General features: G+C 40.0%; 1 long non-coding RNA gene across 1 annotated transcript; it reads left to right on the top strand.

Annotated features, from left to right (window-relative positions):
- Positions 1 to 38,212: 38,212 nt before the first annotated feature.
- LOC121030234 (uncharacterized) lies at positions 38,213 to 46,207 on the top strand. The gene is made up of 3 exons (XR_005790130.1): positions 38,213 to 38,341; positions 38,798 to 38,866; positions 45,897 to 46,207. It is a non-coding gene; the product is annotated as an uncharacterized LOC121030234 (long non-coding RNA).
- Positions 46,208 to 72,089: the final 25,882 nt, after the last annotated feature.

Genomic DNA, 72,089 nt, shown 5'->3' with positions numbered 1-72,089 from the left:
CGTCAGGCTCTGGGCTAATGGTTCAGAGCCTGGAGCCTGTTTCAGATTCTGTGTCTCCCTCTCTCTCTGCCCCTCCCCCGTTCATGCTCTGCCTCTCTCTGTCTCAAAAATAAATAAACGTTAAAAAAATTAAAAAAATAAATAAAGCAATCTTAAAAAAAAAAAAAAGAAATAGTGACAGCTAGGACCAAAAGCCAGGTCTTCTACCTTCCAACTCTGGTCTCTCCCTGTTACCATATGCCACTTAGAGAACTGATGTGGATGTGTACGAGGTAGGCCCTCCATAGAGGTGTGATTCTCAGACAGTGGGCACATTCTCTGTCCTAACACAGTTGGAATTTGACACTGTCAGCTCAAGCTGGTAACTGAAAATCCAAAAGCAGCAGCGGCTTAAGGACCATGCCAAAGAGTATTTTGCAGGGTAAAAAGGGGCGGGGATCCCCATCAAATGAGAAGGATGAGATAAATGGTCCCAGAACTCTTACTTGCATCTTGTTGGATTATGAAAGCACAGTGGATGTGCTCCAATTTAAACTTGGCCAGACACTGGGGGATTAAGTTTCATGACACAGGAGGTTGGTATTGTAATCTTTGTAGGTTCTCCGTGAGAAGATGGAACTCTTATATGTCATTACATGTAAGGAAGTGATTTAAGGACCATATTTCTGTTACAAACAGTATTAGAAATAAGTATTTCATTTCCCCTTGATTGCAACACTAAATCTAAGAATGTCAAGGGAGAGAATGTACTTTATGGAATGCAGAAAACTTAGTAAAAAAAAAAACCCTAATTGGTAAAAGTATATCAAAGAAAGCACATAAAAAAACCCCAGCAGACATTTCATATTTCAAATTTATTTATTTATTTAAAAATATTTTAAAATGTTTATTTATTTTTGAGAGACAGAAAGAGAGAGAGAGCATGAGCAGGGGAGGGGCAGAGAGAGAGGTAGACACTGAATCCGACGCAGGCTCCAGGCTCTGAGCTGTCAGCACAGAGCCCGACACGGGGCTCGAACCCACGAACTAGGAGATCATGACCTGAGCTGAGGTCAGGCGCTTAACTGACTGAGCCACGCAGGCACCCCATCACATTTCAATTTTTTATTTGAATTATCTAAATGGATATTTGATTGAATGCATGAAAGAGAGGTTAGATTAATATTAATAAACAGGCATGTATTAAGCATCTAGTGTACAAAACATCATTAGATAGTAAGAAATACATCTTAAAGGTGAATAAATCTTGATCCCTGAGAGATGGTGAATCCGGCAACACAAGGGATGAAAATTGTCATCTTCATTAAGAAGCATGACATGTTTGGGAGAACAAAACTATTTCTCACTTATGGGAAATATAATCATAAAAGAGCAAGCAAACATTTGTTGCCTATGAGAATGTTGGGTCTTAAGAACCTGGTTAGGAATGTGCCACAAAATTAAGGAATTACGTGATTTACCTTTTGGAAACTTAATTTGGTATGGATGGTATGATTCAAACTACCATTTGCAGTATGATCTATAATAATAGATGTTATTTTTTGAGATGATGTTATATTGGCCCGGATCCTTCTGAAGTTGGTTCTGACATTTATAAGGGAGCAGTTAGCTCCTTTGCAGACAGCAAGCTCACCATCCTTGCATACTTGTATCTAAAATAGTCCTAAAATTCTCTTTATTGCCACTACACTGTTTCCCAAAATGAAGCATGAGATCATGGTAGTATTTAGTTATTGGTTCAGTTTCCTGTCTTCTTAGATCTTTTTAAAGCTCATATGTCCTTACAGAATGACCTCCTAGCTTAATGCCTTATCATGTGATCAGCTATTTACAAAGTACTGCTGTTCTAATTTGATTCCTTTTGATAACATAAGAGAACATTTAGTTGTATGGTCTGTGGTAAGTATAATTTATTTCATACTCTCAGAGTTCTGAGATTGCAATGGCAGAAAGCAGACCAACTAAATAGCAACATTGCATGAGAAATTAAATCAGCCTTTCTGTAAAGGAATTTCTTCCAACTATTTCCCCTTATTGATTATATAGGTCTAAATGAAATAGACAAAAAAACAAAATTCAGCCGGTGAATGTGCTAAGCCATGCTTTGTCAATTTTATTATAAAAATATGTTAAATGTCTGTGTATTGTGTATATCACATCTTACTTGTGTAGGATTATGTACACTTTAGAATACAGTCAAAAAATTTTTTACTGATAGTATTTATAGTATTAGTTACTAAAATCCTTACCCCAGAACTCACAGCTAAAGATTCCTTTAAGGCAAATGTGCTGAACACCAGTCCCCAACTTTATTGCAAACTTATTATGCATACATAACCATTCCACACTCTTGCAAGATACAAGTCACTACTCCTCAATAACATTCTTACACACAACTCTGCTTTTCTGTCTCTACAGGAGTGAAATATCTTCCTGAGTTTGCATTATCTTGTTTTGTGAAAGTTTTGTGAATTTTACCTATGACCACAGAGACTTGGTTGTGATTTTACTGAAAACTGTAGCACATTATTCTTATGCAAGTCTCCATGAGTGGCTATTTTTGTTCTCAGTTCTCAACAGGAACAAGTGAATACTGCAGTATGAGTTATTTTTAAGGGCTTTTAAATAGTGTTTGTTATTTCAAGGCATTAATGAGTAAAACTTCTTAGAAAATACTGGTCAGTTGTGTTTATTGCTTTATGTCAACACGCTTGTCATTTTGAGAAAGTGTCATAATCCTAGAAGAAGATGGTTTGCACTCCTTGAGTCTGATTCTAATCTGAGAAGTGTTCTGTGTATCCCTGCATATCTCGCAAAGGATCTGTGGCTGCACATCTGTAAGCATCTTGCTTCTCACAGCAGAGCACACACATGTTGGGAAGGCTTAGGTTCTTTTCTTCAGCAGTGCATTTGCAAATTGGGTAGCTAATAGGAAAGAGTGGAAGAGTCCATATCCACCTGTAGTTTTTTTTTTTTTTTTCTTCTCTTTTTTCCTCTCTGCACTCTTTATATTGTTGACATATTTAGGTTAAGCCAGTTTTATTTAATGGTATGGACTGAACACAGAGATATGGACTCCAGGCCTGCACTTGCCCACAAGCGGTTATTAGACCTTAAATGTAAACTTCTTGAGCCCCAGTGTCGTCATTGTGTGAAGTGAGAGATTTGCAAACTGGTGGTTCACAGCTTAAATCTAATGTGCACAGGTGTTTGGTTTGGGCCACATAATCACTTTAAAAGTCAGGAGATTTTATATATGATTCTTAATGTCTCATACCAAATGGTAAGATCTGGCAACATGGAGCCTTCATTCTCAAACAGCAGCAATTTTCTGGGCCTAGTTTGCTATCCTTGCACTTGACTGGGTTTTGTTCCCTTGATCTAAAATGGTGTGACTTTTTAGGTTTTGTTTCAAGAAATTTTGTGGGAAAAATTTAGTTCCTTTTAAAGTTCATTAGACATGTTACTTTCCTTTCTACCTTATAAGGCCTTAGTTTTCCTCTGGTTCCTTTCTGTCCTGACACTCTTACAAAGGATACAGTACCCCACTTGTGTCTGTTCTGTCCTACCCATGTATGGCCTGTCCCTGTCTGCCACCTCTTTAGGGCAATGGTTGAGGGGAATAACCTTGGCTTTATTTTTCATACCCCCATTTAACTTTTCTCCTTTCATAGTTTGCTTCCAGATGGATAATGTAAAATGATTTATCATTGCTTCTGTGGAAATTAGAGAAACAATGACTTTCTACTCATGAAATTCGGAAAGTATGTGGAACTGAGAATAAAATAGTAAATCTCACTTTCTGAAGCTGTACTTGTTCATATTTTTTGGTTACCACACTGTATCTAATGAGATTCTTGCAAAGCAATGCTATGCATGCAACAATTCTCCTATAACTCTCTTTGGAGACAGAGTCCAGCTGCTGTGGTGAGGGTTAGTTGCTTCTTATGGCTTGGGATCATCTTTCATTAACAATCACAGATGGTAGTGTATCCATCTTGGTATAAGAACTGATGTAAGCTTTGGTCAGGCAAAGGAGGACTGTATGACCATGAAGAGCTTCTTCAAGCACCACATCCCTGAATCATGTCCAATGGTCGTGTATCTTCAGTTGAATCCTCATCCCTGATTCTTGGGGAGAATCAATATAGTCAACGAAAATCCAGGGTAGGAAGATAACCTTGGATCTATAAGGGGGCTTGTGGAGAATGATGAATGAAATATTTATTTCTAATTGTTTTATTAAGAGTTGAATTTGTATAGCTAAAATAGCATTAGAGAGATGGTTTAGAAAAGACAATTGCCTATTTGCTAAAATAAAGCCTCATTTTTTTTTTAATTAGGTTCTTACAACATGGCTACTCTTCAACAGCTTTAGAGAAAAGCAAATGTTCCTTATTATCAAATGTGATCCTTGAGCTTGGTTATTGACAGCTAAGGACCATCTAAAGATAACACACATTTTGCAAGATGATTCTCTTTTACCTGCTGATTGAATTGTGAAAACTCTGAGCCCAAATGCAAATTTCCCTGTTCCTGTTTTACTGGATAGGCTCCCAAGACTAAGACTAGAGGTAATACAAATTAGAGAATTTCCACCAGTTGATTCAAGGAAATAGCTAGCTTGAAAAATAAACCTGTTAGCAGTGAGGTTTTGTAGAAAAATACAAAAGTAGGAGCTTTGATTCAGTTAAGGAGCATTGGGGGCAACACGATTCCTTTTATAGAGCTATTACTCAACCTATGAAGTAGATTGACTAGATTCTCAATTTGTGAGCTTATTCTCTCTTTTCCTCCTCATCTTTTGTCTGGCTTCTCTTTGCTCAAGGTGGCCTACTGAAAGTAGGGCAGAACACCTTAGGGTAGACCCTCTACCTCTGCTTTTGCAGTATGCATTTCCCTAAGTCCCTCACTGGGAGATGCATTCCAAAATAATGTTGAAAGCAGAAGGGGGTACATTTTGTGAGGCACACAGGCAGTGAATAACTTGGGCAGAAAGGGCTGATGAATTGATCTCTATTTCATTTCTGACTAAATTTTTAAGAATTCCATGGAAAGTGAAAACTCAGACATGATTCCACAAAAGACAAAGATGTCTGGAAGAAGGCATTCTTATGGATGTTAATCTCAACTTTTTTCATATCTGGTCATGATTTGGCTCTGGAAGTTCCTTAATAATATAGACAATTTGGTAAAATTTTATAACAAGTTTCTACCTGGTGTCGTTGAAGACCTCATGATCTGCTGTAGGATTATCATCTGCCAAACTATGCAAGGAGGGTAACAATCAGTCCTGGGTAAACATTTAAAAGTGCTTTATGAATAAGTAATTAAAAAATTGAGGTGGGGCTGAATACTATTTTATAAGCTTCATTTATATTTAAGTTTGAGAGGGGACTTGGGGGCAGATGGACCAACGCCTTCATTTTACAGATGAGAAAACTGAGGACCAACGAATGTCAATGCCATAATTTAGGTTACATAACTTTGTAGCTGCAGAACCAGAATGAATTCTTGATTCCCAGCCCAAGGCTTTGTTATTAGGGCATGCTGCCTTAGATTTTCCCACCAGATCAAGCTGCTGGCTTGGGTAGAATTCTAATAATTGATATTTCATTTTTGATAAAAGTTTGTTTTGTGAAGCCTGCATCACATTATGTCCTTTCAGCACTGTAAAAAGGAGCTTAATTTGAATGTCCTTGTAGCATACTGCACCAACTAAGTGTACCAGCTTAGCCAGTACAGTATTATCACCAGGCTCCAAGAACACTGTGTAACTTTTCCCACCTGATGCTAGACCCTATCTGTCATGTTCAGCTTCAGTTTTGAAAAGCTGCCCAATTCTTCCTGTATCTGAATAATCTTACAGAAAGATGCTGCCTTTAGTGTATGGTAATTTTCAAGGAATCCTCCGCCCAAAACCTGCTTCAAATTAATGCACATAAGTAAATGGAGTTATGTTTTTCATAGAAAACATTGGCATAAATAACAAAACATATATAACAAATTAGTTGACCGTTATGTTGAGACATCTAAGTTTACATAAAAATTGCTGTTGTACTAAATCATGGAGCCAAAGTCAAGTATGTATATGAGACCTAGACTTTGGATTGCTTTTTTTTTTTTCATTAAATGCTTTATTTATTTATTTATTTTTTTTTTTTGAAAAAAAGAGAGAGCACAAGGGAAGGGCAGAGAGAGAATCTCAAATAGGCTCCATGCTCAGCACAGAGCCCGACATGGGGCTGGAACCCACAAACTTTGAGATCATGACCTGAGCCAAAATCAAGAGCTGGGAACTCAACTAATTGAGCCACCCAGGTGCCCCAAGACCTAACTAGCCTTTGGATTTCTTAAGCTCCCTGTCTGAATGTTAGGCATCATGGAACTGTCATAATTGTCATTTTGGATATCCAACTTTATTTATTTATTTATTTATTTATTTATTTATTTATTTATTTTTAAGATTTATGAAGTCAGACTGCTCAGTGGGAAAAAAAAATTCTTCTTTAAGAAAAAAATGGGGAGATCTGAACATGGAGAAGGCCCATCAGAAAATATCTGTGACTCAAAGACTATCTTTGAGTATTATTTCTGGGCCTGAGTGGTCTTCATGGGTTTTGGGTGTCACAAATGTCATGGCCTGGGAGAAGGAAAAGATAGTGATGGAGGATTTAAAAACAAACAAACAGACAAAAAACCAGAACACAAAAAAAGCAAAGGAGAGAGTAAAAGGAGAGAATGGGAGTGTCAGAGTACTTCCAGAAATGATTCCAAACATGTATGTATGTGCTGTGTTCTCGCTCAGGTTTTTAAAAAATTTTTTTTTTAATGTTTATTTATTTTTTGAGAGAGAGAGACAGAGTGTGAGCAGGGGAAGGGCAGAATCCAAAGCAGGCTCCAGGCTCTGATCTGTTAGCACAGAGCCCAACATGGAGCTTGAACTCACGAACCACGAGATCATGATCTGAGTTGAAGTCAGATGCTTAACCGGCTGAGCCACACAGGCACCCCCCCGCCCTTTTTTTTTAAACAGCTTTATTGAGTTATACTTTACTTACATAAAACTTCATCTGTGGCAATTATACGATTCAATAATTTTAAGCACTTTGAGTTTTTCATTTAAGTTTGTCACCTGGCCTCCATTATGTCTAATGAAAGATTAGTAATTAATTGCATTTTCTCTTCTCCTTTGTCAAGTTCCCACATTTTTCTTCCATATTACATTTTCAGGTTAAACCTTCTAGTGAAGTTTTCATTTCAGTTACTGTAGTTTCAACTCTTGAATTTCTTCTTGGCTCTTTTATAATTTGTGTCTTTTTATTGAGATTCTCTATTTACTGAATCATTGTCATCATATTTTCCTTTAATTCTTGTTTCCTTTCATTCTTTGAATATATTTATACCACTTGTAAGTCTTTGTCTGCTAAATCCAACATCTGGATTCCCTCAGATGTGTCAATAATGTCTTTTCACTACTTTCCTCCCTGCTTGCCCCACCCCCCCACTCCAAGTATGGGTCATAATTTCTTGTTTCTTTGCATGTCTCATAATTCATAATTTCATTGTTGAATATTGGACATTTTAGATAATCTCTTATAGCAATTCTGGATTCTGACTTTTCCCCCTGAAGGATTTGTTGTTTGTTTAATAAATTGCCTGGTCTAAACCTATGAAGTCTGTCTCCTCTGCAGTGTGTGGCCCTTGATGTTTCTATTCTGTTTCTTTTTCTTCTTCTTTCTTCTCCTTTTTCTCCTTTCCCTCTCCCTCTCCTTCTCTCTCCTGCCCCCTTCCCCTTCCTTTTCCCTTCCCCCACCCCTTCCCCTTCTTCACTTTCTTCTTCTTCTTCTTCTTGTTTTTATTCTTAAGTCTAACTTTCTAAGGATCATCTTTGTGCCTAAATTTCTTAGTGTTTGTCAACAATTGGTCAGAGACTAGGCTCAAATACCTTGAATCAGTATGGATTCTGTTCCTTGCTGATGGATCGGTGTAGGCCTGGGAGTATATTCAAACTTCAGGTCACTTTCAAGTCTGCATCATCTTTTGCCTTCTGCTAACCTCTCTTGAATCTCCTTTTCATATGCCCAGACTCAGCTCTGTCAACTAGGAACAGTGTGGGTGGCTGTGTATGTGCCCAGCCTCTGGTAAATTCAGGATATTTGAATCACATCCCCTCTGGATGTCTCATATCCCACAACTACCTCTAAAAACTCTGGCTACTCTACCAATCCATTGCTTGCCCCAAACAGGCAAGCTCAGGCTAATGGAGACCTGGCCCTCCCTTGCCACCAGATCTCCTTTTAAATTAACTATGCTCCAAATCAAGTGAATCCCCTACAGCAGCAGCAGCAGCAAAGCTTATTATTTTCACAGCCAGTCCCACTCTGGTTGTACTACTAGTCTGAGAACTGAAGGAGAGATGATTGTAGCCTCGGGCAAAATGCCACAGACTTGTGCTGTCCTTACCCAAAGTTTAGTAGTTGTCATGAATAAATGCTTCTCAGTTTGTTATATGTCTCTGGTCAAATTCCAGAGTGCTGAGATGATTGCTTTTGACTATTTTGTCCAGCTTTATAGTTGCTTTTGGGAGAGAGGATTTTTTGAGTGTTTTTTTTTTTCTTTTACTCTTGACTTATTTTATTCTGTCACAGTAGAAGTCAGAAGTCTCCTAAACTTTATTTTAATGACAATATCTTCATTGAAGATAAGCAGCCCATACCCTTTGCGTGTGGATATAAAAGCTCAGCACATATTCCAAAGGTCATGCACTATATTTTATAGTATGCCCCCAAATAGGTAATATTCTGTCCACCACCCATCTTTTAAGAAGCAGACAGGTTTGAGGTCTACTCACACCTTTTCCCCTATGTTCTGGTGAATAAGCATTAAGTGTTTTCATACCTGAATGCGGATAACCAAGGTGCAGAGGATTATTCTTCTTGGCAATAATAGTAGTCATGTAGTTTTCAGGTTGGGAGATTGGCAATGGAAGGACATTATCTTTCTGCCTCCTTAGTAATAAATATTTAGTAGGTAGTAAGAATGTTACAATGTAGTGAGTGCTTACTATGTGCCAGGTAAGCATTGTTAAGCATTCATTGTTAAGCATTTCACAACTTGTGTATCGTTATCTTCATTATGAGGCTTAGAAAAGTTAAGTAACTTGCCTGAGGTCACTCAGCCAGTAAATTGTGGAGAAAGGATTCAAATCCAGGTCAGTTGGATACCTAATTCCATGTTATTAATGAGCAGGCTGTACTCCTTTGGGGCATCACTACTCCCAGACATCAAGCCAACAAAATGAGGTTTACATTTGTTTTGAGAGACTGGCTTCCAATAAGGTGGCATTGCTGATGATCTGTCCATGGTGATTCTTGTCTGTTTCAACTGAAACATTCCTTCTTCAGCCCTTCTTTACTGGCTCACTAAATTTACTTGTAAGTTAGGTAATGGAGGAGGGGTTCAAGGAATTGTGCTTAACAACTGATTATTTTTCTAAATCTTTAATTTTCTCATCTTGTCACAGTTTGGGTCCCCTGGGAAGTAGTATCTAAAATGGAGATTAGCATATAACATGCATGAGAGAGCGCTCTTGAGATCAATACCTTTTGAAGGGACTGGAAGGGGTCAGAATTGGGCAGAGGAAAGAAACTGAGCTATGATGGAATTTCAACAAAGTCTTCAGTCAGCCCTATGGGTAGTTTTGAAGCTAGGATACCTTTTCAGAATTTGGGGGTAGTGTCTGGGCCTTTCATACCCACAAAGATCTATCATTGGATATGGGCCACCTGGGGGGATGGGGTGTGACTTGGGGTGAGGTGGCATTCTTCAGCTGATGTAAGCCCAGAAGGGGGTTGACCCCCGAGAGTTATCAGCCAGCAGCACTTGCTCCCAGCTGGGGAAAGTACATACTTTGTTCCTTAAGGAAGATACGTGCAGTTTGTTGGAGTACCCTGCCCAACCATTTTTATTCAAATATTTTTTCTGTAATTATTACTTTTTTAATTGGGCAAAATTGTTTATGGGAGAAAGTATTTTTTTGTGGCTGTTGAGCTATAATTGACATAATATTGTATTTGTTTAGGTGTGCAATATAATGATTTGGTATATGTGTATATTGTAATTCTTTATTCTTTTGCTTATTCAAGCAACATACAATTTTTAAGTGTAAAAATTTCACACAACACTATGTGAGAGGCTGAAGATATGAAAATGAAAAATATCTACAGAGTTCCTGTTTATAGCTTGGGGGAGGCTATTTGTATTTAATTTTCTTCCTTGAAGTCTCTTGTTTAATCAGAACTTGGTTCTAGGTCAGTAACTCAATGTGGCCTAATTGAAGCCAATTTTAATCTCTCATCCAAGCCTTAAGCATTTGGTTGTTGTTTCCCAAATTCTTTTAAATTAGAGGATATCTTTCTTAGAAATACACTAGACAATGTTTAGAAGTTTTTACCATTCGTAAAGTTACAATTACCAGTTTAATGGGCTGTGAGCTGAGGGAAAGGAGCCTCTGTATTTTAAAAAAGGCATTAAAAATTAATTATAATTTTTGACAGAAAGTGGTGATAGCAGCAGTTGAATTTGTTGCTCAAGATTTTCCTAGCTTCTTAGTGTTATCCTATTATCCTTAAAAAAGAAATAGTGTGTTTTAATTGTAATTACTTTTGATAATTTTTTTACCCTAGGAGGTAAATTATTAATTAGGGCGTGCATTATAAATTACTTTTTTATTAGGTGATTTCTGTCTGACAATAGTTTCTAGCTTTTTTTTAATTAAACTATGTCTCTAGGATTTATTATTAATAGCTTTGGGCTCTATTAAGAGGGAGGCTAATCTGATTTCCACCTTATGACCCCACATATACCTGGAAAATGATTCCACCCAGCTGAGATAACTGGTAAATTATGTGTGTCCGATACCAATGGCTCTGGGTGAGGAATCATTTTTAAATGAATATTTCCTTCTCACATTTTTTCATCATGGTCTTTCACTATAGATTTTAAGTTAATTTGCCTCACCATTACACATGTGTCAGGAGGAATAGGTCTTTAAAAAACTAATCCAGGCATTAAAAGATATCAGGGAGAGAACAAGAAAACTCAATGTAGGATCAACTCCAAGTGATAAAACAAATGAATGAATGGATCACCAATAACGTTACCATTTATGTATAAATGGGGTACCTTGGCTAAAATTGAGTCCTAAGACTATTTTGTCTTCTGAAATTTCATAGGTATAAGTGAAAAAAACAAAAACAAAACAAAACCAAACCACAATCCACAAAAACCTCCAACAACAAAACTGCTATGAAGATAGGACTATTTAAAAGAATAAATTAGTTTTTTATTCAGTTTACCCTTTGAGCAAACAATCTTTTGTTTTGAGAAATCCTTTGAAAGAATGGGGTCTTGGAAGAATATCTGTTTCATGTAGGTTTGGAACAGAGCCTCATAACCATACTCTTTAATATTTCTACACTTAAGTAGATAAATAAAGACCATATGTAGCTGCAGTCTGTTCGGGTCAGATTTGCTACCTAATGAGTCAGCCCCAAACTTAGGAAAAGACATTTGATTTTTAGACATCTTTGGATTTCAGAATTGTGGGTAAGAGACTGTGCACCTGTACCAGCGAGGTACCTGTCTCTCAGAAAACTAGAGTCATTTATTTCCGGGAAAATATTTTGAGACTTCACCTCTCAAATAATTGAATTAACCTTGGAGGCAAGTGAAGTCTTTTGATATGGGTACTGGTGCCCTTCTTTATTTGGGGGTGGGTGAGGATAGGGTCTGCAGCCTCAGAGATGACTTTTCCCCTCACTCCCTAAATGAAGCCTGAATGTTTGTTTTACCCATGTGCACATAGCTCTCTGTTAGGTTTCCTACTCAGAGACTTCCAATCTCCCAAGTAGATTGGTTTGTGCTGCAGCAGCAAAAGAACCCTTAGCAGCCCTTTCATCCTTTTTTCTTAAGTGTGACCGGAGAGGGGACCTGGGTGGCTCAGTTGGTTGGGCATCTGACTTCGGCTCAGGTCATGATCTCGTGGTTCGTGGGGCTCTGTGCTGACAGCTCCGAGCCTGGAGCCTGCATCAGGTTCTGTGTCCCCCCCTGTCTCTCCGCCCCACCCATGCTTGTACTCTGTCTCTCTCTGTCTTTCAAAAATGAATAAACATACAAAAAAAAAAAATTAAGTGTGACCGGACAGCCAAGGAACACAGAGAAATCTAGCACCGTGAGAAAGAAGGACCAAGATAAACAGACAAAAAAACTAAACCTGAAGGAAACCAAGATCATTTAGGAAACAGAATAAAACTTAAAAAAAAAAACACTCATAGTCAAGAAAATATTACATAAAATAAGAGCAATCAGAGAAGTAAGAGCTCTTAAAGAATAAAAATATTATTGCCTATATAAAAAGACTTTAGTTCAAGAGCTGGAAAATGAGGTAGAGGAAATCTCCTGGAATGTGAAACAGTAATACAAAGAAATGGAGTATATGAAAATGCATGAGATAAGAGACAAAACCTGGAGGTCCAACATCTTCTGAGAAAAAGAACAGGGAATGTGAATGGAGAGGAAATAATCAAAGCAATTAAGAGAAAAATAGGTTCCCAGAGTTGCAACACATGAACGTTCAACCTGAAAGGGCGTACCCCATGAGTGAAAAAAAGTCTCTGTTCAGAGTACTGAGGAGGACCAAGAGGAAGAGTGAGGCCTGGAGTCTCTCTTTGGAGAGCCCAGAAGTAGGTGGGGGTGAGACCTGTCCCTTTTGGTGGATTGTTCTGAATCCTATTTGTAGAGGAAATTGTGATTTATTTCTCTATATCATTCTGACCAAATGGTGGTGGTGGTGGTGCTGGGGTGAGAGAAAGTGCAGCACATCTTTTTCTACCAGGAAAATACAAAATGTTAGATTCAGATTCTGCTAGCATTTATTAAGGCACTTTATTTTTTTAAAATTGTATTTATTTATTTTGAGAGAAACAGAGATAGCACACAAGCAAGGGAAGGACAGAGAGAGAGAGAGAGAGAGAGAGAGAGAGAAAATCCCAAGCAGGCTCTGCACTGTCAACATGGAGCCCCAAGTGGGGCTCGAACTCATGAACCATGAGATTACAACCTGAGGTGAAATCAAGTGAGCCAACTGTGAGCCACCCAGGCACCCCTATTAAGGCACTTTAAAAAAGTGCTTTGAGTGCCCTTATTAATTCAAGAGTACAGGGGAAAAAATAGATTATAATATAGAATGTGTTCATGATCTCATTCATTGGTACACGCATGAGAATTTAGAAAGTAATCTAGAAAGATATATTCCATCTCTTGATGGTGGGACGATGGGTGCCTTTTATTTTCTTCTTTTAATTTCCTTTATTTTATGAAATAAGTGTACACTTGTTTCACAAATTTTAAAAAATACCAAACTTGCTTCCATTTGTGTGTGTGTGTGTGTGTGTAGGGGTGGGGGGGGACTTTTTATATTTAAATTACAAATATCCCCAGAGAAGGTAAAAATCTGAGGAAAGTAGCTTGTGAAGGTAAGAATAGGAGAAGCACCTTAGGGTGTTGAGAAAGATGGCCCGGAGGGGGAGAATAAGGAGGTTATAAAACCCGGAAGGTTAAGCTAAAGATAAGCTTCATCTACCTCCTGGTTCATGCAAGACCTGTCTTAACAAATTTCTGAACCGAGATACATAATTTTCTTACACTGATGACACGTTGCTTGAGGGCTGATGCTATCCAAGATTATCTACTAAAGGGCAGAAGAAACAGAACCAGATCTGGAAAGAGTCCGGCCAGGGCTCAGCTGTGAGAGCGAAGGGAAGGAGCCCAGGGCTTACAGTGAGGTAGTTGGGGCATTCTCTGAGTGCAGAGATCTTTCAACTTCTCTTAAATTCATTTAAAAATAGATACACAATGCTTTGCTGACCATTCCAGTGTCCTTAAAGAATAAATCTGTGGCCATTGTCCCTATTGTCATCGTGAAGACACATTTGCTCTCAATTGATCCATGAAGAGGGCTATTCTGGGCACTTTAAAAAGCAGGTTAATAAAGTAGAAATGGTTTCTTTTTCTCTAAGAGCTTGCAGATTGTGAGAGAGAATAGTTTAAAAGCTTATTTTGTGTAAAAACAGAAATTATAGAACGTAGCTTCTCACAGTGAAGTGCTGAACGACCATGTGATGATCCAATTGGTTAAAAACACCCCTTAATTGAGTTTAGGTCACTAACTTTGGCGTTGTCCCCCACGGTAGCCCAAATTTCAAGAATATTCAATATTAAATGCATCCAGATTAATTTAATAATCCATTTAAAATAACAATGATGGAGAATTGTCATAAAATTTTCCATCCAGGTTAAATTTTTTCTCCAAAAGAGCATTATGTTTATAAGATTAAAAACAAATAATTCAAGCTCTAAAAGTTACTTTTCCCTACAAAAAAACTATTGTGAAATTCTATTTTTTTTTTCAAAGCAGAGAGTAACAAAAGCAGGGGGAAGGTAGGAAAGGAACAGAAAAGTGGATTTAAGAGATAATGTATTGCATTTAAAGAATTTGAATGCCATTACTTTTCATCACTTAACTTTTCAAAGAACACTTTCAGCTTCCTTATTTGCATGTTTCATTGTTTTCCAGCCTTTGAGCACTGTATGTTTAAAATGCAAATGGAATAATATAAGAAAAAATGAGAAGTAATACTTGGAAATGTTCTGTGAAAATGTTGAAAGAGGGCCTGGTTTCCATCTGATTGAAAGGAGGTGAGGCTTGAGAGAGCAATCAGACTGGATATATTTTACCTTAAGGTGTAACTAGTAGCCCATTGCTACCCCTCTTTCTCTTGTGTACTGTTGAAAATTAGTTAACATTTCCTTTTTCATGACTCTCTTATTATTTATCTATTTCTCTTATTCTTCACATTAGGTACCTATCAATCAGTTAACCTCAATTCAATGAACATTTATTGAGCACTTATTAACTAGTCATTGTCATATCTGGAATGTAGAATCAATAGTTCTCTATTAAGAAAATCAGGGTTTAGGGGCGCCTGGGTGGCACAGTCGGTTAAGCGTCCGACTTCAGCCAGGTCACGATCTCACGGTCCGTGAGTTCGAGCCCCGCGTCAGGCTCTGGGCTGATGGCTCAGAGCCTGGAGCCTGTTTCCGATTCTGTGTCTCCCTCTCTCTCTGCCCTTCCCCCATTCATGCTCTGTCTCTCTCTGTCTCAAAAATAAATAAAAACGTTGAAAAAAAGAAAATCAGGGTTTGGATAAGGGACAAACATGGGGAAACATTTGTCAGCCTCCTGCTCCACCCCTTTTGATACCTGACTCTCCACTGGATGGGATAAAAAATCAGACGTCTTGGGTTGGAGTCCTGCATTGCCATTTCTCAAACATGCTACTTACCTTCTCTGAGCCTCCATCTCCTTACCTGTAAAAGGGAATGATAACATCTTTGGTGGCTGTGATGACTGAGACAATACAAATAAGATGCTTCTAGCAATAGCGCAGATGATCTCTTTCCTTTGGTTTGTGATGCAACAAAGAAAGTGGAGGGTGACCAGACATCATAGTTTGCCTGAGACTGATGAATTTCCTGGGACATGGTTCTGTCAGTTTTAAAATGGAATGGTGCCAGACAAATCTGGATGAAGTTGTCAGCCTAGAGACAGAAGGATGTGTATTCAGTTAGTCTTAATCCCAACTTGAATAAATCAAATTACATGCTAGAAGAACAAAGTTGTACTGGGGCATAGAGCAGAGCATAGCAAATTCCTTCACAAAGAAGAAGGAAAGAGCATGTCATACAGAGGGAGTTGAAGAAGCAAAGGCATGGAGGTAAGAGACTACATGACCTGCTTGCAGAGGCCTTAAGCGATCTCGTGCGGGAAGCATAAGGGCGTATGAGTTAGTGAGTTAAAGGTTAGTGAGTTAAAGGTTCAAAAGAGTACGGTATGGTCAGACTATCTGAGGCCTTGAGTGTTATGCTGAGGACCATGGAGTTGTTCAGAGGTAATGGGGAGATGGCCATCAAGGGGGATGGGACAGAGGTATGACATATACTTCTCAAGTCTCAGTTTAATTCTGCAAGAGAAAGCACTCATGTGACCTCTTCAAATAGATTAAAATGAGCATTTTTGTCTATAGCTCTCATTGTATTATCAAGTAATCACAAATTTTCTGTTATACCAAGTATTTAAGGTGGCTCTCCTTATACGATGGCATGTAGAAGGTACAAAGTCATTTTTGCTTCCTTCCACATTCAAACTTAGGGCCATTTGACTCTCCTCTTCCCATTATCCTCCTCATCTAATCGGGTGGCACAATATGTTGGTTTTTGTCTTCACAGCCGAATTTTCTTCCTCTCCATGCCCTCGCTTAGGCTCTAGATATGTTCCCCTAGATTCAACAAACCATCACATCTGGCCCATGCTCCCAGCCTCTCTCTAGATATAAACATTAATGAATATTGTGCCCAATTAATCTTGTTAAACGATATTTTTGTCATGTCACTTTACTATTCAAGAACCTATCATGATTTCCTACTAACACTTGGATCTAGGCCACTTTTGTCAGCCTGCCTTTAATATTTCTTCATCAATGGGCCGTTTCCCTACAACTACTCAGGTTCTCAGAAACCATTTGTGCTATTCACATCCACTTGCTTTTCGCCTTTTTGTTTTGTCTCGTTTGTTTTTGTTTTTAAATTTTCAGTTGTGGTAAAATACACATAACACAAAATTTGCCATCGTAAGCATTTTTAGGTGTACAATTCAGGAGTGTTAAATATATTCATATTGTTGCACAACCACAAATCTCTAGAAACTTTTCATCTCTTTTTGCCTTTAACACCAGGCCTTACTCACAAATCCAGCCCCTCCATCTGTTTCAAACCACTTGCCACGCATGGAATTGAGCTTCTTTGCTTTCTCTCTTACTGTTTAAATCCACAGCCAAACTCCAAGAAGAGAAATCCTATGTAAAGTCTATAAAAGAAGAGGTGCTCAATAAATGGATCAAGTTCAAGTACTATTGTTATACTTAGTATTGTTATACTTTGTATTGTTATACTTTGTGTTATACTTTGTGTTAGTCACAACTTGTATGTGGAGAACAAACACATCATTAACAGGTCGCAGGCACATTGGTTATCTCAACTGGTCCTCACCACAGCCCTGTATGATAGATGCAGTAGATGCTCTTATGTGCAGTTTTCAGATGAGGAACCCGAGAATGATTAAGGTACTTGTCCAAGGTGATGCAATTAGTAAGTGACAGAGTTGGTAGTAGAATCTAAGTATTCTGACTCCTAAAACAGAACTATTTCCACATTGTTTAGCTGCATTTCTTTGAAGCATGTCTTGTCTCTCCAACAAGAGTGAAAGCTCCTTGAGAGAGGGAACTATAAGAATTATCTTCAGCAGTCCTAGCGTATGGCTGAGTCTTGGGCACAAAGGTTCTGTTTCCTAGGTACTTAGGAGCTTATTGATAATTCACCGCACTGTTGTCTATGGTTTCTAAGATATTTTATACGTTTTATGTATAATCCATGTATATCCTTACATAACTCAGCAGAAGAGACTTTCAGTTCTCACTGAATTCTTTTGGGTACATGGGAAAACTGTATCTTCCTTGCCTCCCCCTCACATTGGGAGAGGTCATATGACAAATTCTGGCCAACAGGTTGTCAGTGGTGATGCCACAAATCTCTCCAGTCTCTTTTCTCCTGCCACCCCATCATGGAGGGAGACTTGTGTAGAGATGGTAGAGTCCAGGATCTAACTAAGCATCAGGGATGTTACCTGGAGACTTGGAGAACATCTCCCCTGGAGAGTGGCCCAGGTCTGCCACAGACCTTGTGACATAACCAACTTGTATCAGGTTAAAACACAAAGATTTTAGTTTAGTTTTTTCTTTTAACCTCAGCACAATCAAATGGCAAGCACATTAGCATCTCAAACTCTCATCGTTGCCCTGGAAAAATCATAAGGAATTCTTCTTAATTTGTGGTTAGGAAAAAACGAGGGTACGGAAAGGTTAAAGGAATGACATTGAGCCACTCCTCAGATCAGTCTCTTAATCCAAGTTGGTGATCTTTCCCCACATATGTAAGGACTACTATAGGAAATGTAAATCAGGTGCAGAAAAATGCAGACTGACACTCCAACCCTCTCTGTGCATAACATCCTGCAGCCACAGTTCTCCACCCGACTTCACAGCCATCTTCCCTTTTCTTCCCTGAGGAGCCAGTTCCCTCCTTAACTGACAGCTGAAGCCTTTACCAGGGCAGACTATGTTGAAAAGGGCATTATTTATCACTGTGCTGCCAGAGTAACACCAGCCTGCACAAAGGTGTGGTTGAAGGACTGGAATGTGCACGAAAGATAGTTCCGTTGGTCTTGCATGGACTTCTCAGTCCTCATCTCCCAACCTTGCCCCGTGTGAGGAAAAGATGGGATCAAGCTTGCTGCCTTTATAAAGAGGAGCATATCTCTAAGAAAGAAGGAGAGGGAGAGAGAGAGAGAGAGAGAGAGAGAGAGAGAGAGAGAGAGAGATTGCACAATCCCATAGTTTCAGTTCAGTGATGGTCATTACAGCTTTTCCATTGCTTCCATTTGAATCCTTTCCTAGTCAAACTCATTCTTATTAATAACTCCAAATAAAATCCAATGACCAGAGTTTAGGGTCTTCTTTTCATCTTCCCAACTTTGGTTGAAATTTAGACTTTTGGCTTATTTCCCATTAGACCTTATTTCCCTAAAGTTTTACACATACACATGCACACACGCACACGCACATGCACATGCACACATCTCTTACATAATATATAAAACTTTATGCACACAAAGTTTATATTATTTTTTCAAATTTCCTTTTTTTTTTTTTTTTTTTTTTGAGTTGAGTCCGGCTTTTGGAGGAGCTAGAGGGTGATGATTGAGACATTAAGCCTTGGATACAGACTAATTTTTCTATATAAATTTGCATGGCCTACTGGGAAGTTATGAATGTTTCTTTGCAGCATTATAAAGTTGAACAGATTATTCAATTCATATTTTAGCCTCACAATTTACAACTATTAGGAAAAAGCTGAGAGGGAGGCTGAAAAGATGTTCCTTGGGGGAATTTTCATTGCTGAAATAAAAGATACCAATAGACTCACAAAAAGTTCCATAAAACAAATGGGAAAAAATGTTACACTGAAGATACAGATAATTTGGGAAGCTGCAGCCATCTGGTTATGGTCAAAATAGCTGCTTCTGATGTCCTTAGATGGTACAAATTACTGGCAGACCTCAAAAACCAAAACAGGAATCCATTTTGAGATCAGATTCCTTTTGCCTTCAAGACATGTTTATAAAGAAGTCAAGATTAGAGGAAACAGAGGAAGAACTGAAGTGTGGAGAGAACATATCACCAAATGGTTACTTAATTTGGCCAGTGATTAACATGGACTGCATTTGGATGAGAAGGCAGATGGATATCCAGCCCCAAGTTTTGGCTTTTTCATTTTACTAGAGCCATCAGTGCCCCCAGCCTCCCACCCCGGAGCTATTTGGTGATCTCTTAAGAGCTGTGTTACCAGTGGCAATCAAGAGGCTTCTTCAAGGAGGGGAGCGGACATGAACCATAGAAGACATCAATTGGTGACTAGTGGACAGTTGCTTTTAAGCACATAGGACTCACTCTTTGGAAGCTCCACCAAAAATGTCGGGGGAGTACTTTGCAGGGTTTGGGCAAGGAGGCTCAGAACTTCGTTTGTAGGAAATACTAATGTGATTTGAGCATTTAAAGTAGATGTACTCTTGGGGTGCCTGGATGGCTCAGTTCATTGAGAATCTGACTCTTGATTTCGGCCCAGGCTGTAATCCCAGGGTCGTGATATTGAGCCTTGCATCTGGCTCTGTGCTGAGCACGGAGCCTGCTTAAGATTCTTTCTCTCTCTCTCTCTCTCCCTGTGCCTGAGTCCCTGCTTGTGACTGCTCTCTCTTTCTAAATAAAAAATTAAGAAAATTTAAAGTAAACATATTCTAAAAAATAAAAAGTAAATGTACTCTAAAAAAATAAAAAGTAAGGGAATTTAGAATTCACACTTCAACAAAACCTTACTCTTCTGGTCTCAGTATTGAACTGCTTCAAGCAGCCTATGAGGGGCTTGTTCACTGACTCTTTCTCCCTTCAGTCACTGCACAGCTAACTGTGGGACACCGTCAGCTGCTCCTTCCAACCCCATGATCCCTGGTTGTTGAACATGGCACTTGCTTCCCCTTGTTTTTAAGCTAAGATCATCTTTCCTTCCCCTTATATCTTCTCTTCTATCTTCCTCCTAATCTCCCTCCCTAATTTCTAGGACTGGCCTCTGTTCAGGTCCCTGTTCTGATTTTCTGTTCTAGGAATCTGTGAGGTCAGAAACTAAGAAATCAAGTAGCTTCCTCAAAAGACTCATTTTTCAGTAATGGGGAGGGAGGAATGAGGAAGAGGGGGGATATTCTAGTACGTAAAAAAAGTAATTTGCATACTTTAACAGATAATTTAAGCATGCTATTTATGCAGATTTTAAAATTATTTGAAAAAAAAATTTAAACCATTTAAAATATACTTCAGAGTAATTGCATGGAATGTTGAAGAAACAGCATCTACCTTACATTGGTTATATGCACATTGTTTTCGACTTGGTCCTTGCATTGTTCAAAACACCGAATATCTTTTTATGTCTTCAGTTGAGATGGGTATTGATGCACAATTTGTGTAAATAAAAAAATCTTACTCAAACAATTACTATATAGCATCACAGAAATTCACTTGTGAGGGTCCTGGGGGCCACTTCAAAGACATAGGTGTTCATTTTCCAGATAGGCTGAAAGGGAGGCATCATTAGAAACTCTTGGCCTGTGAATTAAGGAGGGTACTTTGCATGTGTCAAGGTTCCCTGAAAGAAAACCAACAGTTGTTTCAAAATGAGTCTTAAGTGAAAACTCTCAAGGGCGGATGTTCTGATTTGTAGACGTTGATTCACAGTCAAGCTAATCTATGTAGATGGGCTTCTAGGTAAATAAGGGAACTTATCTATAGGTGGTTAATGCTTCTGCTGAGTAATACCCAGGAGGTCAGTCAAAACTGAAATGATTTTAACACATTTGGAGCTTATTTTTGCCTGAAAAATGTGTCCGTATTAGGTAGGATAGACTGACTGCCATAAGAACAGACCCCAAAATATGTAATGACTAAGACATGGAAGTATATTTCTTACTCATATGATGACACTGGGTAAGTGAGCAGGTCAGAAGGGTGCCCCTCTTTCATGAAGCCATGTAGGGGCCTGGGCCAATGGAGGCTGTGCCATCTTTGACATGTGGCTTCCAAGTGCACAGCTGGTAGGGAAAAGGGCATAGAGGAGCATGCATGGAAGGTTCTCGGGTGCCAGGCTGGGAGATGGGCATGCATCACCTCTGCCCACGTTTCACTGACTACATGGCCATATCTAACTGCAGAGGAGGGTGAGAAATACAGTCTATTGGAGCACCCAGGAAGAAATAGAGAACATGGGTGTTAGTGAGGAGCTGGTCATCTCTGCCAGTGTCTGTGTATCAATCAGTGGCTGTTGGGACCTGTAGGAATAGATGTATTTCATTCAAGAGATGGATTTTGTCAAAAAGATTTAAAAGGGAGCTCTCTTTCCAAAGCATTCAGATAACTGTGACTTCATCCAAGGGAAATGTTTATTTAACATACAATGTTACAGAACTTCATACTCCATGCAGCCCCAGCTCTGTGTGTTGTGTCCCTAGATCAAACAGGAACAGCATTCTGCCTTCATTCCCCAAGGCAGTCTTTTAATATCCTAAGGCTCATACTCAGTTTTTTTAAACAGAGTGTTTAACAAAGCTTTACTTAATACATTATCACTGAAAATGTTTGTTTGAGTATGTATTTGTGTGTGTACGTGTGTGCGTGTGTGTACTTTCTGTCATTGAGATGAGGGTCTCTACCCAGGGAATGACATAACTGTGAACCTAACTCACGTGTACTGCAGCTACGCCCTCTAAGATCCATTCATTATCAAGATGAACATAATACCCTCCTTTGGACTTTTCTGGCATTTGAAAATGAATAAACACACCCTGGTTGGATAGGCAATGGGAGTAAGAGACCTTAAAATAACTTAATGACCTTGTTCATTACTGGCCTTAAATTGTATTTGATCTAAGGGCGGGCCCTTGCTGCTGTCTGACTCGCAGAGCCAGTTAAGTTCCAAATAGAATGACTTTGCTCGCCTAAAATCAGAGGTGAAGTCTTTGCCTAGGCTGATTAGGTGGGTAAAAGGGCAAAGCAAACAAAACTGCTTTGGAGCCAACTTGATTGTGCAGGCTTATGAAGAACAGTGAATACTGTGATAACTGAAACATGCAGGTAATCCCTAAATCTCACTGTACCCATTGGTTTTAATGACTTCCTCCTTGGGTTTGGTACCAGGTGCATCAAATCAATCACTTGGTGTTTCCTCTTACCCCTGCCCTCAGCCCCTGTGGGCTTGTTCCTCTAACAGACGGTCTAACAATTGGGTGCTATGAAGACAATGGTAAGGCTGGGTAATCCATAAACTGTGTAAGAGGCCCCAGGCAACTGAGGATTGACAGCAAATGATCTTTTCTTATCACTGGGCTCATGGCACAAGCCAGGATAAAGAAATGGGGTGTGGGCTCTGAACCCAGACAGACGTTGGTGCAAATCTCACCGTCACCGCATGTCAGCAATGTGATTTCAAGCAATGATTTAATTTCTCCGAGTCCTAGCTCCCCCATCTGCAAAAGGAGACTGAAGTCGTCCCTTTCTCATAGAGCTGTGGTAAGGAGTAAACGAGATCCTGTGTATTTATTACATTCCTAGTCTGGTGCCTGGCATGCAGCAAGCACTTAATCAGTGTTAGTTACAATTACTATCCAGGAAAAATTTGGACACCCCTTTCTTCCCTTCACGTGCCACACCCGTCTCTATTCCTGATAAGAAGCAAAGGGGCACATATTGTTGAAATTCCTCAACCTGGTGCTGTTTTAGTGGTTAACGCACTAGCCCTCAATGCCCTTTCTGACCTTAGGGATGAAATAGCTTGGTGGTTCAGAGCAGCTCTTCTTCTCAGCTCTATTTTGTTCTTGATATAGCTGTTCTATTCACACACCTTGCAATCTGTGAAGTTAAAATTAACCTATTTGCCAACCTGCGTCTCAGTGAGAAACTGAAAAATTACACCTTCTCTACGCACTAGACAGTGTTTTCTAGTGCATCTTTGATGAAGAATATGTTAAAGGAAGAGATGGCTTAAAGGGAAAAGACTGAGTTCTATCTGCGCTTAGTTTATTCCCTTGGAAGAGTACTCTGCAAATGTCAAAAGCTGGATTGAGAGAACAGGATGTGACATGGAAGTCGCTCAGTTGTGTCTCCACACACGTTTTTGAAATGGGGAATCAAAGTGTGCCAGTGTAACTGTCAGATTTGGGCATATGGAACAATCTAAGGAATCTGACTCTTTCCAGTAACAAGTTTAGCAACTTCCTTTTAAGAGAGAGAAAGAAAAACACTCACTGCACTCACAATCAATGGTTATCTTTAGTCAACAGTTCCAAGGAGTCAGTCCACTGTTCCATTTCGTGTCTGAGCTGACATTTCCCTGACTCCGGGAAGGGGGAGCACAGCTGACCTGGAGGTGCTGCTCTTTGATCTTAGGTGCCCTGGATTAACCTGCTAGTCTTCTGCCTCCCTATTACTTCAGAGCCATGGCAGCTGGCAAAGGATGGATCTGTTTGCCTTGACATCGTCCCGGAGGGCAGCTGGGTGTTATCATCTGTCTCCGAGATAGCCTGGACCACCGCACCAGGCTGCACAGATGTACACTCTTTTATTTCCTCTCTCCTTCGGTGAGCCATTGTGAGATATTCCTCGGTCCTTTCACAGCATATTTCCCCTTCCTCCCCCACCTCTCCCTAATGATTCTTAGAGACTCTGAAGTTTCAGGTTTTAGAGACTAAAATCAGTGGAGATGGGGCACAAACTTTGAGGGAGTGGTCTTCAAGGCCTAGGCCTAAGAATTCCTAAGCCATCCAAAAAGCTACTTGAGATTAGATCCTTAGAGATGTTGGTAAGAGGAGAATAAGAGTGAGAAATACGTGCTTCTCGCCTGGCACAGTGAACCCAAAATCATGGTGAGCAGGTGTCTGTATAGTGGGGACTGAGGTATTAGTCATAACTCTCTGCCCTGAAATGTTCTATTCATTTCTGTAATTTTACTACTGGAGACTTATTCTTTGGATTTGGAGATATTTTAGTTTCCAAAAGGTCTTTGTCTATATCCTTTTGGGAAATAAAATTTTAAAGTGCTTTCACATAAATTAATCTAATCCTTAAAACAACCATTTGAGTTATGTACTATTATCATTCCCATTTTACAGATGAGAAACCTGAGGCACAGAGTCACTAGCCACTTTTCCAAGATCCCACAGTTGGGCAGCGGTGGAGCAAGAATTTGAACCCAGGCAGTGTACCTCCAAAGCCCCGGCTCTTAGCCCCATCCCCTATGTTCTACACTAACAGCTTTAATTCCTATTTTGCTAACCCTAGTATCTAACTACTATTGCAGAAACTCCAGTCTCCAGCAAAGTACCCACTGATCCCACCCTCAATTATTTCTGGGAATTCCCAGAGATTGGTAAGTATGGACAAGTAGATATTGGTATAATGTATAGTATCTATCAAATCCCTTTCTCCTGTTTGCGTGTCCTTTGGATATTATCTTGCTTCTGCCTCTATATTACAACAGTTTAACCTAAGGAGGCTATGTTCTTTATAGCCCCCAGTGAGCTAAAACCATGTGGTGTTCCGTATAGAAGGAACTTTTTGCCAGTGTGAGACACTGGGGCTTTGAGCAGCACTGTGTTGTGCCCAGCTGTAGAGGACATCTGGCATGTGAGAGTGTCTGCCTGGATCCCTTTACTACAAAATGCCCCCCTTCCTTCCATCCTTATAGTTAATATAGGAATAAACACCCGAGTATCCCTTCACGTCTCTGTTCCCAGCCCCTACCTTACAGATCCACCACGGAAAGTGGACCAATCCCAGCAGCCCTCCCTCTGGACCCAGATGATGGTCCAAAGCTGATTCAGACAGGGCTAATGAGTCTTTTCCTTGGGTGGACTGGTGTCCAGAGAGAGCTTGAGGGCAGCCTCTTTCTAGGGGTTAAATCTGTAAGATGTAAAACTTAGCAATGCTCAAAGGTCATGTATCCTCTCATCTGAAGGAAATCATTCTGCAGGGGGAGAGGATATAGTAGATAGGCAGAGAGGTAAGAGTGAGGAACAGAGGAAAATCCAGTGTGCACCTGATTCCTCAATTCTGGTAATTTCAGAGATTCGGCAGTATCTCTGCTCTTCCCATGTCTGACTGTTCTTTCTTGGATACCATGAGCCAGTGAAGTCCCATATTTACTCAAGTTGATTTGAACTGTGTTTTTGTCACTTGCAACTAAAACAAATCTGAAAGTCCAGCAGGTGACAGTTTCTGGCTTGTGTCTTGATATTTCCTTGTAATTCTCCCTTGGGCTTTGACTGGAGGAGTGGGTCAATTGAGAATTTTTCACTAAAACACTTTCCTAAATTCCATTCTACTCTCCCCACCATATTATAATTAGTTCCTGAGACCTAAGGCTGATGATTTTAAAGCTTTCACTTATATATGCAAATACAACTGGGAAAAGAAACACCTTAAACCAATATCAGCTAAAAGCCATTATCTGTAGAGACTAGCTGACAGTCAGCTAAGAATAAGACTTCTGGGAAATGAGAACTAGTTGGAGAGAAGCAGAAATTTGATGTGTAAGTCAGGGGAACGGAAGATAGAATTTGTCAAGGACAAGTCTTATTTTCTGGATGTCCTCCTTACTTTAGCAGGATAAATCCAGACATTTGTATGTTTGTTGTACTTCTTTTCCTACTGAGAATGTGATTAAGTCAAGACAAAATATGTATTCTGTGCTGTATTTGAGTAGAGCCCAGGGGATTGTTGTTTATTTTATTGTACATACTTTAAGTTTAGGCCTTTTAAAACTTAAGATTTAGACATTCCAAATGGGATGCAAATTGGTAATATGTTCTTTTTGAACCAAAGCCTCTGGAACTTTAAAAAAATCAGATTACAATACTGCAAATCTATCTTCCTCATTACGATTTAACATTCACTGAACTGGGGAAATGGCTGGGGTTAGGAATCCTGTAAATAAGTACCTTTGATTTTCTCCTGGGTTGTTAATCAGCCTGTGTAAAGCCAAATCTTTGTTGCCTTCTCTTCAAGAGAAATGGAAAAATAGAAGAGAACTTAGCTATCCCGAGTTTTGCTTGCTTGATGCTTCCTCAAAGGCTCCCCTAGCTTCTTGTGTTGTTTCAGGGACGTTTATTACTAGGAAATTTATACACCTGTGCTTTCTGATCTGCTCATTTTATCCAACTGTGGAATTTTAGATCTCAAAGGGACTTCAGGGACTGAATTATCCAAATCTTTTGATCATAGACTTTAGAAGATTAAGCTAGTTTGATCAGGCTATTTAGAGGTCTTTAACTCCTAGGACAGTGATATTTCCAGGTAAAACATAGGATTTTTCCAAATTAGATCTGGTGATCATATATCAAAGCAAAATTTATGTTCAGTCTCCATTTGTTTCCTTTTGCTTACCTTTCAAGGAAGAGCTGACGGAACTCATTTTTGCTAATTTTTGATTCCCTTCTAGGTTCAAGAAGCTTGACCTAGGCTAGCAGGACCGGGGGAGGTGGGGGCATTGGGTAGGGGGGATTGCCTCTCCAGTCACCTGAAGTAGAGTCAAGGGAGCTCCAAAAGCCTATCCAGATAAGGATCTGAAGTTCAGTCCAAATTGAAATTTCAATTTCTAGGAACTGAGTGGAGATGGAGATCAATGGCTGAAGAATGCAGGATAGAAAATCAGTGAGAAGCAGGAAGTTGGGAAGGGAGTTCTGCATGGCAAAGGTAGATGAAGTGCCTGAAGCCTTAGAACTGGGGAACTTCCTTCCCTCCTCCCCGTGCCTGCACCCTTCTTTGAGGATGTGGGGGAACTGATCTGTACCCACAAGATCTTCAGTGATTGCATAAAACAGAAACTTTATCAGAAAACCTTTGTTAGAAAACAACCTTTATCAGAAAACCTTTATCACAAAAACTGTGATTCTGGATGGTATTTTTGGCTGAATATTTGTCAGTCTTGTTTATTTCCTAGTTGAAAAGCCCAGTGCAGGATGACATGGTTGCTTGAGAAACCTTCTTAAGTCCATGGGTCTGTTATGAGCCTAAGAGATATTGCTGATATGCAATCAAAGAACTAGACAGTGTGAGAAACAATATTTTATGTATTTTAAGGAATATATATTTTTGTGGCAAATTCTTGATGTACTTCCATGCAAATAATTTATGATTAAAATTCTCCCACCTTTCACTTTGACAGATTGGTGTTGAAATTAGAACAATGAGTCCCTTGAGAAAAACACTGGAAAAGAATTGTAGAAATATGGATTTTCATGCTGGCGTAAGACTCACTTCTCTGTTCCCTGCCTGAATAGGGAAGGGTGTGGAATGAGGAAATCTGAGGGAGAACTCTAGTTAGAGAACTTGTTTATTTTTCTTGTTTTCATCTTCCATTTCTGACGACTCCTCCTTCTCCTCCTCCTCCTCCTTCATTTGACCTGGATTCAGATTTAAAAATTTCAGAAGCCATGAATCATATGTATATTTCTTGGAATAATGTAATACACAAATAAATGAAAGTATTTTAAACTTTCATGACACAGGATAAAAGTGCACAATGAGGCATAATGTGTTGTTGGTGTATAACTGGTTAGAATGCAGGTATGGTCAGAATCTGAGTAAAGCAAGCAGGCTGATCCTGTGTGCTTGCTACGTTCCTCTTTGCTACTGGTACAGCGCGAAGCATGTGCCTGCCCTGCCAGCGCCTGTCATTTCATTACTGACATTTTCAGTTCTCCTTTCCAAGCATACTTTTGAAGTTCTGTGCTTTGCCCGTACTTTACTGAACTGTGGTCACAAAGGGGTAGGAGATTTGGAGGGAGTTTAGGAAAAGGGAGTGAAGGGAGGTACCCCAAAGAATGGTTTGCTGCCAGGACCACCCTGGAGGTCAGGTAGGTGGGTGATACAGAACCAGTGCCGATGATCCTGGTTGGGCCACATCTTTTCACTTCATAGATTTGTGCAGACAAAATCTGGTTAAAATGATTATCATGGGAATCACTAAGAGAAACATTCGCCTCTTTACCCCATCCATTATCTCCCTGAGGCTCCAACTCCTTTCTTCACAGCAGAGAAGTACTCCTCCCAATTCTGTGTGCCCCTCCATACAACATGGGGAATCTCTGAGACTGCCTCCTTCATGCACTTCCAAATGGTGCAGAGTGAGCAGAAGCTCTAGGAAAACCTTGCACTGTAGGTACTTTTCTGGCTGCCTTTGACATACTATTCCCCAAACCAGTATTTCTCCCCTCCCTCCCTTTTTTTTTCTGGATGGGTGGGGATTAGGGGATTCTGTAACAGTATCTTCACTCTAGGATTCGGTTGTTCTGCAGTCTTGTTTTCTGTATTCTGGGATATTTAGCCTGATGTGAATAGGTGTTATATAAAGAGTCTTCAGAGGATGAACATGCATGGTGGATTCTGTGGCTCATTGATGACATCAACAAACCAAGCTCTTTCAATCTCCTGTCCAGTCATTCTCAATGTGTTGGTATTTGGCTCTTGTGCTGGTTATCTCAGGGCCATAAGAAGGCTACCACAACTCCTCACAACATAGCCATGTTCACAGACAGAAAGGAGGAGTGGGGGCTGGGGTAGGTAGAAGAAGAAGTGGCTTAAGGTAATTCCCTCTTTGTCTCTGTTTCAGGCTCTCTCTGTGTGTAGATAGATTGATAGATATATAGATACCTATAGATATATAGATATATTAAATATATCCACAAGATGTTCACTCATATCTTGTTGACCAGAAACATGTCCTATACCACCTATAGTATAAGTATGAGAAAGCCAATATTAGGCAAAAATGAATGGGATCACTAACAATGGCTTAGCTAATCATGATTCAAATGGTGGAGATTGAGCACATCACTGTTCTGCACAAAATGGTGGTTCTGTTGGTATGGAAGAAGGGGTGGATGGCTATTGTGGGGCCCAACAACAGTTCTACGACACTAACATAACCATGGTTATGTTTTATCCTCTTCTGCACTGTCACGGAAGTGTGAATCATTCATTCTAAGGGGCTCCCTTCCCAGTCCTAGAGAATGAATCATGATCATGAGTGATTTAAGCCAATCATGGTGGCCCAATTCCCCTTGCCAGTGGTTGGATTAAGCATGGAAGTGTGACACAATTTTGACCAATGAGATGTAACAGGAATTGGAAAGGGGGCTTCTGGGAAATATTTGCCTCTCTGACTAAAAGTGACACATGAGGGAAAATAGTATTTGATTTTTCCGGAGGATGTTGGCATATATGGTGTGATGATGGCTGGTACTACTGTAGTCAGGAAGGGAACCACACAACCTTTGCTGAGAAAGGCAAAAGGGAGAGACAAAAGTTCATGGGGCCTGATGACAATTCTGATCCACTGAACTAACTATCCCTGCAGACACTTAATGAAGAACTTATATGAGTAATAATTCTTATTATTTAAGCCACACTGAATCATTTTTTTTTCTGTTATTTTCCATCCAAAGAATCTCAAGGCAAGGTATTAATTAGGTGAGTTTCCCAAAATCTATAACTCAAAATATTACTCTCTAACCCAAAGTAATCCATGATCAAATAAATGTGGGAAATTTGAAAACTATACATGTTTGTGGAAGTTAATGATCATATTAGCATATCAAAGGCTCTGAGCAAAATTATCTTAAAGAGAATCTTTGCCTCTACTCATAATTCTATAGCTCCCGGGCACCTGGGTGGCTCAGTTGGTTAAGCATCTGACTTCGGCTCAGGTCATGATCTCACAGTTCATGGGTTTGAATCCGGTCAGGCTCTGTGCTGACAGCTCAGAGCCTGGAGCCTGCTTCAGATTCTGTGTCCCCCCCTCTCTCTGCCCCTCCCCCACTTATGCTCTGTCTCTCTTTCTCTCTCTAAAATAAATAAACATTAAAAAAATTAATCCTATAGCTCCCATTTAAGAAAAGAATTAAATAAACAGTATATAGGTAAGAGAAATCTCTCTATTCAAGAGATTTTGAATAGAAAATATATTTGATATACTAACCCCTCTCTCCTAGTAAGAAATCCATAAAAACCCCTGCTCTTCTCTACCCCTCGGACTTGAATCTATCCTTGACACTGGGAAATCACTAGCAGGACTCTCGTTCTTTGCAACAATCTTGAGGTGGTCCATTGTTTCCACTAAAAGACCAGCTCTCCGTTATAGCCACACAGGCCAGCTTCCCTGACTCTTACAATCATCATAAGGGCCTTCCTGTTAGTCAACTAACATTGATTATTGATTATCAGCAATAAACCCCAAACTCTGTGAAATCTGAAGAAATACAGGTATAAGATGTGGTCTATGTATTAGTTTCCTAGAGCTGCTATAACAAATAATCAAAACCTGGGTGGCTTAAAACAACAGAAATTTATTCTCTCATAGTTCTGGAGGTTGTTGACAGGGCCATGCTCTCTCCAAAGGCTGTAGGAAAGAATCCATTCTTGCCTTTTCTAGCTTCTGATGGTTGTTGGCAATCCTTGGCTTTGTTTGCTTGTGGCAACGAAACTCTGCCTCTACTTTTTCATGTAGTCTCCCCTCTGTGCATCTGTGTTTCTCTCCTTATGAAGACACCAGTCATTGGAATAGGACTCACCTGAGTCCACTATGATCTCATCTTAACTGATAATATCTGGAAAACCCTATTTCTAACTAAAGTCCTACTCTGAGGTTCTGGATGGACACTATCAAACCCAGCACAGTCTGTAGTTGAGGAGCATTCACTGTGGTTAGGTTTGCCCCACATTTCTGTTATTGGCAGTAAGTGTCCTTACTGTGAGATCCAGGTGGCTCAGAGAGAAGAAAGTGTTCAAGCTGTTTGGATGGGGTCAGGGAAAATGTGTGGATGAAGTGGAACTTGAATGGAACTTTGAAACAGGGCTGGAATTTCGTCTAATGGAGGTGACAGAGTAGAATGTTTTGCATCTTGGAGATGGGAAAAATTCATGACCAAGGACTGTGAATTAACAGCTCTATTCTGAATAAATGAATTACTCAAGCCCTTACTCACTTGGACTGTGATTCCTGAGGACATATGTAGTCAGGGCAGGGCAAAGTTACCATTCCCAAGGCCCAACCTCTTCTTTATAGCTGGGAGGGGTTGTTGTAGGGAAAGAAGATGTGTGTGTATGTGAGGGGTGGGGCACAGAGGAATTTCCTTTATGTAATGAAAATGGTCTGTCTCCTTGCAAGAAAGAAGTTGGGGATAGTAGCAAGAAAGGATTATATACTTTAAGTAATCATAAAAGCTTAAGACAGAAGATAGATATTACCCACTTAAAATAGACATGTGAAGACCACAGTTGTAGGTCAGATTTAGATGTGGATTTTTTTGGCTTAAATCCAGAAGAAAATTTAAAATCTTGATTATTATTATCTACAGTTTTTTCTTTTGCCAGCACTGTTTTTTTTAAGTCACATTCAAGATTTGTACACCTGTCTAAATTTATTTCCAAATATCCTAATAACTATTTACTTATAGCCTTCTAAATTTTTGCAATATTGTTTGGATGCTCCAACTATTAACCTTAGTCATTTTAAAGTAATTGTAGCATGGCTCCACATGCAAAACATTACTAGAAAAGACTTTGCTCTGCTTCACATAGAACCAGCTGAGTATTTTACTTCCCTTTCCTTTATATAGCTTCTTTTCCCTATATATAGATCAAACAGTTTTTAAAAGTATCTCTAATTCCTGGTCTTCAAAGTCTGCTAGAGCAGCCCTGAAAATTGTCTCCAGAAATAAGTTTCTTTGCAGCCTACTAATTTAATTCAGCCGTCCCCAAATTTACGAATGGTGTTTGCTCCAAAATGACCTCCTTTTCCTTTGCTACAACCACAACTTTGGTTTAGTGGACTTTTGACCATTATTGCCATCCACAGTGCTCCTGTATCACCACTGAGAGTTTTACCTGATACCCTTAGGTCATCTGGAAATATGTCTCCTGCCTGTCACTGGCTTCTTTGATAAATCCCATCATATTTTGATGTCAAACTTTAGGTTTCAGTGGCAAAATTGTCCTTTTCCCCCTAGCTTCTGCAGGATGGGATCAAGACGCACTATCCATGTTGAAACTGATGAGGCTGAAACAAAATAGAAAAATATTTAATGATATGAGCAAAACCAGAAAAAATCTATCTGACAATTAAAGAGAAATGATTAAAAGGGGTGTATCCAGGGGCAAGGCACAGACTCTGACAGAATGGTGGCCGGGTGGAAACATCTAGAGTGATTATTCTTATGGATACTGATTGCCTTTTCCAGGCTGTTTGCTATCACTCAGGTTCTCTTTGGGTCAGTTGGCCTCTTATTTCTGTGATGGGCTGCTGCTGGAAGGTGTGATGTCACACTTCCTAATGTACCGAATGACTTTCCTTTTTGAAGAAAGCTGTTACTTTTACCTCGAGGATCATTTTACAGAGAAACTATTCAAGGGGTCTCTCCAGTTTGTAAATTTGAAACTGACCCTGAAGTGTTTTAGAGAAAAGTTTTGGAACACTTCTGGCAGATCAACTTTTTAGTCGTAGAGGTTGAGGAGAAATTAAAGACTTGACAGATATCAGAACTGGGAAATGCTTTTTAGTTAAAATCGGGATAGAAATTTCTGGGAGTTTGGGGGCCTTGAAAGAAGTAAAAGGTATTTGAAGTGTGTTGGCTACAATGTTGAATCAGGCTTCAGTGTTCTTATGTGAACCAAGATTGAGAGAATTGTGTATAAGTTCTGTAAGGTCAGGGACTAGGTCTGCCATATTATTACATTTTTAGTACTTTGCTCAGTGACTGGTACATAGTAAGCTCTCAATAAACATCTGGTGACTGAATGGATAAATGAATAAAAAAATGAATGCCTCTGAGATCTGTGGGTAGTTGGATCTTACTGGCAGACGAAGAAGACTTGAAATTCCATTAGAAATTAATTACTTTGGTTTAAATATTGCTTTTTTACCTCCCACACCTTCTTTGAAACACAAATACCCCTGAGCAAAGTGACATGCTAGTCCTCTGATGTTTTACTGTGAATGGGTTTATCAGATCATGATGCCATGTGACATTAATGAAAGGGAGGAGAAACTAAATGGAGGTAAATTGTTGCAGAAAGGGAGGCCAGAACACAGGAGACCAATTTGATGCAAGTAGTTTCCCTATGGCTGCTTTTGTAAGGAGAACCCTGCTCCAGCTGTTATAGTCATTCCCGGGAGCACCTGCAGCTTTTGGAAAGTAGCACAAATTAGGGGAAAGAGAAGAAAGGTAGTTGGAGAGTGGACTTTTTTATTCTGACCTAGTTTTCTATTAATAAAATGTATTTATTACTTACGCAACATTTTTCCCAGCAGGCAAATTATAACTAACAACATACAATTTTAAGCTAACATTCTTTCTGCTAAAGGCCTCAGTCATAACAGGTGCTATTAAGGGTAATAAGTACTTGACGAGGGAGAAAGAACAATTCTTTTATTGGAACATTAGTGGAAGGTCCAGTCAATGTAGTTAAGAATTATGTCAAGTACCTTATTTTTCTGCTCTCAGGGAAGACCACGATCTGTGAATGATTTTACGGTGCTTGGGTAATAATGAATTCTGGTAGATACAACTGAAACAGTCCTGTGGATGATTATGCCCTTGAAGGTAATGACACTGGGTTTAAGGAAAATGGATATTTACATGTAGGAATTGAAACAAACACTGAACGTTCAATCTGTGGTACTGTATTGCTATGAAGTTACCGAAAAGAGAGAGAAACCCTGTACATTCTCAGCTCAGAAAAGAGCGCAAGGAAGAGGAGAGCTGGGAGATAGTACCAGATGGTCACCCTTCCTACGAGCAGTAGTGGTGCTTTGAAAGTCCTCTGGAAGAGCATCAACTCCTGTGAGCGCATTCCTTGGGCCACTGTTTTTTGCTTTCTTCCTGAGCCTGGGTGTCTGGGGTGCATGGAGTTGGAAGAGGGGCAGGGATGGGCTGCTGCTCGGATCTGCCACGTCTAGCATTTGCAGCCTAAAGAATATAGGACCATTGTAAGAGTCATTTATCGTCGGGGCACTTGATTGGTTTTAAGAATAGACACTCACTATTTTATTTAGTTGTGAAAGCTCCCTTCTGGACCCAAGGGCCGCACAGTCTTATTAGCAACAAGTTTAAGTTCACATTGATACCAGGTTAGTATCACTCATTTCTTTAGCACATTGAGTACCTACTATGTGCCTTATTCCACAGCTGGGTATGCTGTTGTGAAAAAAACCAACAGAGTTTCAGGATTCTCAGAGCTTATGTTTTAGTGGGGGTGATATACCATAAACAGCACATAAAGATAGAGAGGTTGCTTTTAAAAAAATAGTCTCTACCTTGGAGGATGTAATTAGACAGACTAATATATCAGCATATACTTAACAGATAATCTAGAAAGACAGTATCAGTAACTTAGAGGACCTTTGTGGATCTCCAGTCGATGTCATTTACCCTGTTATGGGGCATGTTACAGTTGCATCTTTACACTTCAAGCTGACTTGGAAACTTTTTCTTGTTATTGCCCTACCCCTTTCTGATGATGTAATTACTTACCTTACTGGAGAAATTAACATTCTGATGAAATAGGTCACTGTCACATCGTGACTGTTGATTTGCATGCTGTTCTCCTACAGAAAGTAAGAGAACTGAACCAGTCCTCATTGTGACTTTCCATTCCCACTTTTCAGTTTTCAGATAACATCTTGAAAAGTGGCCTCTGGCCCCTCTTACCCCTCCCCCCCCAGTTGTTTTTTGTCTCCTTGGTTTATCCCATAGTGTTTATAAACAAGAAGAGGAGGTAAGAAAAATATGTGAATAACCATGAAAACAAGGCAGAAGGTGTAAAATGCTACAAATAATTATAAATAGTGTTAAGTAGATTTAGTAAAAAAGAAGTCACTTATCTTTTTTTATTTCATATTTTAAAAATATTGAATCCTTGGAAAAGATGAGGTCTTATACATCTATATCATCTATATCTATATCTATATCTATATCTATCTATATCTGTCTATATGTATCTTTGAATCATTGGACAAGAAAATAAAGGTCCTGAAATGTTAACAAGATTTATGAACACAGGAACAAGGTCTTATAGAGGCGATTGAAATATGTGACAAGCATTAGCATTTCAGAGTAGTGATGAGCTATTTGTATAGATTGATGTGGCTAAAAATTAGACAAGGCATATTAAAAGCTGAGATCATTCAGGCTTAGGAGCAGCTGAATATGAGCAATTATGAAGCAGTTAAGCCATTAAATAAAACTGAATATCTTGTGAACTGCCAGAGCAAAAAGGCACCTCCGTGTGACCGAGAGCTTTATCACCAACACTCTCGTCTCAAAAACATAAACATTAGGAAATGTTGGTGCCAAGAGCGATGGAGAGGTTCTTTGAAGGCAAATCATGTCACATGTTGCTCAGGACAGCAGCCTCATGCAGAGAAAACCATCTCTAACTGGGCATACCGATTGTGTGAGCAGAATGTGGGGATAAAGGGATTAAGGCCACCGTTTTGGTTTGGGGGCTGATACAGGGTCTGAATGATTCAGACCCTGTGGTGAATGGTTCACCTGGTTTTCGTCATGCTCCTATAATTGTACATTCAGACTGGCTGCCTTCATCAGCTGATCCCTCTTGTGTGAAGGATTGTAAACATGGGTAATGCTGTCTATGTGAAGATGATTATTCTATTCCCGTTCTGCTCTGGTGTTAGGTGCTTTAACATGAGAGGGTTTCAAGAACACACTATGTGAGGGGAAATAATCCTGAAAACATCTGTTCTTTCTCCAGTCCCTGTGACTTGGCTCTACCATTTGATAGTAAATAAGATTATTCTGTGAAGAATAAGCTGCAGCAGTTTCAGAATGGATCTGCCCCCATGCAGTAATGCTGTGTCTATATGCACAAGTCGTTTGAATGGCTTAATTGGTTGTCAATAAAACATCTAATATTTATTAGGAATCTGCCATGTGTTAGGCATGGGGTAGGCACGTTTACATATTTATACAGGAGAAACAGGGCGTTGGAGTAGAAAGAGCACAATTAGAGCTTAAGTCTTGGCATAGCCTTTAACTAGCTGGGGCAACTAAACAAGTCATTTAAAACACTCAAGGGCGCCTGGGTGGCTGCATCAGTTAAGCATCTGACTTTGGCTCAGGTCATGATCTCCCAGTTCGTGGGTTTGAGACCCATGTTGGGCTCTGTGCTGACAACCCAGAGCCTGGAGCCTGTGTCAGATTCTGTGTCTCCCTCTCTGTCTAACCCTCTCCTGCTCACACTCTGTCTCTTTCTTTCTCAAAAATAAATAAAAACATTTAAAAAACTAAAACACTCAACAAATGTAGAAAAGGAAATCAAAGTCTCTAGATCTGTATTTATTTTGCTGTTTAAAAGCATGTGTGTGTGTGTGTGTGTGTGTGTGTGTGTGTGAGCATGTGCATCTGCGTCTGGAAGAGATTATCTTTCATATTCCCTCCAGCCCTAAAGTTCTATGGGCTGTGCGTGTATACAGCTTTATTTATATTTTTGACCCTTCTGCTTTTTCTTGGAAAATATACTTTCCATTTGCTGTATTTTCTTTCTTCTACATCCAAGTCAGTCATCAAATTCCACTTTGATTCTTCTTTGAATTCTCTCAAATACCTTGCTTTCAACCAGTCATTCTGTATCAGGAAGCCCAGTGGTTAGAAAAGCAGTCTCTAGAGTAGAGTAGATGTAGGTTGCGATTCCTCCTTTACGGTTGGTAGCTGTGTGATCCTATGATCCTGTGATCTTTGCTATTTATTGAAAGTGTTTGAAACTCAGCTTCCTTATCTGTAAACAGGAATGGTGATTTCTAACTCTCAGGATTGCTGTGAATATTAAATGAAAGAGTGCATACAAAGTACTTAGCAAAGTGTCTGGTACAGAAAACTCAATGTTAGCTAGTCCTTATACTGGTACACTATTAGTAGTAGCAGTTGTTGAACTGCTTTCCTACCATCGCCGCCGTTTTTTTCATCCTACTATCCTTTTTCATTACACTGGTTCACTACAACAGCCCTGTAGCTGATGTGCTAACACCATTCATGGAACATGTACTATGAGAAACAACTCTACAACAGGGTAGACTCTGTGTTTCATTTTGGAGAGTTTCTGTCATTTTAGATCCAGGTTTATTCATTTTATTCCTGTGGCGTCTAATCTGCTGTTTATTTCACTCAGTGTGTTTTTCATCTGATTGCATTTTTCATCTATAGAAATTTTAATTTTTTTGGAGCAATTCTCCTTGACTTGCTCATGGTTTCCTCTACCTTAGTGGTGCTCAACCAGAGGTAATTTTGCCCTCGAGGAGACGGATGAAAATGTCTGAAGATATTTTGCTTGTCACAGGGGAGCATGGGGAACGCTACTGGAATCTAGTGGGTAGAGGCCAGGCTGCTGCTAAACATCCTATAGCACACAGGACAGCTCCCTCAATGAAGAATTATCTGGCTCCAAATGGCAGGAGCACCAAAGCTGAGAGACACTGCTCTACCTTGGATAAATGGAATATAGTTGTGGTATTTGTTTTAATATTTTTGCCCACTTGTTCCATCATTTGTGTCATTTCTGAATCTCTTTCTAGTCATTGTTTTTCTCCTCATTATGCTTCTTTGCATGCTTAGTGATTTTTCATTGGGTGCCAGTTAATGTGAATTTTATCTTGTTGGGTGCTGAATATATTTTGCATTCTTTTAAATATGCTTGAACTTTGTTCTGGACACATTTAAGTCACTTGGAAACAGTTTGATCCGGTAGGCCTGTTTTGAAAATTTGCTAAGTGGAGTAACCTTCCGTCCAGGAATAATTTTTTCTCACTACTGAGTCGATAGCCTTCTGAGTCCTCCACCTGATGCTCTGTGTGTTATAAGGTTTTCTACTCTGGTGGGGACAGGGGAGAAATGGAACTATTTTCAGATGTGTGTGAACTCTGTGGATTGCTTCTTTTCAGCCGTCTTTACCTGTCCTCAGTAATTTCCTCACACATACGTGTCCTTGTCAGCTGTCAGGTGAGTACTCAGGGAAACCCTCTGTATATCTTTCGAACACGAGATTCCCCTCTCTGGTATGGCGTGCTGTGAATTCTACCTACTTGGCCTCCCTTCTTAGTCAGCTCTATCTTCTCAACTCAGGGAGAAAGCCAGGCTCTGTTTGGCTGAGCCTGTCCCCATTATAGCCTAGATACTCTCTCAAGGCAGTAAAAGGGAGCAGTCGAGGTAAAACTCACCTGGTTTGTACTCTTTCACTCAGGCATCACTGACCTGTGCTTCCTATTGTCCAATGTCTGGAAACTAGTGCTTCATATGTTTGGTCTGTTTTGTAAAGTTACTTAAGGTGAAAGGGTAAATCTGGTCCCTGATACTCCATCAGGGTCAGAAGTAGAAGCTTGCAGTAGACTTTTAATAAAGGTACACAGACAGTGCTCTATATTGTATTTAAAATAGAATCTCATTTTGTTTCCACAGCTGTGCTTCTAGAAACATATTCTATCTTCAGAATCAAACTGGCGTCAGTGCTGAGATCTAAGCCACAAGGTATGCATTTAGCAGAATAACCTCTGAACTCTTCCATGTTGCTTCTCTTCTGCTCTCTCTCTCTCTCTGTATCTCTCTCCACGTGGTGTTCTTCTCTTGAGAATGTACTTCAGGGCTTCAGCTGTTCCATTTTAAACCTTTTACCCTCCTGTATCCTATTACTTGCTCAATTAATTTGGAACTTTTTTGGTTGCTCTTGGCCTTTTCTGCAGTCAGGTCCTAAAGTTTATGTACGGCTCAATAATTCATATGTCTGTTTGTTGGTTACAATGCAATTTAATGGTGTATTTATATTGCTGTATTTATTAGCTTTGAAATTCCTAACAGAGGGATCCATTTTCTGCCCTCAGGGCATGCTCACATTTTAATTACCACTCATGTATTAAAGAATATTTCTTTACATGTTTTCTAGTCACTTTTTTTTTCTTAAAGACTTTCATTAAGATATGTTTATTGAAGAGGATGGGGGCTGGAAATATAATGAGAACTGGGGAATGAAAGCAAAATAAAATACAACTGAGTCCCAAGTTTCAGTGCTTGCCAGCTGTGCCATTACTATTTCTCTTGGTGGCAGGATATCTTCAGATTTTTCCAAAGCTAGAGAAATGTTAGCTCTTCGTGGCTTGTGGTCACTAGCCTGGAAGTTACTAATCCTGATGCTGTTATACTGTAGCTTGAGTGAGCTTGATCTGGTTAGGGGCTTGTTATGCTACTCCACGTAGTATGATGCTTGACAATAAAGCCCAGGATTTAGGTTGAGTGGCTCATAAGATTAGAGATGGGAAATGTGGAGTCTTTCATCTTTTGGTTCTTAATTCAGGGCCAATCAAGAAGTCATTGGATTTAATGACCTCCAGTTAGAGGATTCTGTGAAATAAGCTGTTGCTGTCAATCCTATTTTTAATGGACAAGAATCCCCATAATTCAGTGCCACATGGTACCCTTTGTTCTATAGGGTTGATAAATGGGCTGTGAATTGATGGTTTCTGGAAACAATTTCTCCCTCCCTCCTCAGAGCTTAGGCAATTTGATAGGATAAACTATTGAAGTGTAACCAAACTTTATTACTGATCTAAATATGTTATTTGGAGTTGTTCCAGGATTTGTGGTTCATGTGGAGAATGGGGCCGCAGTAGGAAGCAAATACTATGCAAATCAAAGGAAGTTAGGATCCACCATTGACCTAATAGCTTAGGGAGCACTATGGAAAAGTGTCAGCAGTTTCCAAGCCAGGGAACCAACTCTTTATTCCAGGGTATAGCAGCTGTTTGAGCTGCCAGCTTGAGGCCAGGAGGTCAAGGCCAAGAAGATAGTAAAACACTGAATACGTACTTGAATAGCAGCCTGAAGATATTAGCAATAGAGAGGTTAAAACTGAGGCTCCCCCCTTGACAGAAAGTCTCTTACATTTTTCCTTCCAGTGGGTGTAGATGAGCCAATTTAAGAGAATAGCATGTAGATTGAACAGTATGATGCAAAATGACAACAGGTTATGATAAATGGCAAGAGGTCCCAACATACTTGGATTTAAATCACTTGAATTCAACTCTATCCACTTGGGGGAAACAAGAGAAGAAAAAAATAATTTAAATGGAGTGGATGATTCTGCTTGCCTTTTCATCCAATAAATGAGCAAGAGATAGATGTGAACCCAAGTTGTTTCCTGAGTTGGTCTCAGTCCTTATGTGCTTCTTACACTGAGTACTTCTATGCACAATGATTCAAATGTTTAAGGAGACTTAATTTTAACAACAACATGTCACTAAAAGCAAACTAAGAACTTCACCTAGTGCTCGGTCAGAGAAGGAACTGGGAGAAGGGGTTATAAACCTTCCTAATAGATTTTTTTTCCCAATGGTAATTTTGATTCTGTGAGTTTTGCTTCTAGTGCTAATCCTAGACCCTGATTTCCATAAAAGATGCAACTGCAATAGAATGGCATAATACCTGGCACATGGTTGGCACTTGACAAATATTGGTAAATTGAATGAATGTATGAATATTAGATATACTTATATGAGCAGAATGACAGGCAATCCTTTTCTAGAATATTTAATAGCTCTGCTAGAAATGTCTCTGTGAATTGCCCTAGCTACCATACATATATAGGTCTCATCTGTGTATCTTTTAATCGCTCAATAGATCAATTTATCTAAAATATAGTTGTAGCTACCACAACTCTTTAGTACTTTGAGTACTAAAGAATGATCTTGATAAAATTTGAGTTGTAATACTGAGTGGTAAGTGTTATATTTTGTGACTTGCTCATCTTTGAGTTTAAAAAGAAATCTCTGTCATTAAAACAAAATAAATCAAAGAGCGTTGTTGAAAACATATTGTAGAAATAGTCCACATAGGCAGAAATTCACCTTGAGGTGAATACTGGAACAAGGACCAACAATTGAATTGTAAGCCTTCCATTGGCCTTCCTAGCTGACTGACCATGGGTAAGCTGTAATCTTTCCCTTCTCACTTTCCTTTCCTGTAAAATGAATGGGTTGGATCAGAACAAACTCTGAACTCTTTAGACTTTAAACATTTCATAGTGAGTTTGAAAAAAAAAATCTTTGAAAATACTTTAGCAGACGAAAAGATTAAGGGAGTTTTATTAGACTGCTTTCCTTTTTCAGAGATCTCTAGCATTGTGATTTGGTATTTACAGAAGGGGCCAATCTTCAGAGCAAAGATTTCTACCTTAATACCTAATTTTCACCTCTTTAGAAACATTCAGAAATACTATTTGGAAGTTTCTTCTTAATTCTATAGTGGTTCTTAAATTTTATGATGCATAAATATTAGCTGGGAGGTTTGCTAAAAATGTGCATTCTGGGGTGAAGCCTAGAAATCTGAATATTTATGAACATACTAATTCTGAGGTTATGGTCCCTGAGCTCATTTTAAGAAACACTGATTTAAGGTATAAATACAATTGTCTTTGGATAGGAAGGAGCTCAAGAAATAATCAAGTCTAATCTGTCCTCAAAGATAGTTTATTCTCAAGGCCCACCATAGAAAGGTATTATACAAAGTTCTACATGTATTTATTTATTTATTTACTTATTTATATTTTAGAGACAGAGTGTGGGTGGGGGACGGGCAGAGAGGGAGATACAGATTCTGAAGCAGGCTGCAGCTCTGAGCTGTCAGCACAGAAACCGAAATGGGGCTCAAACCCACGAGCTGTGAGATCAAGACCTGAGCCAAAGTCGGCTGCTTAACCAACTGAGCCACCCAGGCTCCCATACAAAGTCCTACTTTTAATTTATTCATATCTTTAAGAATTCCTTCTTTGTGTTGAACCTAAAACAATCCTGTTTCACTTTTATGGTTGCTTTTCTTTGTTGGCCCCAATACTTCTAGTAAAAATTCTTATGGGATCATGAAATCTTGGAATTGAAAGTGACACCAAGGGATGGTTTTATTTAAGTACTCTGATTTTTGGCTGGACTAGAGTAAAATAAATTTTTAAAAAATCGTGAAATGATTAGAAGGCTAATATAAAAAGATTTGCTCAGTAAAAGACCTTAAGGTCATTTTGGAACACACAAAAAACTAGACAAAAATAAGGAAGCAATTAAAGACATTTCAAGACACAGAGCATTCCCAGTTAACTACCCTTAGGGAGTCATCTTTATCAACGTTTTTTTATTTATTTTTGGGACAGAGAGAGACAGAGCATGAACGGGGGAGGGGCAGAGAGAGAGGGAGACACAGAATCGGAAACAGGCTCCAGGCTCTGAGCCATCAGCCCAGAGCCTCACGCGGGGCTCGAACTCACGGACCGCGAGATTGTGACCTGGCTGAAGTCGGACGCTTAACCGACTGCGCCACCCAGGCACCCCGGGAGTCATCTTTAAAAGCAAGCGACTGCCTGGCAGGTTGGTAGGTAAAAGGTGAGTAAGTAAAATCTGCCCTTAGGGATTTGTGGAAATGTAGATGGGCCACAGTTTGAGTAGAAGAAGGCAAGTGAAGAGAATAAGTCTTATGACTCTTACCCACTGATACTTGGTACCATTAAGCCTCCAGTTAGCTAGTGCCTGGACTTTATAGATGGTGCCTAATGACCTAAGAATTGTTTTCAAAGTCAGGCATGGCTCACAGCTCTGCCTTAGGGTATGGTGGAGGGTGGGAGGTGATGGTAGAGAAGATGAGTTTGTCAATACCTTTTGTCATAAGCATGTGTGGGCTTGAGCCTAAAAGTTGTGTTGTTTATTTTGGCTTCCTTGCCACCTTCCTGTAGTGAGAATGCTCTCCAGAGTTTCATCATCTCTCAGAGGTTACTGAATGTCTGTTCTTTGTAGTATCAGAGGGGATGATTACCGGCAGCGACATTCTGGTTTTCACTCCTTTGCCCTTCTGATCCCAACAAATGTGTCCCATGGACGAGTCCATTTTTACTCTCTAGTCTGAACTTCATCTTTGATTTTGATTTGAACAACATCACATAATAGAAGAAAATGGAGTTGGAATTGAGGGCCATGCTTAAGGAAAATAACAGAAATTGATCAGATAAGGCTGGCCTAGGACATCCAAAGTAAACTTCAGTTTTGCCAGAGTTTCAGGTTGGTGTTGTCAGAAAGCATTTACCACCTCCCTTGTTCCTTTTTCCCCCCACTAGTAAAGCAAAAATCACATTATTAATATTTTTTAATTGAAGCACAATTAAGAGAACTCTAAAAAGACACATTTTGCTGGTTTTTAAAATACTACATGTGAGGTCATTCAGTTTGTTCTATAGCTCTGAATTTATTCAGAATTTATTCTCTTGATAACTTGTTCAAATAATTTTAAAGTTTGGGTTGAATTCAAACAAATAACTTGAATAAGTAATTGCCAACTGGATGGTTTTCCCCAATCCCTTTTTTTGAATGAAATAAGAATTGTCTCAATTGTAATAATAATGGTATAAAAAATAAATAGTATTTAATTCCAATTTATTTGATCATCAATACTAAGGAAAAGATCCTCTCCAAAGAAAAAATCAATAACCTCAAACTCAAGACATACTTTTCCAGAAATTTCTGAAGCCCCGACTAGGTCTTATGTTCCTTATCTCTGCTCCTACAGCTTCCCATGGATACCTTTGTCATAAATTTTACTAAAGTACTATAAGACAGTAGTACAGCAGGAAGGGCCAGTGTATAAGCTAAAACCTAAAGCCTGAAGTATAATCCAAACTCCAGCATTTACTATCTCTGTGATTTTAAAAAAGCTAATTAACTCCTTTAGACTCAGTTTCTTCATCTGTCAAATGAGGATATCACTAGTATTTACCTCATACTCCACACATGAGGATTAAATGAGACAATCCATGTAAAGTGCTCAGAGCACTGCTTGGCATATATCGGATGCTCATTAAAAGTTAGCTAGCTATGATAATTGTCTGGTCCCTCCTCTATACTGTGAGTTCTCACAGAACACAATTTACATGTCAACATTCATGTTTATTCCTGAAGTTTGTGGCATATATTCTCTACTCCATAGATGCTGAATGGCAAATGCTTTACTCTTGGTGACACTGTGGAATCCAGTTTGCAAATGGAATTAAACAAACACAAACCCTCAAAGCTAATATTGTGGAGTATCCACACAAGGAAGCCGCAGATACATTATCTCCAACATTACATTGTGTGCAGTAGGGACAACAATGGAACTTTAACAACAAATCTGCAACGGTTCTCTACCTTCTCCAGTTTGTGCTAAATGTACACAAAATTTTAATACTTAGGAGAAGATTTGCAATTCGCCAAGTCGACAGAAGACTGCAAAAAGATTATGGACTTTTGGTGCTAAGAGGGCTCTAATCCTCTCATTTCATTGATGTGACTTTGTCCCTAGTGGTCCCTGTGGTTGATGCTAAGACACATAAGTAGTCATTAGAATGTCTGGAACCAATACCACGGACACCCGGTTTCTTGGAAAGGCTTTTGTGAGCAAACTTGTATAACTGAGGATAGTATGAGAATTTACTGGGTAATCTTAATGAACAACAACAAAAAAAGGGAGATGGGGTTATAAAAAAGCCTGCTAAAAAATCTTTGACTGAATACCCCAAGCAGCAAACTCTATCGCCAGCAGGGTGCTGGATTGCTGTGGTGTAGCAGAACACAGTTTTGACTTTGAGGTAGAAGGATAGTGCTGCTTAGTGGTTTGGAGCCTTGGCCGTGGAGTCAGAAAAACCTGGGTTCTAACCCCAGCTCTGTCCTTTACTAGTTCCGGATCCCTGGAACCTTAAATTCTCTCTTTGTTATCTCAAGTGTATTTATTTATTTTTTAAAAGTTTACTTATTTATGAGAAATAGAGACAGCATGAGTGGGGCAGGGGCAGAGAGAGAGACACACACAGAATCCGAAGGAGGCTCCAGGCTCTGAGCTGTCAGCAGAGAGCCGGACGTGGGGCTCAAGCCCACAAACCATGAGCTGAAGTCAGAAGCTTAACCGACTGAGCCACCCAGGTGCCCCTGTTTTCTCAACTTTAAAATGCATACAATAGTACCTACTTCCTAGAATTATTTTGAGGATTCTCTGAGAAAATTTATATATTTAGTATATAATATTCAATAAGTGATAGATGTAGCCTTTGAAACTTCATTAGATTCTCTGAGCCTCAGTTTTCATATCTGTACATTGGCATAATAACCTGTAATTTGCAAGACAATTGTAAGAATTAAACTTTCAACAAATGTTCTTTTGAAAATACCTACAATCTGAGTGTATTGGCTTCTTTCCTACTTTCTTCTGTCTCTTTGGCCTGTGTTTCCTCCTTCTTCTCTTCTCCTACCCAAGGATCAGGACCTTACATTATCTGCTGGTAGTCCAATGCTCCTTATTGATCTGACAGTTCAAACCTAACTTTCTTGTTAGTGCCCCGTGCTTCTGTTTTTATTCTTCTTGTCAAAAAGTCACAATTCTTTTAGTGTTCATCTTACATGAGTATCAGTAAGGAAAGCAATCTGATTAAAGCAATTCACAGTCTACGTGTAGATAACTGGTAAATTAACTCAGAGACATTTACATTTGTGTTTTACAGCTCATGCTAGGAGAAATATTCTTACCTTGAAAAAACACATACAATTTATTAAATCAAAGAAATCAGCAACAGCTGTGTGGAAGATAAAGATAAAGAAGAAATAATTTGTGGAAGAAATATTTTGGGACAGTACACTTTCCTCCTCTGGCAACTTTCCCTTAATACATACAAAAGAAAGAAATGGGTCAGCATCCCCACTCCGGAATGGTTGCGTAAGCAAGAGGAGTCTTTTAAAGGTGAGAGTGGATGTAGGTATTTAGATTTGGGTCTCTCGTGGGCCTAAGTGTCTCCTGTTCATGTGCCTTCTCTAGAGATATAGTCTGTGAGATCTCATTTTTTTTGAGACAGCCCCAAGTACCGAAAACATAGACTTTTTTTTTCCTTGAGAGCACAATGGAAGCCTCTATTTTTATCTTGGCTGGAAATGAAAGGGAATGCTTCCAAATGTTTCAAATCTTCAGATGTCTTTAGTTTGGATGGAATAATATGAAAGATGAAGGCTGGCGGGGATGTGATTGAAGTCTATAAAGTCACGAAGGGTCTGAGCAGGGTGAATACAGATTTGCTCACCAAATCTCTGAAAGCTAAAGCCAAGGGCAATGCCTTAAAGCTTAAAGGGTGAACTCTTTGCACTTAATTGCACCTTAGCAAACATTCCTTTAGTTACAAAGAAAATAGAGTAGAATTCGAAGAGGCTGATGGGGAGTTTACCTCGAGAGGCGCTAACTGGACATGTGAGTAAACTCTGGGAGAGTTTAGGTTTATGTTCTGCATCGAATCTGCAGCTGAAAGGCTTGGATTAGAGAATACTTCAAGAGTCTCTGACATCCTGTGGCTTTGTATGTGATTAGTGAAAAAATTATGGGGTGCTTCTGGGTGCGTCCCTACCTTTCAGAGGCTGACATGGTGTAAGAATATAAGTTCCTTAGTGTCAAAATTGGAGACTCCCTACTGGATCCAGAGTGTCTCACCTTTGCAGGTCCTCACTTCTCATGAGGTGAGTTTATCCAGGGGAAAGTAATTTCTTAATTCTTAAACTAATTGTTGAATTCTTAATTGCCCACATTGTTATATGAAAAAGCAGAAGAGAATGTCCAAACCCTTGAGATTTATCAGATGCTCCTAATGAAATCATATTAGTATTAGCAACAAAACAGACACATTTAGTTAAGTTCCAATATATTTGTTTCTTGACCTGCCGTGATTCTATTAGTTTTAAAAAACACAGTGCTGGGGCGCCTGGGTGGTGCAGTCGGTTAAGCGTCCGACTTCAGCCAGGTCACGATCTCGTGGTCCGTGAGTTCGAGCCCCGCGTCAGGCTCTGGGCTGATGGCTCGGAGCCTGGAGCCTGTTTCCGATTCTGTGTCTCCCTCTCTCTCTGCCCCTCCCCCGTTCATGCTCTGTCTCTCTCTGTCCCAAAAATAAATAAAAAACGTTGAAAAAAAAATTAAAAAAATAAAAATAAAAAATAAAAAACAGTGCTGAACTCAAAATGGATTGTTCTCTTGTTATAGCAAATGTATATTGATTTGATTAAAAATGCACTAATTTCTTTACATTTCAATAACAGTGGATTTTTTTTCAGAAAGAAAGGGCTGGAAAATGTGTAGTCATGTAACCTGATAATCTCAGATAAGTGATATTTAATATCACTCAACAGGAAATTTTTTCCCTTATACCTTTAAAGCAAAAATCTCCAATATTAAGTAATGTATGTAGTGCATATGAAACATTTAGAAGAAAAGAAACCTCTCTAATTTAACTCAAGGTCATATGAACATTGTCAGAGCAAAGAGGGAGCTGTGAAATTATCCAGGGAACTTGAAACAGTCTAGACAGTCAATCCAGATCATTTAAAAAGATATGTTAAAGATGCTCATAAGAATAAGAGAGTTCTGCTAATATGAAGATACAGTTTGGGGACAAATCAAGTTTTGTTCTGTTTAAGAACTGGAGGTCTTACTTGCAATTCATTTTATTAGAAACACATATGCTTAAAATAGTTCCAAAGATAGGAAATTATTTAATAAATTAATATGTTTTATTCATTTATCATGCATACACATATAGCCATAGAAATAGCCTTAGAAATAACCTCAGGGTACTCTCATTAAATCTCCCATTGACTGTATTTAGGCAAGTCCTTTATTCTTTTTAAATTTTTTTCATTTGTAAAATGAAGACATGATAGCTGAAAAGGCACAGAATAGATCATCTCCACGTATGGCTTAACATAAAATTGAATAAACTATGTCTATGTACCTTTACATCATACAGACATACCACAATGTAAGTCTGCAACAGTTAGCTAATTATATAACTGGGGGAATAAATAGCAAATTAATAAATTATGCTTTTGTTTACTCTTCTGCAAAGGATAATTGCTCAGTAGCTCAAGCTTCCAATTAGTGGGAACTCATTCAATGATTGTGGAATTGAATTGATTGTGACCCATATCACATAAAAATGGGCTTGAATTCTAGCAGATATGCTTGAATTTCACAAATCTTGCATTCCACACTAGGGAAATCAGCCTCCAAAAGTATTTTCACTATTTTCATGGCTTGGATAAAGGTGGTAGGTTTCACTACCAAATAGCTATCTTTGAGAACAGAAATATAAACAAAATCACAGCTTGTATGTGAACTGATTCTCCTTTCCAATGCAGACTGAAGGCCAAATGTGTAAATATACGTTAGCAGTGCGAAGGCTCTCTTTCAGACAAACTGACATGCTAATTCTGCCAGGAGAATGTCACACACTTGCGTTTCTCTCCATTCTCAACATTGTCAACATTTTCATTGCTATCACCGCCCTGAAATTACTCCTGGATGACTTCTTTGCCCCCACCTGAACTGTTCAGTACAGTAGTCATAGCCACTGTGGCTGTCGAGCCCTTGAAATGTAGCTAATTCAAATGGAGCTGTGCTTGACATGTAAAAGACACAGCGGGGTTCAAAGACAGTATAAAAAAAAAAGAATGTAAAATAACGCATTAGTATTTTTTTATGTTAATTACACATAGAAATGATAGTATATTGGATACACTGGATTAAGTAAAATATTTTAGCAAAATAAATTTCACCTCTACTTTTTAAAGTGTGGCTTTCAGAAGATGTAAAGTTACCTAAGTGGGCCCACATTAGTGATTCATGTTTTATTTCTGTTGGATCGCGCTATTCTTAAGTATATGCTGAAAATGAATCGTTGCCACACACTCTTTCTCAGAAACTTTCAGTGGTATTTGAATCCATCCACATAACCTACATGTCTCTTTTAGGTTTCAAGCCCATCTCTAGTCTACACCTTTCCTATTTAACTGTTTTAGGAGGAGATTTCCTCTTCCCTCCTTGATCGTGTTGTTTACTGTCCTTTTTCTCTCCTTCCCGGCTTGTGCCAAGACTCTGAGCAGTTTCATTCATCTCGCATTTACTGCTTTTACTGATGGGCTCTGGGGCTACAGTCCCTCCCTCTTGGAATATACAGTCTAGAGGAAGAAAGAGACAAGTAAACAGTAAATGGTAATATAGCTTATTCGTGCCACAGGGGGCGAGAACAGGGGGGAGGAGGGGACACAGATGGGTCCCAACTCAGGTTCAAGAGTTTAAAAAAGACTTAGCAGAGGAATTGAAGTGTGAGTTGAAGCCTAAAGAATGAGTAGAGTTAACTGGGCAAATGTCAGGTGAGATGGGGGAAGAAATGGCCTTCCAGGCAGATAGAAATTAGACCAAGGCCAGGATGTGAGAGAACACCAAGTCTCTTAGTGAGATGAAGAAAGTGATATGGGTGGGAAAGGAGACAGTAAATTGAAGCCATAGGTCAGAGTTAGCCATGGGTAAACCATGCCAGGGAGCGTGGTCATGTATACACTTTTGCATTTCTCTCTTACCTGTCTGCTATGGGTTGATTCCATTCATGGACCCACATCTCAGCCTTTTCTGTATCCTTGCCCCTTGTCTCGTGACATTGCAGTACTTCTCACTAAATAGGCAAAGTCTATTTTCTACCTTTCAATCTGGATTTGGACATGTGACTTGCCTTGGTTAATAACATATTAGCAGATCCTATTTAAAAAGTGCTTGTGCATTTTGCCTGTGCTTTTGCACTCTACTGTTGCCATGAAAAGGACATGCCCAAGATAGCTTGCTGGTCCCAGAAGGGGAATGAAACACTAGTCACCCTTGTCAAACTAGCTAAGGCCATACTTGACCAGCCTATAGACAACCAACCCCTAGACATGTGAGAAAAGCCACCCAAGATCAGCAAATTCACCTAACAACCCCAGATATGTAAATACTAAGTGCTTACTTTGCATGATTATTTGTTATTCAGCATTTTTTTGTGGGAATGTATATCTGATACACTAGCCAACTAGTTTGTGTGCTCCTTGAGGGCAGGTCCATGTCCTTTCTATCTTTTTTCCAGTGCTCAAAAAACCAGTAGCAGTTGATAGATTTAAACTTTTTTTGGGTTGATCAAGGATTTCAATGCCACAGTTTTAATGAAAAATGGGAGATTTCTCAAGGTAATGTTAATGACCTTGCTAAAGCTTTCCATCGAGGAGAAAGATAGCACCTAATTCTCCTTCTTTACTCTATTAAAGACCCCACTGACAGCCCCCGAGGGAGGAAAGATGAGGAAGCTAAGTGTGATTGCTTAGTGGGTTTTCTGTACCAAGGAGAACCCCCCCTCCTTGATCCCAGGGTGCCAGTAGGATTTAGGATACTTTATAGGGGGGCCCACACAGTTTTTAAAAGCAGCTGACATAGGAGAAATGTCCAGTACAACTTCTGGAATGTAAATCTTATTTGACAGTTTTTCTAGAATGCCCGTCCTTCCCAGTAAAGCTTGGCTCTGACAGATGCTAAGTAGACTGCCAGAGAAAATTGCTAAGCTTCATGGACTTTGGTCAGGTGGGTCAGAGTTGATGGCATTGTGTCATAGTCATTTTCCATCACCACAGGAGAGAGGGAGGCTTCTCAAAAGATCCAGCTCTGCTCTATTTTGTGTAGCTATACTTCAGAATGCCACTAGACATCTAAGAACTGATGTTAGTCTCTGCTTCAGATCTCCTAGAAAACTTTCCTAGATCATCAAGAGTTACTGAACATCTAAAGTCCTTTCTTAATATATATATATATATATATATATATATATATATATATCACACTAAGAAAGGCACACATAAGCAGATGTGAGGAATATTGGTCCACTTTGTGGAATCAGTGCAGTGCTGCGGTCTGAAGAATGAAATCACATACCCATGCCTATGTGAGGAAATCCCTGCCCTAATGATGACAGTCTTTCTTGTGAATCAGAGATAAAAAGTGGCTTTGGAGTCACATTTCCTGGGTTTGAATCCAGCTCTGTTACTTATCTGCCACATGATCTTGAGCAGGAAAACTTAAGTCTCTAAGTTGTCTCTTGGTAAATGTCCTCTCTTGGAAGATGGAAATGAGAATAGTTCCAACCTCATTGAGTTAAGGCAAGGACAAAATGAGATAAAGCTGGAAAAGGTGTTGAATTCAGTGTGTGGCATTAGTTCTCAGTAAATGGTCCATTATTATTAGTGATTTTGCACTCTGTTGACTTTGAGAGCCAGGTAGTTGGCAATAGTGGTCCAGCTTGTCCTATAAGAGAATGACTGGCATAACTGTGTCATTCAACAACAGTTGAATCTTTAGGGGAAGCTGAGGTTACCTTAACGGTGGATTGCTTGTTCCATTATGAGGCTTGTGCTGGCTGCAGATGATGCTGTTGTGCCACCATTACTGTCCTCCCTATTGTGGGTGGCAACCAAACTGTTCTGAGAATGTTTTATGCTCACCTACTCCTACTCTCCCAAGTTTGGGCCACAGACTACTAGAAAAGAATTTTGCTCAACGGTGGAAGCTGCTTACCATATTCACTGCTCTTGGATAATTCTTCACTCCCATTGGCTATAGTCTGGCATGACGGTAACTTTGGATGATATAGAGGCTTGGTATTCCAACAGGCCAGTGGCCACAGATGGCTAGTATCAAAGTTTTAATAAGTGCAAGGTATGCCACTGTGAGGTGTGTGTGTGTGTGTGTGTGTGTGTGTGTGTGTGTGTATATGCGCGCACGCGCGCGCGCGTAGGGTGCAAAGGGTATCTGGCTTTTACTTCTCCTTTAGTTGTTTAGTCTTTCAACACATGTTTACAAAATGTCTACTGTATGCTAGGCACTATGCTTTAAGTTAAGTAGATATGCCTCACTGATGAATTGTTTACAGATTAATTTCTTGATCTTTTCCTGCAAACTGTGTATTCCAGATTCCCACATCAAGTGGCTTCTTGCTAGATTCAGCCAATAGGAGGTACTAGAAAAAGATAGTTGAGCAGGAATAAGAGGAGAAGCAGTGGTATTTCTCATTGTGCCCCCATCTTCCACATTGGGAAGTGGCTACATGTTCTTTGTGTCCTGCCTCCCACAAGGCATATTCTGTCATGAGTCCTGCTCCCACTAAACAGCCCAGATCTTGGGATCAAGTACAAGTCCTTCCTTTCATTTTCCTTCTAGCCCTAGTAGGGGCTTCCTGCTCTTGCTTCACTCTGGAAAGTTTCACTCTCAGTTTTCCCACAACTTTGCAACTAGTTTCCTAAATTAAATGCCTTCTGTTAAACTATCTGATGTGGTCTCTGTTTTCCTGACTAGATTTTGAGTGATATGTTCTCAACACTTTACATTTTGGGGGGTGACAGATATTATTCCAATAGCCCTCCAAATGTCTAATGACATTCTGCGATCTGCTATGAAGTACAGGTACAAGGAGGGCAGGTAAACTGGGTGGGAAGCTGTGTTGATATGGTGTAGGGTCTTGCTACTCCAAGTGAGGATTGCAATCCCCTGAGGGCTTGTTAGAGATGAAGATTCTCAGACCCTAGCCCAGTTACAACTGGTTAAGAATCAGTATTGTAACAAGCTTCCCATTCAGAGGAGTGATCCAGTGATGGCCTCTAGTTTCAATCTGATTACCATAATGCAGTCCTCCCAGCTATAGTCTGTTGGGATTGTACAGAATCACTGGTGGCCCTGAGTCTCAGCTCCATTCAAACAAGGGAACTTTATAATGCCTGCCTCTTGACTCTGCCTGAGCAAACACTGTGGGCTGGACTCTAGGGCCAATGCAAGACAGAGGGTAGAGAGTAGGGTAATTCAGGTATAAAAACCAAAACACTGCCTCTCTGCTGGCCGTTTTGGGATAGCTGGAACTGAGCCCCAGAGGACTGGGTCTTTGAAATGTATTGAAGAATGTTGTGGGAAAGTAAATATCTTCCCCAAAGTGACCATATCTTACATCAGCCAATGTAGGTCATTTGATTGCTATAACATTTCCATATCAGTAAACTTCAGATGAGACTCACATGCATTGTTTTCTTAAACCATAGTGGAAGAAGCTTTCATAAGAGCAGAAATTGTACAAATGTTATAGGCAAGTTTTTACCAATAATCTCTTCAAGTTTTTAATAGTTCTGCCCACTCCCCAGACCTAGTCATTGATTTTGGATGTGCTATTTCCTTTGCCATGACCATTACCTAGAAGTGAGAATAATGTAAGAGGAATAGAATCTGGAAGTAGAAGACCATTTCACCCACTCGTGCTGTTCTGAGGGCAGTGCTAACTTGGACCAGTGCCTTAATATTTCTGATACTTAGTTATTTCACATGCCAAATAACTGAAACCTACTTACCCATCGGTTTGTGGTATGGTTCAGATGGTATAAGAATGCTCTATAAAGTGAAAGGAAGTAACTGGTGTTTGAAAACTACACTTAAAGCAAAGCAAACTGGCAAAACTGTGGGGAGAAAGTGAAAGGCGTCAACAATATGATTAAAATGAGATGCTTTACAGCCTCTATGCTTGGGTCAAAAGGACTAAAGACTGCACAGTGTCCCTAGTAAATACTTGTGTGTGTGTGCGTGTGTGTGTGTGTGTGTGTGTGTGTGTGTGAATGCTAGTCTGTACATCTTTCAACCACCCCTTGCCTCTTGTTTTGAATTTGTGGCTGCTAATACTCACTTCTTCCTTACTTGTGGCCATGCATGTTGAAATTCATTCTATGCATATTTATTGAACACTGACTCTATTCCAGGCACCATTCTAGGTGTTTGAGATACTCCGTGAACAGAGTGGACCCCAAGCTCCTGTTTTCATGGAGTTTACACTTTAGAAAGCTCAAGTGACCCTTCTGGTTACACTCAAGTCTGTCAAATATCCATCAACTCTGCCTAAGGATGTGAAACCTAGCTGATCCTAGGTGGGGTAAATATGAAGATCCCTATTTCAGCTGCTTACTGGTTGTAATGCTGTTTGTACAGCTCTGATCTTATAGTAAGTAAAAGTGTTCCATATTTACCCCACTTCTGGGTATCTTCATGCTACCCTCCCCTTCTCCCATGACTATGTCAACTCTACTTCTGATCTCCTGGAATGAGACATTCTGCTTGCATGGGATTTCTTTATTCATTCACTTATTCATTCGTTCACTCATTTCTTCAACTGCATGGGATTTCTTTATTCATTCATTTATTCATTCGTTCACTCACTTCTTCATAGTGATATGCTAGTCACTATGCTAGGAAATGAGGCTATAGATATGAACAAAATAGAGAATGGTCCTGTCTTCATGGATCATCCTTTCCAGCAGGGGAGCCAGTAGATACAATTAATTACTCAATTATAATTATGAAAAGGACTACAGAGGGTAAGTTTGCCATATTAATAGAGTGTCTAATAGGGGTACTTAGACTAGTCTGACTTGTTCACTTTCTTGAGGAAGACATTTGAACTGAGTTATTGACAATAAGGGAGTGAAGGGAGGATTAGTGAGTAGTGGGGGTGAATAAGAACCTTTTATATGGAGGAGCGCCATGTATAAACGCTCCAAGACAGGAAAGAAAATGGCATATTTGAGGAACTGGAAAAGATTGGTATTACTGAATCACAGAGAGTGAGTGGAATCAGGAAATGGGATGAACTGGAGATATATTTAATCTTGTATGTCATGTAAAGGTATTGATTTTTATTCTAAGAGTAATGGTGAACAGTTGACGTGTTTTATGCTGAGGTATGGTATGATTTCATTGTGTTTCCAAGTAAACATTTTGGCTGCAGTGTTGACAATGGTTTGGGTTGGAGGTATGACCAGAATGGGTGTGGAGGGACCAACAGGGAATCTATTACAGCTGTCCAGAACAAGAAATGGAGTTAAGTTGTATTAAACTAGTGGCCTGGGTCATGGAAAGAGGTGGGTGGATTTAACAGGTATCACTGAGTAAAATATGTGCAGGATGTGGTGACTGAGTGGATATTGGCGCTAAGGAAAAGGGAAGATCCAGGTTGACACCCAGAATTCTGGCTTGAGCGTCTGGGTAAAGGTGGTATCATTCACTGAGATGAGACATACTGGAGAAGACCTAGATTTTGGAGACAAAAGGACTTTGATGTTGGACTTGTTGGATTTGCGTGGTCTTTAAAATTTTCAGAAGGAGATGTTGAATAGAAAACTGGATGTACAGGTTGGTAGGTCGAAGGTAAAGTTTGGGCTGCAAATTGCTGCTGCTAACTACCTCCATCATTGTTGACTAAACACTTCGGTTATTGAAATAATACTTCAGCTCTTGACTGATGGCAAAAGCATCCTATCAGTTCTCCCCATGAAATGGGTGTTCCAAATAACATTATTTTCAATGCCTCTTGATAGACTATTAGACTTTTACAATGCCTCCATGTTAACCCTTGGGCTTTTAGATGTAGGATGCCAAATTGCTCTGTACTGCCAATAACCAGATACCGAGTTTTGATGATAATGAAATGTACTTACTACAGATATTGCTAGCTGCTTCCCAATGTCCATTCACCCTTATTCCTTAGTAACAGAGTCTGGGCCACCTTTCCTAGCCTCTTTTGGAGCAATATGTGGCCCTGTGAGTGAAGTGCTTGCCAGTGCGATGTGAAGAATAGTAGTACCATGTGGTCAGGGAGGGAGGGATGGGGAGAAACCCATCTCCTCCTGCCAGTTTCTTGGAAGCCAGATGTAATACCAATTTGGATTAGGAAGTTCATATGTGGCAGAACAAAAAGATAGAGGGAGCCTGGGTCCTTGATGACTTTTTGCAGCCCCAAATATTAACCTTCAGTTGACTAAAGTATGTCTTCTCTTCCCCTCAAAGAGGTACATTTACTCCAAATTTGGCAATTATCTGGATACTGTACTGTAATACAACCTATCGCAACAAAATTTGGTGTAAAGAGAATAGGTTTGAATCTCATTCAAAGAAGTTTATTATTGGAGTGCTAGTGGAATCTTATTATAATATTTTTATCTCTTGCCCAAGTCCTGATCAAGAGGATTGTAAAGGCAGGGATCCGGAAGATCAGAAACTGAGATTGGGTAGTAAATAGGAACTCCAACTGAAGAAAAAGAAAGAAATGAATTAGTGATTAAAAAAATACACAGATTGTAACAGTGAGTTTTTGCTGCTTAACAAACTACCCCATATTTAGCTGCATAAAACAATAACCATTTATTTAGTTTATGCTTTCACAAATTGGAAATTTGGGCTGGGCTCAGCTGGGCTGCTCTGATGATCTGGGCCAGGCTTGGCTGCTCTTGGCTGGAGCCCATCCAGGCATCTGTGATCAGTGCCAGGTCAGCTGAGGCTTACTGGCTTTTGGCTGGGGTGCTTTGGTTCTCTTCTATGCAGTCTCTTATACTCCAGAACTTGTTCACCTGGTAATGGTGGTGGGGGGTCTCAAAAGAGTGAGTGAAAGTATGTGAGGCTTCTTGAGGCCCAGGCTTAGAACTAGCACAAAATTGCATCTGTACCCGGTTTTGGCCAAAACAAGTGACAAGGCCAGCCTAGACTTAAGGGGTGAAAAAATTGTTTTGTTTCTTGATAAAAATAACAAGAGAATTTGTAGCTGCTTTTGCAGTCTACCGCATGGATACCTAAAGTTCTAATTTAAAGGAGAAATGATGTAAGATATCCAAATTCCTTTTGTAGGAAATGTAACCCAGGAATTAGGAGTGTGTCTATGGAATTAGACAGAACTGGATTCAAATCCTAACTGTGTTGTTGACTGGCTGAGTTGCTTACTTATAATGGCTATCTCATGGTTTTGTGAGGATTATATGTATGTAAAACTCTTAGGCACAGTGCCTGGGATGTGCTAAGCGATAATAAAAGGCAGCTGTTGTAGTTGTTATTATTACAGGATACTGCTGTGGCATAGGGCCTGGGTTGGAGACAGGATTTACCAGGTGGAGGGTTGGGCAAGAGAAAGTTGGCTCAGGTTAGCAGAGAGAAAAGAGAGTTATCACAGGATTATGCAGTGGACCACAGCATCTGACCACAGGATCAGATAGACTAGGGACTCATCAAGGCAATAGGCATGCATAATGGCACAGGCCTTCTACCAACAACAGTGATAGTTAACATTTGTTGAACACTTACCATGTGCCAAGCACTTTTGTTGAGTGCTTTGTAAGTATTAACTCATATAATCCTCATAACACACTTATCTAAGTATTTTTGTTATTCCCATCTTAAACTTGGGGAAACTGAGGCATAAAGAGATTCTAGCACATTGCCCAAGGCCACACAGCCTATGAGTGGTGAGCTGGGATACCAGCCAGGTTTGTCTCACTGCTGACTCCAAGCTTCTAGTACCTCACTACACTGTGGGATGATCTCAGGTAGGAGTCAATGGCAGGCAAGTGAGGTTCCGAAGTTCCCAGAGAGGTAAGGAAGATTCAAACAACCACTTGTGGCACCCAGAGAACCATAGCTGAGGAACTACTAGGGGCAGGGGGAAGATTGTCTTAATAATTGAAACGTCTATAGCTTGGCACTCCCATTTGCACTGTCTCTGGCATTAAAATCTCTAGTACTCAGAATGAGGAAGGTGAGAATTGCTTTCCCTTCACAACTCAGCTACTGGAAAAAATAGTCTCCACTTGTTGACTTCACTTCCTCCTCTCCTCCTGCATTAGCCCCCTGCAGCCTGACTTCCAGCCCCTACCTTGGTCAAGGTCACTAGTGAACTGGATGGTCACATTCAGTGGACTCTCTTCAGTCCTCATGGCCCAGTGTTGAAGAGTGATGGTTATTCATTTATTGAAATGCTTTCCTCCCTGCCTGATAATTTTGGCCTAGGGGAGCAGACCCACCTTTTCAAACGTGGCCTCAGGCAGCCTACTCACTCTCCAGGCCAAGTGGCCTCCTTTCTTCAACTGTCTTCTGTATTTACAGCAGCACATTCCTATCCCTATGGCCAATTTCAGGCATGTCCACTGTTTCAAAAATTTTTTCTATTCCTCTGAATGATGAGAACATAAATACTTCCACAGTCTCTGACTCGTAGCCTAGAATAAGTGCAATTGAAGTAGGGGAAGTTACTATCATTTATCGAGCCTATGTTGCAGTACTTCTTTATAATTACAGAATGTAATTAATTTTCACACAAGTCTGTGAGCCAAGTAGTACCATTTTTGTTTTGCATATAAAGAAACTGAGGCTCAGAGAGAAACTCAACCTACAGCTGATAGAGGAGTCTGGATCCAAAGACACCCTGATTGGTTTGACACCCAAGCCTGTGTTTTCCTAGTGTTGCATGCCGCCTCTCATAATTCACGAATTGTATACCATGGGATCAATAGCACTGTCTGCAATAACACAAGAGTCTAATTTGCATTTATTTGTTTGTTTATTATTTATTTACTCTCATTGCCTTTGGGACACAGCAGACCCTGCCTAATTAAGGCGAGTTTAAGCATAGACCTGCTTCCTCAGTTGCCCAGGGTGTGAACGGACGGCCAAAGGTCTGAACTCTATTTGGATGCCTGGATGCCTCCTTTTCTGTAATTTGTAGCCAGGCTCTGTCCTTAATTAGAATGTCCCTGGGATTTTATGAGGAGGGAAAAATGCACTGGTGAGATTACAGATCAATAGCTCTTCCATAAGACACAGATATAGAGCAGGTAAGAGATTAGAAATTGCAATCGAGGCATGAAGGCACCTTGGAAAAACACATATTTTATCCCACCCCCCTTTGGGATCATTGAGTGTCACTGAAGCCAATAAGTTAAAACTTAATATGTGAAGCTTAATGGGCAAAGCTGCATATTAACGGGGGAAAACGAGAAGCATTTCTTGACCTGGTAATTTGGAAGGAGAGTAGGTGAAGTGTGTAAATTAGAGAAAATTCAAAGGTGAGTCATTTTGGAAATGTATAGTAGGCATATATCACACTAACTGCAGCTCAGAATTGTGGATCTTACTTCTGAAATCCATTAGAGCAGGGCTTCCAAGCATTTTTAGCATTTTAATACTTGCATCGTTGTTTGCTTGATTTTGTCATATGTGGTCTATGTTTATTTAAAACTTCAAATGAATTAAAATGATTCTTTCTCTGAGGTTTTAATGATGTTCCCCTGAGGTAATTAGAGGCACTCTGTGGTGGGAGGTGTCCCAGGGCTGGGAGTAATGGCATTATGGAAATAAAACCCATGTGCTACCTCTTTCCATTTTTAATTTAGAAGGAACAGCTGGACGTAGTGTTTAAGTGCTGAGGATAAAAAGAAAGGAAACTCAGTGATTGAAACGACTGGTCTGAAAAGAGAAGCAGGAAGGGTGGTGACCTTCGAGGGCCTTGCCCAAGTCCACATAGGAATTACTGTTGTAATCGCAGGAAAGAAAAAGTCTATGGCATCTCATTCTGTCACGAATCTCATAGCTCTGCCAGTCTTAGGATGCTATCTCTAGGAGTTTCTTCATTCCACTGCTGTTTGTTATGTTCCAGGCTCTGTGGTACACAGTGGGCATTCAGCTGGGAGTCAGATATGGTCCCTGTCTTCAAGAAACTGACATTCTGCTGGGGTAGATTAACAACAAACAAATAAATAGAGTTTTATGTCAGCTGGTGATAAGTGCTATTGAGAAAGAGGAGGAGAAACAGGATAAGGGAGACGTTTGAGGGACGAGGTTCTGTTTTATCCAGAGTGATTAGGGAAGGGGTCCCTGAGATGGTACTATTTGAATAAAGGACTGGTCTGTACCAAAATTCAATGGAGTGAAAAATAACAAGAGCAGTGTGCTTGTGGACCTACGTCATCGGATGGAAAAGAGAGACAGTTCATTAGAATTCATGTGAACTCCAACAATGCCTTTGGCTGCAGTGTGACAGATATTCAGAAAAGACCCTTGAGTTCTCATTAGGGTCTCATTGCCAGAAAGCTACCATATCCTGGCCTTGAAATGCTACAGAGTTCAATATCCTTGCTAATAATTTAAATCTGGGATGGTAAGAACCACTGAACAATCCCAGTTTGGACACTGATTTAGTTTATCATTGCACCTGGTCCCCAGTGATGACAGGAACAGGCAAGGCAATTATCCAACTCCAGGGAAAAACAAATCAAGATGCTTGGACCACGCAATACACCATAGTCATTCTTTTTGACAGGTTGTCGTGGCGTGTTAAATAAAATTTCTCATCTACACATCTGAGGGTGAGAAGTGCCGTGGCATAGAAGCTTCAGAGAGAATAGAACTGGCTATCTGGGGGAAGTTTTACCTTCAAGACAAAAATCACTTGTTTACTTAAGTAAGCCATTATCCATCTGCTTTCTTATGTCTGAAACTTCTCTCTTATAGTTCAGGTTTTGCCTTGGTTGTTTTTTGTTTTGTTTTTGTTTTTGTTTTTTGTTTTTTTGGTCTGTTAGAAAAAGAACCCATTCAGACAACCTTAAGAGGAATTTGAGGGATTTATTAAGGACATACAAGGCAATAGCATGGAACCCAAAGAAGAAAGTCAGTCAGGGCTCACAAGATGATGGAATCCCAACTAGAAAATCATAAAGAATGGAAGTTACTTTTCCTAGGTCTCTGGGATCTCATAGTCTCTTGTCTTTGCCTCTCTCTGCTTCTTTTGTGGCTCTCTCTGAAGAGTGGCTTTCTAGGTTTGTCTGAGCACATGGCTGCTCTAGCTTCTGTCGGTATATTACTTCCTTGTTCATTCTTAAAAAGAGACTCACTAGAACCAGTCCTATCCAATGAATAATTGCATGTAAAAAGCAAGTTATAAATAAATATACATGGTGTAATCCTATTCTATAAACAGTTTTAGTACGGGTATGTATGCTTAGAAGAAAGGAAAGAAAGGCACTAAAGTGTTTTTAATGGTTATCTCTATGTGATAGGATTATGTGTGATTTAAGTTTTTTTTTCTTTGAGTATGTCTGTACTTTTCCATCATTACCAGATAGTATTTTTGTAATTGTGAAAATTATTGAATAAAAAGATGAGGTTGAAATGCATGTAGTAAATCCAAGTGGTCTAGGACTAAATGGTGGGTCGGACATCCGCCAGATGCACCCTAGGGTGCAGGGAGGGGAGGGTTTGCCGAAGCTGGTAGCCAACTGTACTGGGGAAGGTAGCAGGAAAGACTTCACACACAAAGAGGAGCTGGCTCTTTACTTCTCCATTTATTTAATGGTTTTAAAGAAAATATTCTCAGATAGTTGTCAGTACCATCATAGGAAGAGCATTTGACAATAAAAAGCATGTCATGTTCCCTAGGTCTCTGGATTTTCTTTTTCCTCCTGCTTTACTTGTACAGCTGTATGTTGTCTAAGATTCAGTCGATCCTATAGCATCCCATGTTGTAGGACTGACCATCTGGTAACATCCAGGTGATAAAGCTGAGATCCTGAGCTCCATCTATTTTCTGAGTTGCCTCTTTCTTGGAAGACATCAGAGTGATCTTGTTGGTTTCTCTCCCTCTACAAGATACCACCTGAACGAGTTGGTTCTTAGAGCCTTTCTCTGGCTCCCACCATACATGGAATCAAGTCCATACAGCTTAGCATAGCAAAGAAAGCCCTCAGTGCCCTGGCTCCTGCCTACTTGCCATCCTGTCCCACCCTCTCACTTCACCTACAACACGAAATTGCTTGTAGTTCTTTTAACACACCATAGCATTTCACACTGACTTGCATTTGTATATGCTATGCCTTCCTTCTGGAATGTTCCTCTCCTCCCTTGTCTGCTTGGAAACCTTCTCTTCCTTCCTTCTGCTCAGATGTTACATTTTTGGATGGATTTCTTTGAAATCACAAATAGAAGCTATTCTCTATGTACCTTTGTGCCTTTAGGCACCCCTGATATTGCTTCTACACAGCCACATAGTAATTTCTTTGTTTACATGCCTATCTCTCCTCCTAGAGGGCAAGAACTACTTCTTTGTTTCTGAATCCTCAGTCTTATTAATTAATAGGTGCTCAATTAATGTGTCTTTAAAAATTTTTTTTTAGTGTTTATCTATTTTTGAGAGAGAGAGAGAGACAGAGTGTGAGCAGAGGAGGAGCAGAGAGAGAGGGAGACATAGAATCTGAAGCAGGCTCCAGGCTCTGTCAGCACAGAGCCCGACACCAGGCTTGAACCCACAAACCATGAGATCATGACCTGGGCCGAAGTTGGACGCTTAATGGACTGAGCCACCCAGGTGCCCCTCAATAAATGTGTCTTAAACAAATACATAAATAATTCCAATCTGGGACTCCTGCATATATTGTGTATTAGAAGGTACAGAGGACTACAGGGAAAGGGAAGGGGTGGATAGGCTGTAAGAGAAGCTTTACAGACCTTATTTCCTTTAATCCCCAGAATAGACATGTGAGATTTTTATTATTCATCCCATTTTACAGATTAGGAAACCGTAGCTCAGAGAGATTAAAAAACTTGCCCCAAGCCCTGCTTCTAGAAAGTGGCAGAACTGGGACTTAAACCTATGCTCTTTTAACTGCAGAATCTGTGTGCTTCTGAACCTTTGCCTGCTACTAATGAGCCATGTGATCTAAAACAGTTCGTTTCATGTTCATTATGGTCAGGTTTTCACATTCACCAAGCAAACTAAACTCTAAGGAATTAGTTCTCAAACCCTGGTTGCGCATTAGAAGCCCCTGAAAAGCCTTTATAAAATACTGAAGTGTAGCTTTCATACTGAGAGATTCTGATATCATTGGTGTGGGGGTGGTGCCAGGACATCAGTGTTTTTTCAAAGCTCCCCAGGTGATTCTAATGTGCAGTCAGAATTAAGAAGCATTGCCTTAGCTCAGTACTTCTTAAACTTTAATATGCATATAACTCATTTGAAGATCTTGTTAAATGAAGATTCTGATTCAGTAGTTTGGAGGTGGGGCTCTAGATTCTGCAATTCTAACAGATTTACCAACTGCACTTAGGGTAGGGAGCCCACATCCTATCTGACCAAATCTAAATTCCCCAAACAAAGATACTTGTTGTTATCACCAGCTCTACCTAGCGAAATGCAGCTTCTACTGGCCATTCAACTCAGCTTCCATGGACCTACAGTCTTTGACCCTGAGTGGCCCTGACCACCATCATCTTTACAGCTAGGTCTGGTAACTGGCTGTGTTTCATCTCTTAATAGGTTTTCAGAGATTAGGAAGCAAGATAGGAAAAGACCTAACTTAGGGCATAGTTCAAAAAGGACCTTGGCTAGCAATCGGGGCAGCAGAGAGAGTCAACCAAAACACCAGGGAATCCAGAGTAAGGCACAATGGAGGGTATGGCAAGGCTGGTTGAGGTCCAGAAGCTAGTAGAGTAATGGGTGTGTTAAGAGGTCAAAGGAAGGTGAAGGCAAGGGATAAGAGAACTGTTAAAGTTTAACTAAGGGCTTAGAAAGAGACAAGATGGCATCCCATGAGACCAAGCTGTCAACAATCATTAATCAATCAATACTCAGCTCTTCACTATCTACTACCTACCACTCCTGAGCTGGGTGTGTGTTCTGTGGGAGGGTGTGTGTGGGATAAATGATTTGTGTAAATGTTTGTGAGTCAGAGAAGAAACCTGGCTTGCAAAGGCCCTGCTTCCAATAGAGAGTGGACCCCGAGTTCCCAATCAATCCATGAAATCACTTCACAGTGAAGACCCACAGGTGATTTATTATTGAGAAGTGCTACACCTTGGTGGGGCAATCTCCTTGAACTTGATATTCACATCCCTGCACGAATGTGGATGCAGTTCAGAATGTTTGGTGTTCATATTACCAATGAGAGGGAGATTTGTCCCTTTATAGAGAAAAAGCAAGAAGCAAATTTAAAGTGAATCAGACATTAGGGAGAATTTCCTTCCCTCAAAGTTTGAAGAACCACTGATGGAAGGAAATATAGATCCTTACTCTCTGAAAATTTCAGAGTTCTCTTTCAGGTTCAAATCCTGCTTGGCCCGAAGGCAGGGCAGGGCTCAGATGGCCTTTCAGGATGATCTTCCAGCTCCAAGTTTAGTTCTGGGTTTGTGGCTTGGAAAACCCAACACCTTAACTGCTTAGATATCCTAGACACTGAATGTTTTTCACAGATTTTGTAGCAGGAACACCCTACTTCTTTGTTTAGTCACTTGAAAAGGAGGATTAAAGAAAAAAAAAAATCAGAGGCTTGCCACAAATAGATGGAGTGGAGCTTCTTTTGTGAAACAGTGCCTCAAATTGTGCCCATATTCCTTATGGAAACTGAAGACAGAGACAAGTCTGCTTTGTTCAAATTCAGCAGCTTTGGGACCCCTTGGCAGAATGCCATACATAGCACCCCTTGCTTCGGCGATGTTTGTGCAAAATTTTTCTTGGTGAGGCCTTGCTTTCTTCCAAGGAGCAAACAGGGTAGAAATTCCTGATCTAGCTTCGTATCACCAGTAATCTGACCTGCAAGCTTGTACTTGAATACTGAAACCTTGGGGTTCACTGCTCAAATAGAATACTTGGGAAAAGAAGAAACGGAGTAAAGAGACTCTTCTTAACCTTTGCAAATGTCACGTACTATTTATATAACATTTACCACTCTTATTTTCTACAGCCCAGGATTTTGTGAGGAGAAAGGAACAGGCATCTTAAGTTAAACTGCATTCCTCCAGGTTTTAAATTGCAGCTTCTCCTCTCTGAGGGCCAAGCTAATTGTATGGACATAATTCTTCAGGGTCTGATTGCCTCATAAACAACTTGAATTCTACTTTTTGGATAATTCCTGAAACTGGCTTTCTCATAGCTTCAGGAGGAAAAAAAAATTTTTTTTCTCCTAAATTAAGTAAATTACCGGTCCTAAAAGACAAGTTGCTATCTGTTGGATGGAAGTTTTGGAATTCTTTCAGTCTGTGTCATAATAAATGCAACAAGTTTTTATTTCAAATCCAATCTTCTTAAATAAAAATTGTCCTTTTATGAAGACTGGACTCAGATTAAGTTTCCATTGTCTTGCTTGTGTAACCAGTAGAAGCCTGAACTTGACTGAATGAGTTGCTATGGCAAGGCTCGTGAGTGTTTTACAAATTCTAGCAAGGAAGAAGCCAGAGTCTCAGTTAGACAACCTCACTAACTGTAGGTAGATAAGAAAAGCAAACAGAGGTTAATGCCACCCAGGGATAAAGAGAACATGAACCTCTGGGAAATATGATAGACAAGTGTGTAAATGCTTGAGGACTCCTCAAAGGCATTTGTTTCCACTACGATGCAGGTGTCATATATTTGATCCTTTAATGAAACTAGACATTTTTAGACCAAGAGCTTCTAAATAGCTGAAGTGTTGGAGTGTTTTAGAACTAATATACTGTACCTTGTCTTCAAATGGCTGCCATGACTAAAAGCAGAGGTCGGTAAGTGGTAGAGTTCTGGCCGTGTCTGACCCAAAAGTTGTGTTTGGTTTACCCCCTCCCCCGACCCCCCCAAGTGTGTGGAAATGAATTTGTTGCAACATCTTCAAATGAGGATGTTTCAAATAAAAATACCTATTTCTGGATTCTCTTGAAAAATGGGCAGGTTCTATAAGAATTGGCCATACCCCCATTTGGTCTTGATTGGCTGGCAGTGGGTAAAGGTTGCCCCTTACTGGGGCACATACCTTCCAGTTTGGCACAGGTGGACTGAGACCCACTTTGTTCACGTATGTTGCCTCCTTGACCCCAGTAGGTGTTTGGTTTTTTCAACCAAAACCAAAGCCTGGATGCTTCACTCTGGCACAGGGATGGCAGCAAGTCCTGTAGGTGCCACCTGAGACAGGTTGTGTCGGTTTGTTTCATTCCCAGGTGAAGACAATTATTTTCTTTTTCTTCTTGAGGAGGCATTATAGCATCCATGAAGGAGCCCTGGATTGAGGGGTGGGGACTTGGCTCTAGTGATAATTTCTTTCATCTAACTGAGTGAATTCAGGAAAGCCACAATCTTTTAGTCTCAGTTTCTTCATTTGTGAAATGAAAGTTTCCTTGATTCTTTTAGTCATTCAGCTAACAATGTAAGGCACCACTGTTCTGCTCCACAGGTTTGAAGATGGACCAGAGTACTCAATTATAAAAAGAAACAAACTGATGTACAGATACGCTCTGTATCTGGGTCTAACACCTCTTTGAAAAGGCTGAAAGTTTTAAAAATATTTTTCTAATGTTTATTTATTTTCAGAGAAAGAAAGAGAGAGAGCACGAGCATGGGAGGGGCAGAGAGAGAGAGTCCCAAGCAGGCTCTGCACCGTCAGCACAGTGCCCCACATGGGGCTCGATCTCACGAACCCTGAGATGGTGACCTGAGCTGAATCAAGAGTCAGATTCTTAACCAACTGAGCCACCCAGGCGCCCCTGAAAAGGCTGAATTTGAATGCCTGTGGATGTTCTCCCACAGTCCCTGATGCTCCTGGGCAAGCAGACTCTCCATTACCCGTCAGGCCTGGCAGTCATTTGAGCCAACCAATGACCCCAGACTCCAGGCCCTTTTCCTGCTAGGATGTCCTGTGTTTTTTCCCTCTCATCCAACACTTGCCTCTTCTGCTACCTGGCCTCTCTCTTTTGTTCTCTTCCTGTCTCCATCTCCCCCAGCCTAAGGCTTGCCAGGGGCTTAGCTTTTAAAGTCTGCCATAGAATTTCTGGAGAGAGAATTCTTTTGGCTTTGTCCCTTTGTTGCTTTTCATCCTCACCTTGACAATAAGGACATGATTCTCAGTTTTACTCTGTAGTTTGGTTTACTGTTAACCGCATTTCCCCCCCCCCCCCCCCTTCTTTGCAGCAGCTGTTCTTATTCTTCTAACCAGTTTTTAAAAGGCTTGAATTTGGAAATACGGTCGCTGTGCGCCTCTTCAGAGATTCATCCATAACTGTCAGAGCCTTTTCATTCCCTGTCTTTTGTATAGGTTTCTTTTATGAGCAGAGTAATTTGCATTTGTCTTTAATTCTTAATTTGTCTTTGCATTTACTGTGGATGTAACATGCAGCTGAATTTGCATTTTCTTTTCACTTCCCTTCTCATGGACTGGGGCTGTCTGAGGTGTAAACCATGGAGACATTCAGGAGATGTTTGCTAAGTGGCAAACTTGGCTGCGCTGGTTTTATCTTATTCTCCCCTCCCCATACTCTGAGTTGTCTTATTATATTTAGATGCTCTAAAGTGTAACCAGACATAGCCTCTGTTTTCCAATCCATTGGTTACTTAATCCCATTAGCCATTAAGCTGCATTTGTACTCATCAGAAGAAACTTTATGTATTAGATTCTTGAGTACAGAAAGCTGGGGATTTAATTCTGTCCCTACCACCAACCATTTGGATACATATCATGTAGCTTTCTGGTCCTCAGTTTCTTTGTGGAAGAGGACTGATACTATGTTTCTGGCTATTTCAGAGTTCTCCAAAGGTACCCGTGGTTGGATGGGCGTGGAACCTTTTGAGGAGTGTCATACTCTAGACAGATATAAAGTATAGTGCCCTGAGGACTCCAGGGAATACTGCCCTTCAGCACTCCACTCAGTTTCTGCGTGGTTGATGATATAGCTTTGGCTCCATAGAGTTTCACCAACAATGGCCACTGTGTTTCAAATCATATCAAAGTTTCCTATTAGCAAAGGTAAAAGGACGAGGTTAAAATCCACCTACAGCCTCACCCTAGGGGCTTCTCTTCAGTGCTGTGAAATAACATTTAAACAGAAGGTTAATGCCTTGCACTAAACCTGTAGTCCTGATGTGCCTACAAAAAGCATTAGTTCTAATTACTCTTCATAGAAAAGCAGAGAGTAGAATGTTGAATATTCCAACATTCAATTAAAAGGTTGTTCTTGAGAAATAGGTTTTTTTAATATATAAAAACTGTGTTGTAGAATGTTGAGAAAATTGTTAGTTGCTTCTATAGCCCATTCTGTAACAATGTGTAATTTTTTGCCTCTTTCAGAGAGAGGAAAATTTTAAGTCAGTGTGAACTAATTGTAGGGTTTATAAAAGTAGTTTTCAACAAAGTCCAGTGATCCCTTCTCACCACTTCCTTCATCAGCCTAATTACCAGAAGGCTCTTGAGGCATTGGAGGGGTGTGTAGATTTCTTATAAAATGTACCAGGTCCCAGAGAAAGGGCCACCCCCTTAAACCATGAACCTCTTCCCTCCCTGCCACCCACTCCTGCCCCAGAATTAGATCTTTCTCTGTTGGAAATGTTTGAGACCTATGGACTTAATAGATTTATCTGAATCAGAGGGTCAGTTTGATAGGTTAGAGAGGGGGTCCATTTATTTTCTGGCTAAGGATCCATTCCCTCTCAATTCTTCTTGCTACCCCTTTACTACTCCAGGAACCCTTGTTTTGGGTTGAGGAAGAGGAAAGATTTCAGTTACTTTGCAGAGATCTCTGCTCCAGCTGGTTCAAATGTGGATAATAAGGATTTTGGTGGGAATCTAAGCCCATTGCCCTTGAGATATACCCCCAAACCCAGAGGCCAGATTGCAGAAAAGAAAGAGAAAAAGAACTCAGGTTGAGAGGTCAGAAAGGTGCAGGGGACATCCCTAGGAAAAAAACAAAACAAAACAAAACACACACACTAATTTGAGATAAACTGAGGAAATCATTGCTTTTCTTGAAATTTTAGAATGAAAGGTTGGGCTCAGAGGATTACATTTTATTTTACAACCTATCAGCAATATTTCATTGTAGCAGGAATGTTCTTCACTACAATCTTTGTCATTGCATAAGACGCTATTGTTTTCTTGAAGTTTACCAGAACTTGTTGACAGTATTAATTCTTAACTATGAATCAGAGCTAAGGAAATGGATTTATTGTCCTATTTAGCCTTGCCTGAGTGACGAAATGCAAACTTCATTTCAACTGATTTCTTTGGAAGCGGCTTCCCAATTTCTGTGGTTGGGAGGACAGGCCATTTCTTCTTTAAAACTCGATGGGCTTCAATGGGGCGACTATAAATTCTCTTCTGACCTAATACCTCGCCTAGGGGAGGGTTATTTTCTCTCCAGATTGCTGACTGACTTCCTTCCTGTAGTGCTGGAAAGCCTTGTTCAAAGATCTCAAAGACTGGCTGCATCTCTTTCCTAATGAAGCACCCTTAGCTTGAAGCTGGGGGAGAAGGTCCATCTGGCTTCTGCCATATGTGTGTATGCTGTCAAACCAGTAAACACAGCAGAGTTTGCTGACAGTGAGGAGTTTCAGTTAGTCAGTCATAAATTAGAGATGAGATATGCTGTGTTCCTGCTGCTGCGAGCTTTCACACTCCGGAAAGGAATCTTTACTTACCTATCCCGAAGAAGAGGAAAATGTGGATCAAGGAGGGCATCTGATGGGGTGCCACAGCAAGTCCAACGCACATATACTATTCAGAGACAGTGAGAATATGCACGGGATTAGGAAGCCAAAATCATTTCCTGAGCACTTGACTTCTGTCTGTTTGCTTACACAGTGGTACGTTGGCTCTTTTGTTTTAACTCGTATATATCTAATTATGGGATTTCCCCCCCCACTTGGGGTAAGTATTGGGGAGCAATTCCTTGAAGAGTCTTCAAAAACACTCCTGTGCTGGGTGAACATATGTATAGTTTCCCCCCAAATGTGCCTTGTTCTTGTCTGATAATCAGATAGGGAGACAATAATTAAATTTTAATGCAGCTGTCTTTTTAAAGAGAAAAGTGCTTTCTGACTCCTAATGGCAAAATTTCATTATTATGATTTTAATGCTTTTAGACCAAAGGAGAGTTTACATTGAAGCTGCAAAGAAGCACAGCAAAACTATTCCTTGAAGACCTATTTGTTTCATTTATGGGCTTGTGTTGAGGTGTGTTTTAATGCATTACATTTAAAGCAGACCATGAGGGGCGCCTGGGTGGCGCAGTCGGTTAAGCGTCCGACTTCAGCCAGGTCACGATCTCGCGGTCCGTGAGTTCGAGCCCCGCATCGGGCTCTGGGCTGATGGCTCAGAGCCTGGAGCCTGTTTCCGATTCTGTGTCTCCCTCTCTCTCTGCCCCTCCCCCGTTCATGCTCTGTCTCTCTCTGTCCCAAAAATAAATAAACGTTGGAAAAAAAAAATTAAAGCAGACCATGATATATTAGACTATTTCAACATTTAAACCGGAATAGCTTCAGATAACATTGCTATCTGTATCTGAAGGTATTACCACAGGAGGGTCATAATTTCTAAAACAGATTATCACACTTTTTATTCTGAGCACCCTTCTTACCGAAGAGGTCCTATGACCCCCACACGTCTTCAAACCTTCTCACTCTAAAAAAAGAGTAAGATGTTCAGATACTTACAATAATATGAGAAGTGGAAAACTCATGGCAATCTATTTTATTTGATTAGTTCAGAAATGGTCAGCCCCTGATCTCAGCCATGTTTTGTTTCTTTGAGGCTGGGATTTAGGGCAGGGGCAGAAAGGTGATGACAGATGGGGTAATCAGAATAAAGAAGTTTCTAATTCATAATAAAAGGTTATTTGGGAAAGAGGAGGGAAGGCGGCTAAGATTATGGTAGGCAAGAAAAGGGGACCATTGGTTTTATTCTAGTCCCAGAAATAAACATTATAGGCCATTTGAAATTCCCTGTCTGATACCTACTATGAGTAGGATTGATATAATTTTAGAAAAATTTCAGATCTTGCATATGTAATTGGTTGTGGCCATTATTTAATAATACCCCAAATTGATACGTTGCTACAGTGGGTTGAATAGTGCCCCTCCAAAATTCTTGACCACTTGGAATCTCTAAATATTACCTTACTTGGAAATTGGGTTTTTGTGAATGTGATTAGTTGAAGACCAAGATGAAATCATTATGGATTAGGGTGGGTCTAATTTTGTACTTTCAGTATTATACCACTGGTCACATTTAGTTGTATGTATATACGTATGTATTTAATTTTTAAGTAGGCTCCGTGTACAACATGGGGCTTGAACTCGTAACCCTGAGATCCAGAGTCATGTGCTCTACTGACTAAGCCAGCTGGGTACCCCTGTAATTCTTTAATTCATTGCCTTCCCCATTAGAATGTAAGCTGCATGAGGTCAGGCATAGCATCTAGTTTTGCTCCATATTTTATCCCCAGCACCTAACTTTATGCCTGGTATATTAGGAGTTAATAAATGTAAATAGTAGTTACTATTGTAACTGTAGTACTATTGTACTATTAACTGTAGTTAATAAATGTAAAATTGAATGCATAAACACATGTACATACATATGGATATACTGGAAAGGTTCTTATTTGTTTTAGGCAGTCCATTTGAGGGGACTGTCGTCAGTGTGGCCTGGAATTCTCAGCCTCTTTCCAGAGTTAATACCCTTAAATAATTGTGCTCTCTCCAGATCAGAGACTTGCCCTGGGGTGCAGTCTTTGGGACCCATTCTTCCCAGCTGCCATTTTTTCCAGTCACCATGTCTTTAGGTTTCCTCTTTCCCAGCCCTAACCTTGACCTACACCCCATTCTCTCTCCAGTGGCTATAAGATGGAAGTTTACATCAGAATGCCTATGGGAGCATTTCTAAAATAAGCTTGTTCAGACCTCTACTACTTTCCAAATTCTGACTTGGTAAGTTTGGGGTGGGTCTTCGGCATTTAGGTTTTGTAGAAGTCCCATAGATTATTCTGGCACACAACCTGGCCTTTCATGGCTTCTAAATGTGTGGTGTGACTACTAGGAAACCAAAGAGTGTGAAAGTCACATGGCAGAGGGCCAGAAGGAGAAAGATGTCGTCTGTAACTTCTGTCCACCAACTAAGGCCTGTGCCCTTAGTTGTACCTATGGCACATTTATGCATTCCTCAATGTTCTTCCAGGACTCATGACTCTTCTTTTATTGCCTAATCCAGAGGAGTGACCTTATGGTGACTCTGTCAGAGGATTG

The sequence above is a fragment of the Herpailurus yagouaroundi genome, unplaced genomic scaffold, assembly GCF_014898765.1.
Source record: "Herpailurus yagouaroundi ecotype Mexico unplaced genomic scaffold, PumYag 140, whole genome shotgun sequence".
Classification (NCBI taxonomy): Eukaryota; Metazoa; Chordata; class Mammalia; order Carnivora; family Felidae; genus Herpailurus; species Herpailurus yagouaroundi.
Note: the sequence above shows the minus strand (reverse complement) of the source record. Positions and strands in the feature narration are given on the sequence as shown.